Source organism: Hemitrygon akajei, chromosome 15 (genome assembly GCF_048418815.1).
Source record: "Hemitrygon akajei chromosome 15, sHemAka1.3, whole genome shotgun sequence".
Classification (NCBI taxonomy): domain Eukaryota; kingdom Metazoa; phylum Chordata; class Chondrichthyes; order Myliobatiformes; family Dasyatidae; genus Hemitrygon; species Hemitrygon akajei.
This window is the reverse complement of record NC_133138.1, coordinates 71,889,062-71,961,150: the sequence shown is the minus strand read 5'-3', so window position 1 is coordinate 71,961,150 and position 72,089 is coordinate 71,889,062. Positions and strand designations below refer to the sequence as shown.

At 41.5% G+C, this 72,089-nt stretch overlaps 1 protein-coding gene across 1 annotated transcript; it reads left to right on the top strand.

The window, feature by feature from the left end:
- Positions 1-28,000: 28,000 nt before the first annotated feature.
- On the top strand, positions 28,001-66,121 carry LOC140739442 (hepatitis A virus cellular receptor 1-like). The gene is made up of 7 exons (XM_073067737.1): positions 28,001-28,076; positions 28,790-29,137; positions 40,058-40,141; positions 54,718-54,794; positions 60,616-60,709; positions 61,846-61,870; positions 61,962-66,121. The coding sequence occupies exons 1-7, from the start codon at positions 28,025-28,027 to the stop codon at positions 62,029-62,031; spliced, it is 750 nt and encodes a 249-aa protein (XP_072923838.1). The 5' UTR covers positions 28,001-28,024; the 3' UTR covers positions 62,032-66,121.
- The last annotated feature ends 5,968 nt before the right edge of the window (positions 66,122-72,089 follow it).

Genomic DNA, 72,089 nt, shown 5'->3' with positions numbered 1-72,089 from the left:
AATGCGTGCAATAAAGGAACAGTAGTTATAATGGGTGACTTCAATCTACATATAGATTGGGTGAACCAAATTGGTAAGGGTGCTGAGGAAGAGGATTTCTTGGAATGTATGCGGGATGGTTTTCTGAACCAACATGTCGAGGAACCAACTAGAGAGCAGGCCATTCTAGATTGGGTATTGAGCAATGAGGAAGGGTTAGTTAGCAATCTTGTCGTGCAAGGCCCCTTGGGTAAGAGAGACCATAATATGGTGGAATTCTTCATTAAGATGGAGAGTGACATAGTTAATTCAGAAACAAAGGTTCTGAACTTAAAGAAGGGTAACTTTGAAAGTATGAGACGTGAATTAGCTAAGATAGACTGGCAAATGATACTTAAAGGGTTGACGGTGGATATGCAATGGCAAGCATTTAAGGATTGCATGGATGAACTACAATTGTTCATCCCAGTTTGGCAAAAGAATAAACCAGGGAAGGTAGTGCACCTGTGGCTGACAAGGGAAATTAGGGATAGTATCAAGTCCAAAGAAGAAACATATAAATTAGCAAAAAAAAGTGGCACACCTGAGGACTGGGAGAAATTCAGAGACCAGCAGAGGAGGACAAAGGGTTTAATTAGGAAAGGGAAAAAAGATTATAGGAGAAAGCTGGCAGGGAACATAAAAACTGACTGTAAAAGCTTTTATAGATATGTGAAAAGAAAAAGATTGGTCAAGACAAATGTAGGTCCCTTACAGTCAGAAACAGGTGAATTGATCATAGGGAACAAAGACATGGTAGACCAATTGAATAACTACTTTGGTTCTGTCTTCACTAAGGAGGACATAAATAATCTTCCGGAAATAGTAAGGGACCGAGGGTCTAGTGAGATGGAGGAACTGAGGGAAATACATGATAGTAGGGAAGTGATGTTAGGTAAATTGAAGGGATGAAAGGCAGATAAATCCCCAAGGTCAGATGGTCTACATCCCAGAGTGCTTAAGGAAGTAGCCCAAGAAATAGTGGATGCATTAGTGATAATTTTTCAAAACTCCTTAGATTCTGGATTAGTTCCTGAGGATTGGAGGGTGGCTAATGTAACTCCACTTTTTAAAAAAGGAGGGAGAGAAAAACCGGGGAATTATAGACCGGTTAGTCTGACATCGGTGGTGGGGAAAATGCTAGAGTCGGTTATCAAAGATGTGATAACAGCACATTTGGAAAGAGGTGAAATCATTGGACAAAGTCAGCATGGATTTGTGAAAGGAAAATCATGTCTGACGAATCTTATAAAATTTTTTGCAAATGTAACTAGTAGAGTGGATAGGGGAGAGCCAGTGGATGTGGTATATTTAGATTTTCAAAAGGCTTTTGACAAGGTCCCACACAGGAGATTAGTGTGCAAACTTAAAGCACATGGTTTTGGGGGTATGGTATTGATGTGGATAGAGAATTGGTTGGCAGACAGGAAGCAAAGAGTGGGAGTAAACGGGACCTTTTCAGAATGGCAGGCAGTTACTAGTGGGGTACCGCAAGGCTCAGTGCTGGGACCCCAGTTGTTTACAATATATATTAATGATTTAGACGAGGGAATTAAATGCAGCATCTCCAAGTTTGCGGATGACATGAAGCTGGGTGGTGGTGTTAGCTATGAAGAGGATGCTAAGAGGATGCAGGGTGACTTGGATAGGTTAAATGAATGGGTAAATTAATGGCAGATGCAATTTAATGTGGATAAATGTGAGGTTATCCACTTTGGTTGCAAGAACAGGAAAACAGATTATTATCTGAACGGTGGCCGATTAGGAAAAGGGGAGATGCAACGAGACCTGGGCGTTATTGTACACCAGTCATTGAAGGTGGGCATGCAGGTACAGCAGGCGGTGAAAAAGGCAAATGGTATGTTGACATTCATACCAAAAGGATTTGAGTACAGGAGCAGGGAGGTTCTACTGCAGTTGTACAAGGCCTTGGTGAGACCGCACCTAGAGTATTGTGTGCAGTTTTGGTCCCCTAATCTGAGGAAAGACATTCTTGCCATGGAGGGAGTACAAAGAAGGTTCACCAGATTGATTCCTGGGATGGCAGGACTTTCACATGAAGAAAGACTGGATCGACTAGGCTTATACTCACTGGAATTTAGAGAACTGAGGGGGGATCTTATTGAAACGTATAAAATTCTAAAGGGATTGGACAGGCTAGATGCAGGAAGATTGTTTCCAATATTGGGGAAGTCCAGAATGAGGGGTCACAGTTTAAGGATAAAGGGGAAGCCTTTTAGGACTGAGATGAGGAAAAACTTCTTCACACAGAGAGTGGTGAATCTGTGGAATTCTCTACCACAGGAAACAGTTGAGGCCGGTTCATTGGCTATATTTAAGAGGAAGTTAGATATGGCCCTTGTGGCTAAAGGGATCAGGGGGTATGGAGAGAAAGCAGGTACAGGGTTCTGAGTTGGATGATCAGCCATCATCATACTGAATGGTGGTGCAGGCTCGAAGGGCCAAATGGCCTACTCCTGCACCTATTTTCTATGTTTCTAAGGTCTCAGAGAGTCAGGAAACTCCCAGATAGGCTGCATATGATGGAGTGTTGCATCCATCACTATAGTGAATTATGTTACCGCCTTTTACAAATGGATTGTAGGTCTCGAAATCCTGAATTTCATTTTAATACTGTGTAACTGATAATGGTTTAATAGGTTCCAAAGTTATGAGGACATGACTATTTTGTTGGTGGGTGGAGAGTGTAATGCTTTGGTTCATATTCCTACTGCTATGCTGTAGGTATTTTATTTTAGCAGTTTTCTGTAAAAGCAGTGTGCCCTGCTGGGATAGTAGAGTCAGGGGGATAGAGGAAGTTCTCAGTTGCAGGAATAGAGCTTCCCGAAGGCTGTATTGACTGCCTGGTGCCTGTGTTCAGTACATCTTATCTGACCTGCAGAGGAATTAGCAGGGGGAGGGGTAAGATCCAGTTGTCGTGGTCTATTTGGATAAAAAAATGACATAGGTGAAACAATTAAAGAGGTTCTGCTCAGAGAATTTGAACAGCTAGGGACTAAATGAAAAAGCAGAACCAGAAAGGTGGTAATCTCTGGATTACTACCTGAGCCACGTGCAAATTGGCATATGGTCAAGAACATTAGAGAGTTAAATATGTGGCTCAAGGATTGATGTAGGAGACAAGAGTTTGAATTCATGGGAAACTGAACACCAGTATTGGGGTAATAGGGAGCTGTTCCATTGGGACGGCTCCACCTGAGCTGTGATGGAACCTGGGTCCCGGTGAATCGCATAACTAGGGTTGTGAATAGGGCTTTAAACTAAATAGCAGGGGGCTGGGTCCAACAGATTGGAGAAGTATGGATAAATTAAAAGAGAAAAGTGTGAATAAAGATAAAGTAAAAGCAAAAGTTAAAAAAGAGAAAAGTAAGGGTGAAGTGCAGAAATATCCTCTTAAAAGTACAATGAGTGTAATGGCACTTTACCTGAATGCTCGTAATATTCGAAACAAGGTCAGTGGGCGTGTGGCACAAATCAGTATAAAGGTGTATGATTTAGTGACCATTACAGAAATGTGGTCGCAGAGTGGAGAGGATTGCAATATCAAGTATTACAGAAGGGCCTGAGATTAGAGGTAGAGATTAGGAATAGTAAGGGGAAAAAAGATCACTGGTGGGAGTTGTCTATAGGCCACCGAGTAATAACATTACAGTGGCACAGGCAGTGAACTGAGAAATATCTGAGGTATGTAAGAATGGAACATCAGTTATTGTGGGAACTTTAACTTGCACATAGATTGGATGAACCAAGCTGGTTGAGGCCATCTAGAGGAGGACTTTATAGAATGCATCCATGATAGCTTTCTTGAACAGCATATTACTGAACTACAATAGAATGTGCTATCTTAGATCTGGTCCTGTTCAATGAGACAGGTAAAATTAGTGCTCTTGTAGTTAGGGGTCCTCTTGGACAGTGGTCCCTAACCACCGGGCCGCAAAGTATGTGCTACCGGGCCATGAGGAAACAATACGATTTGTCGATATGAAACAATATGAATCAGCTGCACCTTTCCTCGTTCCCTGTCACGCCCACCGTTGAATTTGAATGCACACAAGGTCATTGCCCACGCGAGGTCATTACGCATGTGTCATCCATGTCAGCGCAGGAAGAAGATCAACTCCTCGAGCTTGCAAATGATGGTGGGCTGAAAAGTATGTTTGACAAAACATCTCTGCCAGCATTTTGGATCAAAGTCAAGGCTGAATATCCTGAGATAGCCACGAAAGCACTGAAAACATTGCCTCCATTTCCAACATCATATTTCTGCGAAGCAGGGTTTTCTGCAATGAATGCAATGAAAACTAAATTGCAGAATAGACTGGACATATAAGGAACCCCCTTCGATTATTGCTATCTCCCATCACCCCTCGATGGGACCATCTTGTTGCAAGGAAACAAGCCCAGGGCTCTCACTGATTCAGCGATATTGGTGTGTTGTAATGATTTTATATGTTCATACAAGGAAAATATGTGCTGTGTGTTTAATATCCAAACGTTACTGAAAATGTTATGATGCTATTGATTTATAAGTGAGTTATAATTGACTTATCACTATATTCATGCGAGGAAAATAGGCGCTGTGTGTTTAATATTAAATTTGTTAGATAAACCCTTTTAGAAAGGAAATTGAGTGCATTAGCCACTTATAAGAGACTTATAGTTGACTTGTCACCTATATACCGGTCGTGACTAACACTGCCCCCCGCCCCCCCCCCCCCCCCCCCCCCCGTCGGCCGGTCTGCAAGAATATTGTTAATATTAAACTGGTCCACGGTGCAAACAAGGTTGGGGACCCCTGCTCTGCTCTTGGAAAGAGTGATCACAGTATGATTGAGTTTCTCATTGCAAATGGAGGGTGCAATAGTTCGATCTAAACCCAATGTATTATGCCTAAACAAGGGAGACTGCAATGGGATGAAGGAGGAGTTGGATATGGTAGACTGGGAACACAAGCTTGGTTGGTTGGCAGGTGTAGCAGCCTATCAAGAAGGCAAATGGGATGTTGGCCTTCATTGCGCGAGGGATTCATTTTAAGAGCAGGGACGTTAGGCTGCAACTGTATAGGATACTGGTGAGGCCACACTGGAGTACTGCGTGCAGTCCTGCTTTCCTTACTTGAGGAAGGAGATACTGGCTTTGGAGGTCACCAGGTTCATTCCAGAATTGAGAGGGTTAGACAATGAGGAGAGATTGAGTCACCTCAAATTGTACCCGATGGAATTCAGAAGGTTGAAAGGAGATCTTATAGAAACATATAAAACTATGAAAGGGATAATAAGATAGAGGCAGGAAAATTGTTCCCACTGGTAGGTGAGACTAGAATTATGGGACATTGCCTCAATATTTGGGGGAGTAAATTGAGGATGGAAGTGAGGAGGAACTGCTTTTCCCAAAGAGTGGTGAATCTGTGGAATTCTCTCCCCAATGAAGCAGTGGAGGCTACCTCAGTAAATATATTTAGGGCAAGGTTGGATAGATTTTAGCATAGTAGGGGAATTAAGGCTTATGGGAAAATGGCAGATAGGTGGAGGTGAGTCCATGGTCAGATCAGCCATGACCTTATTGAATGGCAGAGCAGGTTCGATGAGCCAGGCGGCCGACTCCTGGTCCTATTTCTTATGTTCTTATGGTAAGAGTACTTTGTCTTCAGCTAAAGATAAGGAGTTATGTTGTCCAGCTTAGGAATTTTGTGTCAGCCAATCAGGAGTGTGATGGCATGAAACATTCTTGAGAACTGGGCAGGAAGAGTTTTCTGAAGGACAGTAGTCTGATTCGGGGTCCTTTGGCGGGTGGTGCAGAGAGATGAGCAGCAGGAAAGCTGCCTCGAGGATCCCATCTGAAAGGGGGGACTCTATTGCAAGGAGTTCTTCATGAGGTGGAGGATTCCAAGAAGGGAAGTTCGACCTGTGGTTGGTGAGGAGAACTGAGGGCTGTGAGTAAAGCTACTCCCAGCTACTACAGAAATAAGCTCCAACATTTATGTGCACATTTAGAGTTGTTCAACGATAATGGGCCTTTTTTAAATCTTTTTTTCTTTCTCTGTTAACTGTTTGATAAGTAGAAAAATGGTAATTATGCTTTTTTATAGTTTCATGTTGGTGCACGATCTGTCATTTCTGGACTATTGGTAAATGTGTAGCATTCACTCAAATAGAGGTTTCTTTGGTTGGAACATCCTGATGTTCCTATTTGTTTGAACCCAAAATCATACTGACCCTAGGTGTATATTGCTTGTGAAAGGTTGCCTTACCACCTCTGAGTCACGTGGTCGTTAGCAGAGTCAGCTAGTGAGCCAAGTTGGTGTATGAGCTGTGGTGAGAGGGTTAATCAGGCAGCCGTTCATTTGGGACATCTCTTCAAAAACAAAATCAAAATCTAGAAAATAGCTAGGATTCCCTTCGTTTATTTACTAAGCTGCTTAATTAGAACAAAAGACTATTGCCAGGCAGTTTCTGACTAGGATCTGACATGTACACCTATGTGGCCATTAGGCATTACACCCTGTTGAGAGTGATCAGTTTTAAATAGCATCAGTTGCGTGTGCTAGTGTTCAAACAACAGTAGTTTTTGTCACTGATAGTTGGCGAGAAATAAGCAGTAAGACAATTCGGAACTGTTCTGCCCATCGCGATTTCAAGCATTCAGGCTTGGAGATGCCAGAAAAAGTTGGGAGTGAAAATGGTATGATTTCACTTCTTCAACAAGTTAGGAATTACAAAGATAATGACAGTCACCTTGAATGTTATAATGAAATGAAGATTTGGTGTATTCAGTTGTCTAAAGCATTGCAGGATGACAATCCATTATTTGCACAAGGAGTTTGTACTGATTTTGTTCGTTTACAGACAATTAAAAGAACACAATTATTAGGAATTAATACACAGTTTATGGTACTGTAGAGGTACTGGTAGTGTTCTAACATGTCTCTTATTTTATTTAAATATATAAATTGGTGGGGACTTGCGGTGAGGCACGAGGCAAGATGGCAGCACAACACTGAGCTCTGACGTATAACCCTCCATTTTCACATTCTTTAGGGCTCATAGACAGTCTTAATTCAAGTTTGAGTTGGAGAAAGATCTAACTAAAGACAAGACCTCAAAAAAGATCCAAGTTCAACCAAGAAACAAGATACCAGCAGGCGACACCAAGCTAGCGATTCATCTGAGGAAATAGCTATGCTAATTAAGCAAACAATGGCAATAGAGATGGAATCGCTGCAAGAAATGGTAACCCACTTGCTAAAGGAGTTGCTGGCAAAGGCTCTCGACTCCATACAGAAGCATATGGCAGAGAATGGCAACATTCTCCGGTCATTAAAGGAGCAAGCGGACATTTGTGCTAAAAAAAATTTAGCACAGTCTTCAACAAAATAGACAACATTCAGGTTAGCTTATGCAAGAATGAGAAAGGTACTAGCTCCTGTCTCGCAGAGGTGACTAAGACACGGAAGAAGTTAAACGACTTGGAGGATAGATCCAGGAGAAACAATGTACAGCTGGTCAACTTACCGACAGGCGCTGAGGGCGACGATCCGAGAGGCTGCCTCCAGGAGATGCTGCCTAATTGGATTCCAGCACTCAAGAACTCCCACAGCACTCCATTGGAGATCAATAGAGCACATAGCATCTTTTCCAACAACACCGCAAGACTGCAGAGCATGGTCTTTAGGCTTCTACGGTACACCGACTGGCAGGCTATCCTGGAGGGCGTGAGGAAAGCCAAACCTACTCTCCCTGATGGCACCCAGCTGCAGTTCTTCGGTAACTACAGCCCCAGCACGATGCAGGAATGGCAGGCATACAAGGAGATCCACACTAAGCTTTGACAGAAGGGAATCAAATCGTTCCTCATATACCCGGCAATTTTGAAAGTGAATACCAAGGGCATGAAGATGTCGTTTAACTCGGCAGAGGAAGCGAAAGAAGCCCTGAAATCATCGGTGCTGGGAGATATGGAAGAAGACCCTGGGCGAAGTCCACACACCCCTCAGGAGGAGATGGAACTGCATTAAGAGCTCGGACCAGCCTGTATGTGCAATTTAACAAGCACAGGCAAGTTAGCGCCCTAGGTGTAAAGTTTTCTGGTTATTCTTTTATTGGAAAGTCATTTGATGCACTTTTGTATTTACTTAGTTAAGGGGCCAGTTAGTTTCTGAGTATTGCAGGTCAGAGTTTTAAGGCAATGGCTCAGTTAACTTGTTAGTACAAGGATAACTTGGTAATGTGATATAAAGTCTGCCTAGAATATACTTCTTATCTTTTACTCTCTGAGGTGATATCAACACACCCAAATGTCATACTTCATCAAGAATGAAGCTGAAAACAGCACTGTGTTCTGAATAACTTTAGTTGTACGTGTTCGTTTCGGGTTATGTCTCCAGTAGACTTGTTTACGTTCCTGGGTGCGAGATAAGACGTCACTGGCGTCATCACTAAGCGACGGTCTATTAAAGCAACAGTCTTCTGCAAGAGGGCTGTTGAGGTCTTGATTATGTGTTATACTATATTTGAGACGGGAATGGTTTTAATTATATGGGTTAATGGGTTTGACCAGGTTTTTTTTCTCGTCTCTTTGATATGATTGTTTATGAGAACCGCTTTTGCCTTTCTAATTTGTTGGTGCTGGGGGGGGGGGGGGGTGCGGTTAATGTTCAGTGTTGACATTGCTAAGTGACTCTCACAGATGTTACAAAGTAAAGGGTTGAATGGGAGGGGTGGTGGGAAGGTGGGTGGGAATGGGGTAACTCAGCTCTCCACCACCAACTTAGAACATCAGATCCGGGGAAGATGAACAACACAGATAAATTAGAAAATCTTACTAATATATCATTTACTGTTAGAGGATTAAACTCTCCCTACAAGCATTCAAAGGTTTTAGATTTCTTACACAGAAAAAAAATAGATATTGTGCTGTTACAGGAAACACATCTTAAACCTACTGACATTCCCAGGGTTCAAAACTGCTTTTATAAACCCGTTGTGGCATCAGCTGATGGTACTCATACGAAAGGAGTTATGATATTAATGAGATGTATTATTAATGTATCAATTGAAAGGACTGGCTCTGACAATGAAGGACGTCTAGCTTTTTGCTGTACATCCATTCAGGGTAAAAAAGTTGCATTCATTAGCCTATATGCCCCAACAGTATTCGAGGCTGAAATTTTTTCCCTCAATTACCTCACAATTACTAAAGTTAAGTGACTACTAACTCTATGTTGGTTCGGACATGAATGCTTTGGTAAACAATAACGTCAATAAATCTTCCTCAACTATATCAAGCTCTCAAGAATCTGCTTCCAAAGCACTTAACCTCTTTCTAATGGATTTAAATTTAAGTGATGTGTGGAGGGTGCATAATCCATCTGCTAAAGACTATACCTTCTTCTCCACAAGACATAAAACTTTCTCTCGGATAGATTACATTCTCATATCCTCCGGTTTGCTGCCTTTGGTACACTCAGTAGAATTTTTGCCCAGACATCTATCTGATCACAACCCAGTTATATCTACATGTAATTATGGCAAAATCAAAAATAAGTCTACTAGGTGGACGTTTAACTCCACCCTTCTTAAACAACGACAAATTTCTAACACAACTGTGAACAAAACTGACAGAATTTATAAATTTAAATACAAATAGTGTTACAGATGTGACAGTGATTTGGGCCTCCATCAAGGGTTTTTTACGAAATAACACCATATGGTTCAGTTCCCACATACAGAAAAGCCGGCTTCAAAAGATTTCCACCCTAGAAGAACAATAAGGTTTTGGAGAATGATCTCAAAAGGAGATACACCATAACAAAAGAAAATGAGCTCAACACAAAACAAGCAGAATTAAATGATTTATTAAGAAGCAGGGCAGAATATATGATTCATATAACCAAACATAAGTATTATGCAGAAGGCAGCAGACCGAGCCATCTTTTGGTACCAATGCACAAACAGGAAGCTAAAAGGTCTATACCAGCGATTGCATGTGCTAAATGTGGAGTAGTATCTTCAACAGAGGAAATAAACGAGACATTCAAGAGTTACTTTAAAGAACTGTATACAAGTGCCTCAGTTCCTTCTGAGAATGACTTCACCGATTTTTTTTTTAGTGGATTAGACCGCCCTACATTGTCATTAGAGGACACCAAAACTCTAGACTTTCTTATTACACTGGATGAGCTACTCAAAGCTGTCAAAGCTACAAATAGAGTCCATATGCCAGGTATAGACGGCATACATGTGGAATTTTACATAGCACTTTTGGATATTCTTGGACCAGTATGGTTAGAAACATTAAATTATGCTTTTGGAAATGGCGCTTTCCATAGAGATCTAAACACAGCCCTGATCATAGTTATACCTAATCCCAGTAAGGACCCCTTGGAGTGTGCCAATCACTGTCCAATATCCTTGATAAATGCTGACCTCAAAATATTTTCCAAAGTCTTAGCCAGTAGACTCAAGACAATAGTTGGGAAAATAATCAGCCCAGATCAAATGGGCTTTATCAGGGGACGTCTCGCATCTGATAACATTCACTGGCTCTTACACATACTGAGTGTAACACATAAAATCCCCCCTGCCTGCGGCCTGCTATTTCTAGATGCTGAAAAGGCATTCGATCATCTTGAATGGCCGTATCTTTGGAGAGTTCTAAAAGAATTTAAGTTCGGCGATAAATTTATCAATATGATTCAAACACTGTCTGCTAATCCCTCTCCTGGGTATGTGTGGGAGGAGTTATTTGATGTAGGATGGGGCACACGACAAGGGGACCCTTTGTCTCCTTTAATTTTTACTATAGCTATTGAACCGTTTGCACAGTTAATTGGAAACTCTCCTCAGATCTCCCCTATTACAATAGGTACAACTTCACATTTGATATCACTTTACGTGGACGATACATTAGTTTGTATGGCAAATGTTCAACAAGCTCTCCCCTATGTTTTAAAAACACTGAAACAATTTGGATTTCTTTCAGGATACAAAGTTGATCTGTCAAATTCAGCACTGATGCTGATTAATACAGATAAAAGTGAGGTGTCTCTCCCTCCCCAGACTAATGTTACAATGAGGTCCTCTACCTGGGCATTAAAGTTAATACCTCCCTATTGTCTGTGGCCAAAACAAATTACTCTTTAATTTTGAAAAAAAATAGAAGATTTAATGGATGGAGACACCTGCCAGCATCAGTCCCAGCCCGTATATCAGTCATTAATATGAACATCTTACCCCACATTATTTTTATCAGCTCAATGATCCCATTTGTGCCTCCAGCAGGATATTGGCAAAAACTGGACTCCTTACTATGATGCTATGTTTGGAACGGTAAACGACCCAATATAAAGTGGTCAGCTCTACAATTCAAAAAGTCGGATGGGGGATTGTCATGTCCAAATTTTAAACTGTATCACTGGGCATTTGTATTAAAAAGTCTTAGCTATTGAATGGAGGGGAATAAAGTTTTGTCATGGAAAAATATAGAACAAGGGATAATAGCACTTATAAGGTTGAAGGACTTTCTCCTCATAGGTATGTCTACCAAAAAATGTGATTTGTATTACGGTCCAATTTTAACCCATACGCTACAAGTATTTAGAGCAGCAGAAAAATTTCTAAAATTTATAAGCGTATGGTGCAAATCATCTCCATTATGGAACAATAATCATTTTCTATCTGAGGGGAAACCATTCAGTAACAGAACTTGGGAGGATAAAGGTATTACTAGTCTTCAAGATATTAATGGGGCAAGTACTATCCTTAGCTTTCAAGAACTGGTATCTCGATATAATATTGATAAACACTCTCTTTTCTTCTACCTTGGAGTATGATCAGCTTGTAAAGCCAATGGAGTTCCCTGGGTGTCAGATTTAAAGGGCCATCCCATTCTAAGTTGGATACAGAGTGCTCCAAGACAGATAGTGTCTCATATCTATGATAAATTAAACTCTCAGAAATATATGCCCACATCAAGAATGAAAGCCTGGGATAGGGATATATCTGAATTGGGACAAGACCTAGACTGGGATGCGATTTGGGATAATGCTGTCGGTGATTTGAAAAACCCAAATCATCGGTATATACCAGTGGTTCCCAACCTTTTCTATGCCCCACACCCCTAGGAAATGTTTGATTAATGTTCGCACCCCCTACAAAAGTAATATCACATTTGAAGATGAAGAAGTCTAATTTCTAATTTTTGAACCACAAATTGAACCACATACAATACTGCGGGTGAACAAATTGAACTTTAAAAAATAAGCTTTTAACTCAGTGCAAAAAATGCAAATATAAATTGAGCAATTAGATTCTAATTTAATCAGAAAAAATTGTAAACAGTAAAATCAATCCTAACTGTGAACATAAAATTCAATGATTTCTTTGCTCCTGCTTCTCATTCATGATTTTGTCAAAACGTGGAACTTTCTTGCTGACTGCGATCCGCAGGTCTGCCTGTGGATTCAGGTGATTCCTAGATTTTGTCTTGATTGACAAAAGAGAACTGAATCCAGATTTACACAAGTATGTTTTTGAAAATGGAATGAGGACACGGAGTGCTTTTCCACCAAGTCTTGGGAACATATCCGGTGCTGCACACCAAAACTCCTCCAAAGTCTTGCTTTCAAATTGCATTTCAAGAGCTCAATTTGTCCGCAAATCAATAAGATCTTCCTTCAGCTCTTCATCATCTGACATTTTCTCCAAATTGTAGGAGTATGGATTCATGATCCATTCTTCTGAAATCTTCAGGTCTGCAGCAGCAAAATATCCATCAAGCAATTCTGACAGCATTTCCAAATGAGCCACAATTTCTTCACTCACAGTAGGAGTAATGGATCCAGCATCAACAACCATCTCTTCTAGTGAAGGAAAATTTGAGAGACTGCCTTTTTCCATCCTTTGACGCCAAAGATGTAACTTTTCTTTGAAGTCATTCAACTTTTCACAAGCCTTCAATATGTTTATCCCTTTTCCTTGAAGAGAAACACTCAGATCATTCATACAATTGAAAATGTCAGCTAAGTAAGCCAGCATTTGGGAGAATTCCTGTGATTCCATTGCCCCAACCAGATCACATTCACGCTCCTTCAGAAAAACTTTGATTTCTTCCCGCAGTTCAAAGAAGTGGGTTAAAGCTTGTCCTCATGACAACCAACTGACTTCTGTGTGGAAAAACAAAACTGAATGCTCACTTCACAGATCCTCACAAAATGATTTGAAGATGCGATGGTTCAAAGCACGCCTGCTGATCCAGTTGATGATCTTCACACAAGTATCAAGGACCTTCTTCAAATTTGGAGGCAATGTTTTTGATGCCAAAGCATGTCGATGAAGAGAACAATGTGTAACTTGCAAGTCTGGAATCTCCTTTTTCATCAATGCAGAAAAGCCAGATTTATTTCCAAGCATTGCAGGTGCCCCATCAGTGCACACAGAACCAATGACTTTGATATCTAAATCATGTTTTGCAAAGAAGTCTTTCACCAGCTGCATCATATCCTTTGCAGTTGTGTTTGTTTTCAGATCTTTACAAAACAGGAAATCTTCCTTCACAGCACCATCATTGACATACCAAACTAATGTGATGAGTTGACTACAACTGGAGACATCAGTTGACTCATGCTACTGAATAGAGATATAGACAGGAGTTTCAAGATGACCTGTCTAAGCTCTTCTGAAGAATCACAAAGAAATGGGCAAGGCTGAGGACCAGAAATGCATTGGTCAACTGCAGAAACTGAGTGCAGATGAAGAGAGATACATTAAACTGATGTTCCTTCAAAATTAGAAGAAGTCCAGTACTGCTAACTGCTTCAAACTCATAGAAACCACTGGAACTCAAGTACATCCCTCCACAGGTTGGAGAAGTCTTGTCAGAACCTGTCTTCATGGAAGAGTTGCTGCCAAATACCATTCCTCTGAAATGGCAATAAAGTCACGAGACTCACGTACGCAAAGATCGGTTTGATGAACAAAGGCAGCAGTTGCTCTGGACTGATGAGTCAAAATGTGAATTCTTGGGTTCAAACAGGAGGCAATTTGTCTGTAGAAGAGCTGGAGAGCACGTATTGGGTGAGTGTCTGTGTGAAGCATGGCTGAGTTTCCCTGCAGATTTGTGGATGCATTTTTGTAAGTGGAGTTGGTAATCTGCTCAGCATTAAAGGAATCCTCAATGCTCAGATGTACAAGCACATTCTCATCTGTCACACAATAAGGTGCAAAACGAGAGGGAAAACATGCTGTATTTTCCAAATATTCAGGTGATACAGAAGTTAGATGAATTGTGAACCTTGGAGTAGAAAGAAATGGACATCAGGGACTGGCTGGAGAAATGGGTGCTGGGTGTTCAAGTAGGCAAAGTGTTATATTTAGTAAGCAAAAGCAGATGTCAACCAGATGGACCATATGAAAGTGAGAATAGCATAGAAACTGGTAACACACATAAAGCAACTTTCTACTTAAGTGCAAAAATATGAGGGAGCAATGATGCAGTTATCAGTGTTTGCACAGTGAATGAAGGACTGGAATTGAATAGGACTGAATAAGGAATTAATGAAGTAGCTCAAAAACCACAGGCATAACTTGCAAATTAAAGTGTCCTTAACCTTCAGCCTTTATTTTTTAAAAAAAGAATTAACAAGAATGTTGAGTGTGAGAACAAGGTACATGAAATTGTTGGTGGAGAGGACTGGGTGGATCCCAATAAAGGAACAAGTGTCTTCAGGTCACTTGGTGTAGAGGGATTGAATATCCATCACTCATTTGTTTTATCTTTTCAGTGGATACAATGAACATGGGTCACTGCAATGAAACTGCTGGTGAACAGATTCATTCCCTCAGCCCTGGGCTTTCACTGGCAATTAATTCAGCTAATTTTCAAACCAACAGGGCACTTCCCTTGACTTTTAAAATATTTTAAATCCATAGATACCTGTATTGAATACATTCAGTGACTGAACCTTGACAACTGTCTTGGGTAGAGAATTCCAAATACTCAATACACTATGAGAGAGTATCTTTGTGTAATTTCAGTCCTAAATGGGACCTCTAGTTCTGAACATCCCACCCAGGAAAAGCATCTTCTGTATCTCTCTGTCAAACTGTCTCAGAATTTTGAATTTTCTAGTGACATAACCTCATTCTTCAGAGCTGCTGATTGTGCTTAATCTTTGCTCAAAGATCAATATCATCATCAATGTGGTGAACTTCTGATCAAGTTTATTGTTCCTTGTGGAGGGAGACCGGACCTGTATACAACATCTCAGATGTTCTCTCACCAATGCCACTAGTAATTTTAATAAGATCTCTTGTACTCAAGTCTCCTTGCAACAAAGTTAAACATTCTGTTAGTCTTCCTGACACTTTGCCTAACTTTCAGAGACTCATATGCAAAGACATCTGAATAACTTCTCAAAATCCACATTATACAATATTTTGCTGTATAATACACTCTTATCAATTTCTATATGAATGTGGATACCATTTCATTTTTCCACATTATATTGGATTTGTCCTATTGTTGCCCATTCATTTGGCACATTTTTTTCCCGTGAAATCTCATTGTATCTGCCTCATAACTTGCACAGTGTCACTTGGCCATGTATCATCAGCATATTTGGATATGTGATGTATTCTGTCAGTAAAGCTTTGATATCAATATTCTAAGTAAAATTATTTTTGAAGTACGTATATATTCCCATATACAATCCTGAGATTTATTTTCCTGCGTGCATACAAATACAAGAAGCACCTTAGAATCAATGAAGGATCACCCTGAGTAGAACAGACAACAACCAGTGTGTAAAAGGCAACAACCTATACAAATACTAAGCATGAAAAAAATCAAAATAATAAAAAAATAAGCAATAAATATTGTGAAAATGAGTTGTAGAGTCCTTGAAAATGAGTCTATAGATAGTGGGAACAGTTCAGTGATGGGGTAAGTGGAACTGAGTGGAGTTGCCCCTGCTGGTTCAAGAGCCTGATGGTTGTGGGTATTAACTGTTTCTGAAACATAGTGCTGTGGGTTACAAAGTTCCTGTAGCTCCTTCCTGACAGCAGCAATGAGAGGAGAACATGACCTGGATGATGGTGGTCTTGATGGACTAGAATATGAAAGTGAGGATGTAATGCTGAGGCTTTATAAGGCAATAGTGAGGCCTCATCTGGAGTATTGTGAGCAGCTTTGGGCCCTTTATCTAAGAAAGGATGTGGTAACATTGGAGAGGATTCAGAGGAGGTTCACAAGAATGATTCTGGGAATGAAAGTGTTATTGTGTGAGGAGTGTTTGATGGCTCTGGACCTGTACTCAGTGGAATTTAAAAGAAAGAGGGGAATTCTTGTTGAAGCCTATCGAATATTGAAAGGCTGAGATAGAGTGGATGTGGAGAGGATGTTTCCTTTAGTGTGGAAGCCTAGGACCAGAGGGAACAGTTTCAGAATATAGGGATGTCCATTTATAGCACAGGTGAGGAGCAATTTCTTTAGCCAAAGGGTGGTAAATCTGTGGAATTTATTACCACAGGTGGCTGTGGAGGCCAGGTCATTGGGTATATTTAAAGCAGAGGTTGATAGGATCTTGATTAGTCAGGGAGTGAAAGATTATGGGGAGAAGGCAGGATTGAGAGGTAAAATAGATCAGTCATGATGAAATGGAAGAGCTGATTTGATGGGCTGCATGGCCTAAATTGCTCCGCTCTTTTCTGGTCTTTTGATGGATGTTGCCTTCCTGCGATAGCACTCCATGTAGATGTGCTGAACGGTAGAGAAGAGTTTACCCATGGTAGACCTGGCTTTATCCAGTACTTTTCGTAGGCCATTCCATTCAAGGGCCTTGGTGTTTTCAGTCCAGGCCATGATGCACCAGTCAATGTAATTTCCACTGTACTTCTACAGAAGTTTGTCAAAACTTTAGATAACATGCCAAATTTCACAAACCTCTAAGTAGAAGTGCTGCTATGCTTACTTTGTAATGGCACGTACATGCCGGACCTAGGACAAATCCAATGAAATGGTTACATCAAGGAATTGAATGTTGCTGACCTACTCCACCTCTGAGCCTCCAATGAGAAATGGCTGAAGAACCTCTGGGTTTCCTCCTCTTGGTGACATTGGGTGAGAAGTTGTTGTTATGGCATCACTCAGCCTCCTAACAATCTCCCTCCTATATTCTGATTGATCACCACCTTTGATTTAACCAGTGACAGTGGTGTCATCCACAAACTTAAATATGGCATTGTCCTTAGCCTCTCGGTCATAATTATAAAGTGAGTAGAGCAGGGGGCTAAACTGACAGCGTTATGGGGCACTGGTGCTAATGGTGATTGAGGAGGAGATGCTGTTGCCAATCTGAACTGACTGGGGTGTGCAAGTGAGGAAATCAAGGATCCATTTGCACAAGGAGATTTTGAGGCCAAGGTCTTGAAGCTTGTTGATTAGCTTTGCAGGGATGATATTATTAAAGCTGAGCTGCAGTCAATGAAGAGGATCCTGATTTATACATCATTGCTGTCCAGATGTTCCAGGAAAAAGGTTTTCTATGTTTCTATGATTGAGTGAACAGCCAATGAAATGGCATCTGCTGTTGACCTGTTGTGATGGTAGGCAAACCTGAACAGATCCAAATCACTTCTCTGGCAGGAATTGATATGTTTCATCATCAGCCCTTCAAAGACTTATGTAGTGCCCTGGTTCACATCCTTGCTGTTATGCTGAAGGCACTTCATTTAGCAGCTCTGTGAGAGCTGTCTGTTTTTCTTTCAGCCTGTTTGGATTATTGTTGAAGATAAGGGATGATGTGGAATATGTGTCGTACAATTAGTGGGAGGTTTTTCTTAGTGAGGGACAATAAGGTTGGTCTTGGGTTTGATTTAACTTTGTAGGAGCGATAGCATTGACCTCTGCCACAGCTTTTGATCATCCCTCAGTGATTCAAGTTTGGTCTGGAATTGCTTCTACACATGTGTGATGGCTTTCCAGTAATTATACCTGGACCTCTTGAATTTTGCTTGGTCGTCAGACTTGAGTGCCTCTGGTCTGGCCCTCAGTAAATTGCAGCTCAGATGGTTCATTCAGGGCTTCTGGTTGAGGAACTCTCTGGATGATTTTATGGTTGACACGATGACTGTTTTTATAAAGTGTGTGACAACTGTGATGTGTTTATTTAGATCCTCTGAGACAAACAACTTGAGGTAATGCCTTAGCTGGTCCTCTGACTCCTGCAACCACCTCTTTGATGTCCTTATCTCTGAAGCCTAGCTCTTTAGCTTTTGCCTTTATGTAGATAGGAGCATGACAGCCAAGTGATTAGATTTCCTGAAATATGGTCTAAGGATGGAATGGTAGGCATTCCAAATCATAGTATAGCTGTGACTATGTGTGTTTGGATTCTTGGCGCTGCAGGTAATCTGTTGATAATTATCGGTAAGAGATTGCTGCAAAACAAGGCTGATTGAATTCCCTGCCAATGATTTGTAAGGCATCAGGATATGATGTTTCTTGCTTGCTGATGGTGGCACTGTGTACCTTGAGTGTACCTGTACCTGTACCTGTACCTTTGGCGATATGGAAATAGTGGCCAGGAACACTGATGAGAACTCTCTTGGTAAGTAGATCCATCAGCACTTAATCATTAGATGTTCCTGGTCAAGGTAACAAGAGGCCCATCTTTTGCCTCCGCTAAATCAGCAGTGTGGTCCATCCTATGTATCAAGAAGCACTTATCCAGCATAATCAAAGTGAGTCATATTTCCATGAAACAGATAATGCAGCAATTCCTCATTTCCCTCTGATACAGCAATCTTGCCCTTAGGTCCTCAATTTTATTCTCCACCACTTTATATGTGCTACCAAGACACTGGGTGGAGGAAGTTTTATGCCCTGGTGTTTCAGTCTGGCTTGGAGTCCTCCCCCATCTCTCTCTTCTGGCCATGGTGATGCAACCTTGTCGGCTTAAGGGTGCAGTACCTGCAAACTTGAGAGTTAAATCCACCAAGTCCTTCACGTGATCGTCAAATTGCTAGTTCGCTAAGGTGGTTCAAAATCTTGTTAATAGGAAGGTATAGGCTGAAGATTGCAGTGAGAATGATTCAGAAGAAATATATTTAGAAGCTTAGTAAGCTACTCGCAAAATGTTGCCATGTTTCACCTCAGCGATTGTTGCTCTCATCTTTGGATGCAGAGTGTAAATAGCTGGGTCTTCAGTAGAACTGCATCGGACCCAACACTTATTCCCAAGCCAGACTATTTACTTCATTTTTTTTCCTGTAACAAGAGCATTCCTGTGTATCACCCCAAATCAATGTATTTTTTTGTTTAATTGTGGAAACGTGAAATGCGCTTTGAACCTGCTTATCCATCACACTTACTGGTACTCCAGATCTAACCCAGCCCTCATTTAGTTCTACGTGAGCCACTGATTGCGAGAAATGAATGAGTTCAGTGACGTGAAAGTAAATTAACTTTTCTTCTGTTACAGAGACTAGCACAACATCTCCTTTAACCATAATTGATTCCTTTTCTATAAACTATGGAAATAATATTGCCCCATTTGATTACCAGGGTAAGTCTGAAGCTTCTGGACAATGCAAGTTATCTTCTAAACAATGATATTAGAAGTTAGATATGGCCCTTGTGGCTAAAGGGATCAGGGGGTATGGAGAGAAAGCAGGTACAGGGTTCTGAGTTGGATGATCAGCCATGATCATACTGAATGGCGGTGCAGGCTCGAAGGGCCGAATGGCCTACTCCTGCACCTATTTTCTATGTTTCTATGTTTTTATATTAATGAATTTTTGCATTTTGTGCAAACTGCACAATTATCTGTAGATGGTCAAATTAGACAGAGTGTCTAGAATTTGCATTTAATTTAAAGGTTTTTGTGCAGAATATTAACAACTATGGTGGCTTTAACTTAGATAAGGTATTGCAAAAGGAATTTTTTGCGATTTAATTGAAAATTAGAGTTGCCTTTTATAAAGTGCCTTTCACACTGTCAAGATATCTGCTGTTCTAAAACAATAAACAGCCGTTTGGGGAACCTATTAGTGCTGTGAGCATACCACATGTTGATTTTTCATTAGTTTTAATTAAGGACTAATTTTGGTAGGGAAATTAGGTAATTTCTTGTTTTCTGAAATAATGCCTTGAGATTTTTTTACATCTATCTCAGAGAGGCTACAAGGCTACAAGTTGATTTAACATCTGAAAGATAGATTATGTCATTTGCCTGACTAAGTTGAGCCTCATACATCCAACTTGCATGGAGGACTCAACATTTAGGAACCTCTCTACAGTGTTGAAACAGATCAGAATTGGATTAATTCTGATTAATGTAATAAAATCTGTTTTGTGGCAGCAGTACTGTACAAAGATGTTTATTTCAATAGTACAGTAAGTCTCTAGTCGAATGAGCCTGTGCCACCTAATTACACCATGTCACCAATTATCCATTCAGTAACAAATGCAGAACCATGAAATATTTCTAGCTCAGGATGTGGTGCATCTTGGAGGAGTATCTACATGTGCTGTTGTTCCATGTTGTCACAACCACGGATTCAGCAGCGCAGTAGATGCAGCAATTGTGCTTGTGAATTTGCACGTGTCATCTAATTATTATTTAATTGTGATAGTATTTAACTCTATATTTGTTGTCGTAATGCTTGTTGAGATTTGGACAGAGCACAGCAACGCTTTGCTGCCTGTTGCTTTCGGCCTTCCCTGAGAAATTGGACTTCCGAGTCAACTGACTCTGAAGACTAGCGTTATTTGTTTAATGCATCTATAGGGAGAAGCACTGTCGACGTTTTGGGCCGAGATCCTTCATCCTGACAAAGGGTCTCAGCCCAAAATGTCGACAGTGCTTCTTCCTGCAGATGCTGCCTGGCCTGCTGCGTTCCACCAGCATTTTGTGTGTGTGTTGCTTGAATTTCCAGCATCTGCAGATTTCCTCATGTTTGGTATTCGTTTAATGTTTAGATTTTCTTTTCAGCTGCAGTGTAGGCTTCGTTTTCCATTTGAGGGTTTTAGTATCTCCCGGTTCGGATATGGTCCAAGTGCGGAGTGAGAGACACTGAAGCAGGTTGACAGTTCACAAACTTGAATGCGAACAGTGTAAAAGGGAAAACAAAACAATAAATGCTAGGCCAAACAGGGCCATTAACTAAAACTCTCAAATGGAAAACGAAGCCTACACTGTGGCTGAAAATAAAATCTAAACATTAAACGAATACCGCTAGTCTTCAGAGTCAGTTGACTCGAAAGTCCAATTTCTCAGGGAAGGCTGAAAGCTAACAGGCAGCGAAGCATTGCTGTGCTCTGTCCAAGTCTCAACAAGCACTATGACGATAAGTATGAATTTAAAAACTGTCGCGATTAAATAATAATTAGCTGACACGTGCAAATTCACAAGCTCAATTGCTGTATCTACTGTGCTGCCAAATCCGTGGTTGCGACACATGTAGCTACTGCTTGTCCTTGGGTGATAGATGTCTTGGGTTTGAAAGCTGCTCTGGAAGTAGCCTAGGTTAGTAATCCCAGCCCATTTGTTGATGGCACATTCTGCAGACACTGTATGCCAATGGTGGAGAGAATGAGCCCTTAGCTTTGTGGATGGGATGCCAATGAAAGTCAGATATTCTGAATGGTGTCAAGCTTCTTGAAGGTTGATAGCACAGTACTTGTCCCAATGAGTGGAGAGTCCTAGAGTTATACACCATGGACTGAGGCCCTTCAGTTGCTCTACAGTTTTTGTCCAAATCATTTACCTATACAGTGGATAGATGGCATCCGTTAGTCTTGCGAGACATGGATCTGCACCTGGAAAGTCTTGCTTCAGCCTCTCCAGGGTGCCGGCCTGGGCAAGGTTGTGTGGAAGACTGACAGTTGCCCAAGCAGCGTCTCCCTTCTCCACACCACCGATGTTGTCCAAGGGAAGGGCAAGGGCTGATACAGCTTGGTACCAGTGTTGTCGCAGGAGTTGCCAGAATGAAGTTGAAGGCAACGTCGGACTGCCTTAGGGACTCCAGCTCCGGATTTGTCCACAGGGTTTACTCCCGAAGCCTTTCCCATAAGTGGGAATGGCCACAAGGCAGCGGAGGTTTGAAATCAGAGTTTTCCCTCTCTTAGATGGACTTCCTTTCCAGGCTGATGAGCTCCATCTACTCAAATATATATGTTTGTATATTATATATACAGTGTATCACAGATAACAGAAGTGGAAGCACTGATGCCTGTGGAAACCACTAGTCCCAGACCCCAGTCAGAATAACATCCTTTCACCACTATGCTCTGTCTCCTATGGCCAAGATGTTTTATTAATTCAATCTATCAGGTCTCTCTGTAGACCCCATGTTCCTTAATCTTCTGGATCAACCTACCATGAAGCACCTTGTCATTCACTTTACTGAAGTTGAAGTAAATAAAATCCATTCTCATGAAGTAACCTAACACATCCTCAAAAAAGTACAAATGTGTAAAACATTTCCTTCCCCTTATGGAGAAGGGGCTAAACTTGACCTCTTCTTCAGAAATGTGGTGGGCAAGTGGTTGATTTGTTCAGTGAGGGGAGCACTTTGTGATCTGTGACCATAATTATATTAGCTTTAGGATACTGTTGATAAAGATATGATTCGATTTAATGTAGTAAACTGTAAAAGACTAATCTTGATGGCATCAAACAGGAATTCTTAAAAGTTGACTGGAACAGGCTATTTGTAGGTCAGGGGACATCTGACAAGTAGGGGGCATTTAAATGTGTGGCAGGAAGACTTTAGTGCCAGCATGTTCTTGTTGGAGTGATGTGCAAGGCTGGTAAAACTAGGGAACATGGTTGATAAAGGATATGGAGGAGCTGGTCAGGGAAAAGAAGGAGGCAAGTGTCAGGTACAGGCAGCTGGCTTCAAGCAATTATTATTGAAGTGTATACTGGATGTAGGATCACACTGGGGATTGAAATTAGGAGGGCAAAGAAGGACCATGAGTTACCTTGGCAAAAAAAGGAGCCACAAGATGTCTCAGGCTGATAAAATAAATAAGATCATAAAAGATTCCTTAAATAGACCAGGATTAAAAGAGCAGCTGGAGGGAGAATTGGTCCTCATATGGATCACTGTGGTAACCTAAATGTTGAATTATGGGAAATGGATGAGGCCTGTATTAGTATTGGTTTATTTGTTGTCACATGTGTTGATACAGTGAAATGCTTATCTTACATACTGTTCATACAGATCAAAACATTAGATAATGCAGGGTCATGTTCCAGAAACCTGAAGGAATATATATTTTCTGTGTGTATTTATTTTGAAGAATGACATGAAAGTTAATGATTTCAAGAAAGGGAAGTATGATATCTTGGAGCATATTAACATTATAAAGAGGGGTTAGAGCTCTTGATATGGACATGTATTTGAATAAGAAGGATATGGATGGATATAGAATTAATGCAGCAAGTGGGATTAGTATAGACAGTCATGATGGTTAGCATAGATGCTTTGGGCAAAAGGACCTGTTTTTATGCTGTACAACTCCAAGATCTAGGAGCTTTAAGAAAGAATAAAACTACAACATGATTTGACTGAGTTCATCGATTTGAGCATAGTATTAAATACTTGTATATTTCCATATACACCATGTTTGATTGTGACACAGAAGGAGGACATTTGGGCCCATTGAGTCTGTGCCAGCTGACTAATCCATTTCCCCATGACCTGTCATCCCTATATTCACATCAACACCCCTCCCCTCCCCGAGAATCTGCCACTCATCGAAACCTGAGGGGCAATTCACAGCAGCCAATTAACCCACCAAATCACCCACCTTTGAGATGTGGGAGGGAAACAGAGCTGTCAAAGAAAACCTATGTTGTTACAAGGACAACACACAAAATCTACACTAGTAGGACTAAATTACTGGATTAAATCCATCACCAGAGCTGTGCAGTAGCATCCTTAATAATGACAACAACTATAGCTGTAGACAAAGATTAAGTTTAGTGTTAACAACTGAAGTTTGAAATTTTGTCATATGAACCATTGAAAGTTACATGCAGGAGGACCAACTATTAATGTGAAAATCGATGTTCAGAACTATGCCAAGGTTTTTTCAAAGGTCTTTCATGGCAGCCTAACTTGGAAGATTAAATCACTTGGTACCCAGGATGATATAGTGGATTAGATTCATAGTTGGCTTAGTGGTAGGAAGCAGAGGGTGGTGATCCAATATTGTTTCTCAGACCTGTGTTTAGTGGTGTGCTAGAGGGGTTGGTGCTGGGAACTTTGTTAATAATAATTTATGTAAGTGGTTTAGATGTGAATGCCCAAGGCATTCACACCTAAAATAGGTGGTATTGTAGATGGATTAGGTTATGATAAATTGCAGCAAGGTCTTGATCAGTTAGATATGGTTGTTGAAGTGGCTTTTAATCCAGGTATGTGTGAATTATAGAATTTTTGGAGATTAAAACAGAGTGGAATTTATACAGCAAGTGACAGTCCCCTGGGGAGTGTTTTGGAAAAGAGTGTCCTAGGAATGTAAATGCATAGTTCACTGAAAGCATTGGTCACAGGAGATAGGATGGTGAAGAGGGCATTTGGCATGCTGACCTTCAACAGTCAGAGTATAGGAGTAGGGAAATTATGAAGCAATTATGTAAGCAAGGCCTCACTTGGAGTATGGTCACCCTTTTATAGGAAAAATAGTATTAAATTACAAAAGTGCAAAAAAGATTTACCAAATAATGCTGGACTCGGTGACTGAGATGTTGCATGGACTAGGATTTATTCTTGGGAATAGAGGAAACCGCAGTGTGACTGATAGAGCTTTATTAGATCATGAGTTGCAGAGACACGGTGAAAGCACACAGTCTTTTTCCTAGGGAAAACTGCTGAAAATAAGAGGGCATATGTTTAAGATCAGAGACAAGAAGTTTATAAAGGAAATTAGAATCAGAATCAGGTTTATTATCACCTGCATGTGACGTGAGATTTGTTAACTTAGCAGCAGCAGTACAATGGAATACATAACACTGAAGAAAATAAATGGAAATAAAATACTAATGATAATAAATAAACAAATAACTAAATCAATTACAGTATACACATATTGAACAGGTCATAAAACAGAAATACCATACATTAAGAAAGTGAGGTAGTGTCCAAGGGTTCAACGTCCATCTAGGAACCGGATAGCAGAGGGGAGAATGTGCCCCTGAATCGCAGAGTGTGCGCCCCAAGGCCTCCACACCTCCCACCCGATGGCAACAGTGAGAAAAGGGTATGCCCTGGGTGCTGGAGAATTAGGGAAAGCTTCTTCACATAAACGGTAGTGTGTATTTTGAATGAGCTGTCAGTAATATTGGTTAGGGTGGGTACATTTAGCAACATTTTAAAAAAATCTAGATAAGTACATGGTTTGGAAAGGTTTAGAATACTATGGGACAAGCCTCTGTGGATGAGCTTACTGGACAACACAGTCAGCATAGGCAAGTTGTGGTGAAGGAGCTGTTCCCATGCTATTGTCTCTGACTCTATAGTGGATCAGTTATGTATGGAGCTTGTTTGGACAAGTGACTAAAGGGAATTATTGGTACCTGGAGTGGATGTTGTAGTAATGTAGGTTTTAGTTCATGGCATCATAATTGTAGTGGAGAAGACTGAAAAAATATATAAATGTTCATTGATATCATAGGTTTGAGCACAGCATTGAACTGGTATTTGGCACTCATAAAGTTGCATCCTGTGCTGGCACAAGAACTTTGCGGCCAGTGCTGGCTGGTATGAAGATAACAATGAGTAACTAGCAGGAATTTCATGCGTGACCTTTATTGGGTTGTTCTAGCTTGAGTAAATTGTGCAGAACTCATTTTATTGAGTCACCCACAAGATAAAAATTTGCATTTTCTGTGAGGATTTTCACATCTTCATGAAAAAACCTGAACTCTAGTGGTTAACTAGCGGACAAATGTCATTGAAGGTTTCAGCTGCAGGGCAATTGCTGTCCTATGAAATAACTTCAGAAAAATAGCTTTTTGCAGTAGTTGGTTGCTAAGGCAGACAGTTGCAATCTCTGTACATTCACAGTTGCAGTTTGGAGTTATGATGGTCTGCAGTTGTTAAGACAGTTGGACAACAACCAAGTTAGTCTGTCAATGGATGTTAACTTCTGTGCATGGAAAGGAAAGTGCATCAGTGTTTACTGTTGATCACTATTCAATTACTAAGAAGATATGTGGGACTGATTAACAAATAGATACAGTTAAGATAGATAGAGTGGCCTTTCTGAGGTGATTTATCCATTTTCATAATTAAACATTGAAATGAGCTCTTGTTTTAATTAGCTTTGTTGGTTGCAAATTTTCAGTTTTGAAGTGCAAGAAGATCGCTAAGTGTGCTGCCATCAGGAGGAAGCAACAGGGGCTTCGAGATCCACACCATCAGGTTCAGGAACAGTTATTACCTCAGAACCATCAGATTCTCGAACCAGAGGGGATAACTCCACTCAGCTTCACTTACCACATCACTGAACTGTTCTCACTACCTATGGACTCATTTTCAAGGCTTCTAGAACTGATGCCCTCAATATTTATTGCTTATTTATTTATTTTTCATCTTTAGTATTTGCACAGTGCGTTGTCTTGTACAAATTGGCTGTTGTCCATCCTACTAAAGGCGGTCTTACATTGATTCTGAATGCCCGCAAGAAAATGAATTTCAGGATTGTATATGGGGACTTATACTATATGTACTTTGATAATAAATTCACTTTGAACTTTGAATATTGATATCAAAGCTTTACTGGAAGAGTACATCACATATCCAGATATGCTGATGATACATAGCCAAGTGAGATTGTTTGAGTTATGAGGCAGTTACAATGAGATTTCATAGGAGAAAAACATGCTAATCCATACTGCAATTCCCTTCCCCCCCCCCCCACCCCATCTCCCTTTTGGTTCTTTTTTCTTTAAATCACTTGGATCACTCTGTAAATCACCATCCCAATCCCTCCATTGTTTGATGTTAAATCCAATTCTGTCAGGCTGAATTTTTTTTTGAGCTTTAATGATGCAACAATCCCTGCATTATATTTCATGGGCTGAAAGGTTGTTCTGCTGAAAAATAACTGACTACACTGACTAGGGTAAATCAGTCTTGTTCTGTTGTTTCTGTTCATCTCTTTTCCGGTCATTATCTTGGTTTATTTTTCCTGTTCACCCTTTCTCACACTTCATGCTTCCAATCACTTCCCCATCTCCCACTGCCTCCCCACCTCCTTGACCTTTCTTCCACACATCTATCAGCCAGTCACCTCCCAATTACTGGGGTCTGATCTTCATCTCACCTTTACCTGTGACCTGCCTGGGAAGTGCACCAGACATCTGGGTAGGCAGCCCTAGTACCAGGTTTGCCCACAGCACTGTATCACTCCCAGTGTCAATACTTATTGCAACATGAGTGAATAAAGTAAAACTGGGGCTATAAGACTTTGACTCCAGTCTTGAACTGGGTTGACAGGCTAAATTTCGACTGCCGGTGCAGAGCAGGCTGGAGTTAAAAGAGAAAATGGTGGAATCACCCTCTTTGGGTCTCTTGATCTCTCTCTCACTCTCTATTTCACCTTCGGTTCCCTTCACGTACGAAACTTTGAAACGTCACACAAAGTGAGAGGACTCAACCAGACCAGCGACCCAGCAGTTCAAACAACCCGTTGGATACTTGGCAACTTGCCCATTCGTGTTACTGATGGACATTTCAGACACGAACTTCTGTCGATGTAGCGTCACATCTGTGGTCGGAGGAATTGTTTTATCCCCTAAACCGTGAACTGAAAGCAACGGTGAAGGAAATTCGAGTGCGTTTACACACTGATGGTAACGCCAGGGAGGAGGACCTTTCAAACCGAAGACGCCTACCCTCCAAGCCGGATGCAACAGTTACCTCGCAGCCACTGCAGCTGCAGAGAGAGAGCGGCCGCTACCGTGTCTGGCGCGATGGCTGCTACTGGCATTGTACCACATTTGACAATGATGTTTCTTCTGTTAGGTGAGTTACTGAAAGCAGGAATTGAATTAGCTTTTTCAATCCTGTTATTACAATTTCTTGGAATGCAGCAATTGAGGCGGAAACTGTGTGTGAGTGAGAGACCCGGGATTGGTACAGCCGAGACCCTGAGTGATGCCCGGCGCTGCCGGTTTTGAACACTGAGGGGGAGGTGAACTGCCGGGCTGAGTGAACTTGGAGGACTGATCAGTGCTGATCTGAATGGACTAAGAAACAAGATCAGAACACCGAATATCCCCCGATCATTGCGGTGATGCTTTGGGAGCACAGTGGGTATGTGAGTGGAAAAATAAATCCCAGATCCAAAATGGCAAGTGAGGAGAATGATTTGAATCTCGAGATCACAACCTGATCTTCGTAGCTTCCCTGTATGTTTCTGTTACTGTGACTGAACAGCTCTCTGAAATGTTACCGCAGGACTATCGGATGTGTCAAAACTATAGAAATACTGGTTGATCACCACCACCTTCTCGAGGTCAGCTGAGAGGTGGGTGTTTCAGGATGTGGGAAATACCTAATAATATCCACATCCCTTTGAATACGTACTAACTTTCCGTAATATTCCTCAGATGTCACCCGGCAGGTAAAATGGATCACATTCCAGCTGCTCGGACAGGTTTCTAAACTGTGGACACACCCCGTCTGCTCATCCCATTCAGCGCCATCTGTAACTTTCTATCCCTGGATTGTTTCAGGTCGAGTCGCCTTCGTCTCTGGAACAAAAGTGCGAGGAGTCACGGGACAGTCGATCACACTGCCGTGCCGCTATTCTGTCGGAAAATATGGAAAACATGAGATGTGCTGGGGCCGGGGAGAGTGTGGTGTTCTGAACTGTGGAGATGAGCTGATTAGAACAAATGGAGAGAGAGTAACTTCTGTAAAATCCCAGAGATATAGTCTTGGTGGTAGAATTGCGGCAGGAGATGTGTCGCTCACTATAAATGATCTACGGAGAGAAGATAGCGGCTGGTATTGCTGCCGTGTGGAGATTTCGGGATGGTTTAATGATCTGAAAACGAATTTGAATCTCCGGGTTTCGGACGGTAAGCAGCTCAACGTTACATGATTCTGTGTCAGAAATGGCGGCATAGCGGTGTGACTGCGAGTATATTTGCCCCACATATCCTGAGATGCAGGTTCGATCCGCAGCACCTCTGCTTTAGTGTGCGGAAATCATATGTCCTTCCTTTGTGTCCTCCGGGTGCTCTGAGATCACAAGAACAGGTTGGTAGGTTAATCGGTCACAGTAAACGTCCTCTAGTGTAAATTAACGGCAGGACAATGGTGGTGAGCTGGGGGAGGGAGTTTCCAGGGAGATATGTGGGATGTATCTGATGGGAATCTTGGACAGATGATATGGTCTCGATGGGCTGAACGGCCCTCTTCTGTCCCTGAGAACATAAGAAGTAACATACTGATTTATTGTTCACTCTGTTGTATATCCAGTAGAATGGATAATGTGCAGGATGACAACGGCAGGACAGTACAATGTGATATGGACAAAGAGTGCATTGTCTGAGATTTGTGGAGAGGAATGTTTTGTGTGTTGCATCAGATATACAACACAAAACAATGGGCTTAGGGTGTCAATAACAGTGTTAATGCTGCCGTCAGAGGAGCATAACAAATAGAAGCAGGAGCTGTTCATTGGGTCTTCTGGCTGTTCCACCATTCATTACGAATGTGATTGATCTACTTCAGCGCCATTTTCCAATATACTCTTGGGTGCTTTTGCCAAGCCATTCTACAAGTACAAAAAGACTTGCTTATTGCTGTATTCAAATTATCTTGTAAATGATAATCTACATCAGACTTTGGGCTCTATACACTCTCCATTTAATAACTAATTCACCTTTCTATTCATTGTACCATTGTACATATTTTTCCACATTGTATTCCATTTATTATTTTCTTGCCCACTCACTGAGCTTGTTTATATAACCTTGCAGCCTCTTCATAGCCTTCTCTGTGTTCCCAATCCCACTATGTATTACACTGTGGGTAAATCTCAAAATATATCATTTGTTCCCTTGTATTTTATTGCATGTCAGTTCTTACATTTAATGATGTTCCCTACTTCTTACACTCGCCCTTTAAAGGCTTTCTTTTATACATTTCAATGAGCTCTCCTCTCATTCTTCTAAGCTCTGCTGTGAGCTCAACATCTACGTAAGCAACAATATCTGTTTCCCTGGAATCAATCATTTATTTCTTCTGATCAGGTTTTTTTTTACTGCCTAACCTAGCTTTCGGTGACCGTGTACGTGAACACCTAAATACCTTGAATGTCTAATGACTCACTATATAACAAAAATCTGTTTTCTAATGTTCCTACTGAAGTGGGTAATGCCACATTTCACTGCTTTAAATTCCATTCAACATGTCCTTGTCTATTTAGCCAATCCTCCCTTTTCTGCTGATTTCTCTTTGCATTCACTATACATCTCACACAGACAGTTGACTATCTATCATACCTTGGAAATGTTGCCCTCGATATGTTATGCACAGAAGAGGATCCAGCCCATTCACTATGGAGCCCAACTACTTGCATCTTCCCAACACAAGAATAACATGCTTATTCCATCTCTGTTTTCTCTGTTAACCATTGCACATTAGTATATGGAACCCAATGCAATGTGTTCTAGTCGTGACCCTCTAATGGTCTAAATACACAATATCCACCTGTTATCCCAGACCATTTCTATGAGTTGTAAAAGCTTGACATGAGTGAAACAGTGTCACAAGAGACTTTGGCGAGGATTGTTAATGTAACACTTGTGTAGCACCTGTCTTATCCTGTGTGACTGGTCGCGCACGCTGAGAAAATCAAATTACACTAGGTGCTAGTGGGCCATTAGAAGAGTCTAGATATTGGAAGGAGGCAGTGAACAGAAACCACACACTTCTGGAAGTAAGGTTTGTTTGTAAGAAAATAATATGTACAAATATTTACATGAGCAAGAACAATGCAAAATTTAAACATTCTGTTTAGGTTCCAATCTTAGATATCAAACCATAGCAAATTCATTTTTAATTAAAATCAGTGAGATTCCTGTATTACTGTAATTTCTCTAATCAGATCTATTGTCATTTCTTATTTAAAAGTTTACAGACTAAACTTTCCTGTTTACTTATCCCTAGTCAGTAAGAAAACCAACTATAATTCCTATTCTCAAGTATTATAATACTTTAGTTTCAGTTCCAAGCAGTATATCTACAAGTTTAATCTCAAAAAAATTAATATACACAGTTATATATAATATTAAATTCAAAAATTAGATATACATAGTTTAACTCCTTTCACGACAATTCTCCAACATCACAACTTTTAAACAAGGTAAATCTCATTCAGTCACTTATCAAAGTCTTTGCAAAAATAATCAATTCTTGCAGAAAATCAAATTTGGATTCTTTGAATGAAAATAAACTTATACATCCAACCATATTAAATCCTCTGCGTCTTCTACACATTTAGTTCCCGCGCTGATTCTTCATCTTGGGTGGCTCACCGTCTTGTTTCTTGTTTCATTGGAATGAAATAGTTTACCATCCACAGAAAGTCCGTTCACAAACTTGTACAGAAAGCTGACTAAGTCCCTTGGTTTGATTTTACAGAACTAATTCCCGACTACACAGTAGGTATTTTGGACACTCGTCTCTGCTGATATTGTCTCATTATAGCTGTTGCGTGTTATAGCCATAGCTTCAATAAATCGTTTATTACCATTGGCTCTCCTCCGGGGTTTCACCCTGAGGCTTTCAAGTTAGTATGACAAGGACCTGTCGTCCTAATAATTCCACTCGTAACAGCTTATGTCTTCATATTCTAATTGTTGCTGCGTTTCCCTTCCTGTCCATGCTGCGTCTAGCCCGCCCCGCCTTCGCATAGCGTTATTTTTTCAAATTCCCTTTTTAAAAAAATCTGTAAACCTGATTTTCATCCCTCCGGGGGTGGAACTTTCTGACATTACATCTTTGGGTTTAATTAACGTGGATTACATTAGGACGCAAGTGCTGGAGTATCAGAGACTAGAATCGAGACAGAATACGAGACTGAAACAAGGGCAGGGATCTCAAATGGATGCTAAATGAGAATCCAAAGTTGAGCTGATGATGGAGCAGCGAATCTCAGTTCAGGTGCTCTTTAAATTTTAAAATTTAAAATTCTGTTGCCATAATATGGCTGTCAATTAGTTTCTCTCAAAGGGTGCCCCAACGGATCCCCTAGTTAGTCTTTAAAGGGACTGCCCCAGCTATGCATATTCCAGAGATCGGAGTGTCTAAACCGCAGAAGCTGGTGTGGTTGGTGCACGGAACAAACAGTGTATGACAAGTATTAAGCATAAATTTAATGTTTCTTCCATTACACAGGCCAGTACAACAGTTCTGTTAACCATATTTAAGTGTTTTATTACATACTATGGATATGATCTTGCTTATTTACATCTCTGATACTGATGTTTTTATTTGGACTGCACTGGGAGAGGATGGATACACCACGATGGGCTACACCTGCGGATGGTTTGAAATACTGGCTCAGGACAGAGGATTCTGGCGAGTTACTCTCGGTGGCCTGTGCCGCAGTAGAGGTGATGGTTTTAGCTAACTAACAGAGTCTTGGCAAGACTGCACTGGGAAGGTAGTGGAGACTTCTGGTTTCTTAACAGTGAAAGGACATACTTGCCATAGAGAGAGAACAATGAATAACTGGAGTCACAGATAGCTATTCACATCACCCTTCCCTCACTCTACAATGGAGTGAATGCTCAATGTATTTGGAGGCTTCATGATAGATTCATTGCTTGAACACGTCAGTGGTCCATTTGGTCAGAATATATCTGTGACGAGAGACCTAGACGAGGATGATTAGGATCCAAGTACTAGAGTATCGGAGACTAGAATCAAGACGTAGCCGCCAATTAGCAGGTCAGGTCTGAGTCTTTAAAGGCTATCAGCTATCAATATTCCGGAGAGTCTGAATGACCAAACCCCGGAAGCTGGCGCGGTCGGGTGCTTATCATAACAATAACTAAACTGCCCTTTGCGCCACCCGATGTTTAGACATTTACCCTCATTGGCCGGAAACTGCTCACTTATCATTGTTTCTCATAAACTGAAGGCACAGCAATCTGAGACAGGGTGAATATATATCTGCAGCCTGATCTGGAACACTGAGCATCAGAATGCGCCCTGTGTTTTTACACAGTAGCTGAACATTCGGGTGTGGGTGACTCTTTTCTGGTGCAGCGCATCAGAGATTGTCATGTGGAGCTCACAATGTGTTTAAGTAGCATGGAGAGATTCATTAATGCTAATTGATTGAACATAACAGTGATATACAGTACACTGACGTCCATATTGGTTAGACTGAATTCAGATCAGGCTTGGACATTGAGTAATAATCCAATTTGTATTTTAGATTAAAAGTTACCTCGTGGCTATGCAGTTTCCAGACTTAGAATAAAACATTCCAAGGTATTATTTTCAATAACAAGAAATTAGCTCAATTCTTGGCCAGTAATTAATCAAATTAAAAATCTGCAATTGTTTTCCACATCTGTTTATTTTATCTGGTACTTTCCTCTTTCTCCTGCAAACACTCAAGAAACCATTTAGAGGTTCCTCCAATATGGAGGAGAACATGTTTTGATAACTGAATTTAAGTTGAAAATTGGTAAATGCACTTTGTTTATAATTTTATGCTGGTGTACGATCTGTTATTTCTGTGAAACGGGTAACTGGGCTGGGCAGACTACTCAGTTACTGGTTGAGTGACAGTGTTCAGATAATGTGAAAAGAAACCAGACTGGTAGAGAGTTTAAAAAGTCAGGCTGCAGAGGTGGCGAGTTCCTTAAAGGCAGAAAACCCTTGGTCACGCCCGTGGACTACACGCAAGCGTTATGGGAAAAGTTTCTGACATGGACAACTAACTGCTCTTATGAAGTTCAGGCACACATTCCAGCAGAAAGGGAAGGAACTTTCTGCTTACATTTACAGGCTAGAGAGACAGTTGCATTGCTTGTGCCGTAAAGGCTGGGGTAAATCGATTAAGGATGGAGCAAGTTTTGAAAGGCGCGCTGCCACGCGACATGATTGCTTTAAGCATTCGAATTACTCACAAGATGCGTCCCCCTCTCTCGTTTCTTGAGCTGATCAGAGAAGAGAGGAGAAGAATATGATGAAGGCCTCCACCAGTCGGGTACTGTCCTCAGTAGCAGCCTGTTGCTGAAGCGACTCCTGATGTCACACAAGCGCGGGCTTTGCCAGATGAAGTGAAATCCCTGCAAGCCGAGGTATCTTGGCAAGCGTGGCGTCCGATAGGATACCTGACCCACCCGTAGGACTTACTAAGCAGAGAGATGCTGCTGAAAGGGGTCTTTTGACGAGGGAAGCGACTGGTTCTGTTTTTCTGTTTCAGCTATGGAGAGGATGGACATTTCAAGTGGGAGTGTGAAGGACAGGAAAATATAGAACCATAGAACGTAACAGCACAGAAACAGGCATTTTGGCCCTTCCTGGCTGTGCCGAACCATTTTTCTGCCTAGTCCCACTGACCTGCACCTGGACCATATCCCTCCAAACCCCTCTCATCCATGTACCTGCCCAAGTTTTTCTTAAATGTTCACCACTTCAGCTGGCAGCTCATTCCACACTCCCGCCACTCTCTGTGTGAAGAAGCCCCCCCCCCACACCATGTTCCCTTCAAACTTTCCCCCTTCACCCTTAACCCACTTCCTCTGTTTTTTCTCTCCCCTAGCCTCAGTGGAAAAAGCCTGCTTGCATTCACTCTGTCTATACCCGTCATAATTTTATACACCTCTATCAAATCTGGAAAGTATTTGGAAGATAACCTGGTGGCTGCTTAAACAGAAAAGGAAGTTGGGAAACTTCGAAGGGGCCTAGTAGGGAACAGCCTGGTGTTTCGGAGAGAACGTGTTCCATTCAATGTATCAAGGGAAATACTAATGTGCGCAACCCTATTCCTGAATGTTTAATGGGACCAACGTAAGTGCAGTAGTTGAGACCTGTTGCTTTTGTCAGCCGGAGTCACCATTCGAAGGAAGGTACCTTATTCACGAAATGGAGTTTCTGGCATTGAAATGGGCGTGGTGGATAAGTAAAGTGACTATTTATGTGGTGCCAAGTTCGAGGTGAAGGCTGACAACAATCCACTGACTTGTATCCTGATTCTGGCGAAGTTAGATGCCACAGGTCATCGCTGGGTGGTGGTGGTGTCTGCTTATAACTTTAGTCTTAAATATCAGCCGGGGAGTCGGAACATCGTTGCGGATGCATTGTCCCGACTTTATCGTGAGGTGCCGGAAATGGACGGAGAGTGGGAGAGCATTCCTGCCTCTGGTGATAAAGCAATATGCTAGTTTTCCAAAGTGGGCGAATCAGAGGCAAGGCTATGGCATGGTAGAACTGTGGATCCTTTTGGAATTTCTAGACGTGCCATTCCACAAGCATGTTGCAACTTGACTGCTGTGGACAAACGAAGCAGCTGCCTGCCTTGTGTCCTGCGGAACTGGCAGCAGCCCAGCGAGTCAGCTTTGTATTGGTGCTGTTTGGTCCACTTGTCAAAGGAGATATGGCCCAAGTTGAGAAGGCAAAACGCCCTATCATGAGGAATGGGACAAACTGGATTTGAGGAACAAAGTTTTACACAGGGTCACGTTTCCTCCAGACCCACCTCGGCTTTCCCAGTTGGTTTTGCCTGAGAAGTACTGGAGGATTGATAAGGTCTCCCGGTGAGAGGGTCAGTCGGGGCAGCTATTTATTTGGGCCAACTCCCTTTTTTAAAAAAAACACAAAAGCCAAATCAAGAAAATAGCCTGGATTTCCGTCATGTATTTGGGACACTATTCCGCCTATTTGGGCAGCAGGCTGTTGCTGAACAGTTTAGAAATGGGATCAGAGGCGCACGCTTGTGTGAGCGTTAGACATTAAACTGTATTTAGAATGATCAGTTTTTAAAAAGCATCAGTTGCGCATGCTTGCGTTCAAACAGCAGTGTTTTTCTGTCACTGATAACTGGCGAGAAATGAGCAGTGGAAGAATTCCGAGCCGCGTTGCTCATCATGGTTTCAAGCATTCAGGCTTGGAGATGCCAGAAACGGTCGATAGTGCAGGATGACAACCCATTATTTGCCTTGGGGAGTCTGCACTGGTTTTGCTCATTTATAGGCACAGCAGATGAATTCTTCTGATAATTATTAGGAAGTAAGTTTTATACTGCGACGTATTGATAATGCTCTAACAAGCTCCAAATTTCATTTAAGTACCTAAATTGCTACTTACTTAAACAGTAGTTTTTTATACCTTTTAACTACTTTCGTGAAACTTTGGCTAATTTGGGGAACCTCTTAATTTGGCCAAAATGTACTGGTCCCAATGTGTCCTAATTAACTGGACAATATGCATTGTCTTCAGCATTAGTGTGTCTGTACAAAATAGCAAATTTTAGATTTCCAAACATTCATTTACAGAAATGGGTGTAGAAGGAATCAAACTGAATGAAGGACACCAGACCAAAAGGTGATGGTGTGGCAGGTGTGACCCTTTAACCTTCAATTCATCAATTCTTACACTTTGGCAAGAGTGAGCATGAGACAAGGTGGTCATCCTGCATCAGTAAGGTCTTGTCTTAGTAGAAATTTCGTGGTAGACAGGGATTTCTAGATGTGCTGTCCAAACTCTTTTGAAGAATCACGAAGAAACGGGCAAGGTTGAAGACCAAAAATGCAGTGGTGGGCCACAGAAACTGCATGCAGCAGACTGATGTCCCTTCTAAGTTGGAAGAAGTCCAGCACTACTATCAACTTCAAACTGTCAGAAACCACTGGAACCCAAGTACACTCATCTCCAGACTGGAGAAGTCTTGTCAGAAGCTGTCTTCATGGAAGAGTTTCTGTCAAAGTTCCATTTCTCCGAAGTGGAAACAAAGTCCAAAGACTCACCTGTGCAAAAATAATGCACTGAATTGCTGAATAACGGCAGCAGGTGCTCTGGACTGATAAGTCAAAATGTGAATTTTTGGCTCAAACAGGAGACAGTTTGTTTAAGAGCTGGAGAGAGTGCTATGTGGATGAATGTCTGTAGTCAACAGTGAAGCACGGAGGAGGTTCACTGCAGGTTTGTGGCTGTATTTCTGCAAGTGGAGCTGGTGATCTGGTTAGCATTATTTCTCAATACCATCAGTAAGGTGTCTGATTAGTGCCAACTTCATTATACTGGTGCAGAATGACCCCCAAGACATGGTCAAGGTCATAAAGAACTATCTTCAGAAAAAAGAACAAGAATCTCTCCAACAGATGAAATGGCCTCCACAGAGTCCTGATGCCAATATCATTGGGATTAGTTGGAAAGACAAGAGCAAGTAAGATGGCCAAAGTCTGCAGAACTTTAGGACTGGAAGAAGAACTGTATCACATGTTCTATAAAAAAGTGAGCCTAGATGAGATCCCTTTTTGATCGCATAGCAACATAACTTGAAGGAAATGAAAAGACTTTATGGAAAAGTGAAAGGATTTGAAAGGGAGGCAGAAGAAAAAGGAAACTGTAGCCTGACTTTAGTGGTTGGGAAGATGTTGGAATCCATTATTAACAATGATGTTTCAGTTAATTGGAGGCTCATGGTAAAGTAGGCCAAGTCAGTAGGTTTCCTTAAGGGGCATTCTTTAAGGAATAACACACAGTACAGAGAAGGGAGAGTTAGTGGATGTTGTTTACTTCGATTCTTCAGAAGGCCTTTGACAAGGTGCCACACATGAGACTGCTTAACATGATAAGAGCCCGTAGTATTACTGGAAGGATACTGGCATGGAAAGAGGATTAGCTGATTGACAGGAGGCAAAGAGTGGGGGTAAAGGGCCTATTCTGGTTGGCTGACAATGACAACTGGTGTCCACAGGATTCATATTTGAACCATTTCTTTTTACCTTGCATGTCAGTGATTTGGATGAATTGATAGTTTTGTGGCCAAGTTTGCAGATGATACCAAGATAAGTTGGGGGGGGGGGCAGGTTGTGATGAGCAGGGAATCTGTAAAAAGGACTTGGACAGATTGGGAGAATGGGCAAAGAAGTGTCAGATGGAATATAGTGTAGGGAAGTGTATACTCATGCACTCTGGCAGAATGAATAATAGTAGACTGTTTTCCAAATGGGGAGAAATGTCAAAAATCAGAGGTACAAATTGATTTGGGATTCCTTGTTCAGGATTTCCTAAAGGTTAACTTGCAGGTTGAGTTGGTGGTAGGGAAGACAAATGTATTGTTAGCGTTAATTTTGAAAGGAATAGAATACAAGAGGAAGGATGTGATGCTAAGGCTTTATAAGGAATTGGTCAGACCACACTTGGAGTATTGTGAGCAGTTTTGGGCCATCTATCCAAGAAAAGCAGTGCTGGCATTGGAGAATGTTCAGAGGAAGTTCACAAGAATGTTTACTGGAATGAAAGGGTTAACATAGGAACATTTTAATGGCTCTGTGTCTGTACTCACTGGAGTTTAGAGGAATGGGGGTGGGGGGGGATCTCATTGAAGCCTATCAAGTTTTGAAAAGCCTAGACAGAGTAGATGAGGAGAGAATATTTCCTATAGTGGTTGAGTCTAGGACCCAAGGGCTCAGCTTCAGAATAGAGGGATATTCATTTAGGTGAGAAAGAATTTATTTGGCCAGAGGGTGGTGAATAAACGTCTGAAAGTGCTGCTCCACGGTGGGTGTAAATGTTATGGGATGACAGTCATTGAGGCAGGTTGCCACTTTTCTCATTGGCACCAGTATAATTGAAGCAGGTGAGTACCTCAGACTGCTGAAGTAAGCAGTTAAAGATGTTGAACACTCCAGTCAGTTGATCAGCATGGGTCCATTTACCCCTTCTGGGCTGGACGTTCTCCATGCATTCATCCTACTGAAGGATGATCTCAAGACAGCAGATCACAAGGTTATCATGGACTGTAGGAGTTTGTTGAAGTGCCTCCATGTTTTGATGGTCAAAGCAAGCGTAAAAGGCATTGAGCTCATCTGGAAGTGCAACCTTGTTGTCACTTGGCATTCAAGCCTTGCTATAGTGTTTAAGCATCCTTCAGTGATTCAAGTTTGGTCTGGAATTGCTACCACATATAAGATGGCTTTCTAGACATTATACCTGGACTATTTGAATTTTGCTTGGTTGCCAGACTTGTAAATCACTCATCTGGCCCTCAGCAGATTGTGGATCTCCTGGTTCATCCACGGCTTCTGGTTGAGGAAGTCTTTAAATGATTTTATGGTTGACACACTTATCTACAACCATTTTAAAGTGTGTGTCAGCAATGGTGCATTTGTTGAGATACAGGATTCCCAACCTTGGGTCCACAGATCCTTCTGTCAATGGTAGAGGTACATGATATAAAAAAAAGTTTGGGAACCCCTGGTTTAGATCCTCTGAGTTCTTGAACAGAGGCAGTTCTTGAACTTGAAGCAATCCTGTAGCCAGCCTGTGACTCCTGTGACCATTTCTTCGTTGTCCTTTCTCTAGAGTCTTGTTATTTAGCTTTTGCCTTTATGCAGGTAAGAAGACAATAGCTAAGTGATCAGATTTCCTGAAATAGAGTCTAAGCATGGAATGGTAGGCATTCCTAATTTTAGTGTAGCAGTGATTAAGTGTGTTGGGAAACCTGGTGCTGCAGGTAATCTGATGATAATTGGGTAGAGATTTATTCAAACAAGGCTGATTGAATCCCCTGACAATGATTTGTAAGACATCAGGATAGGCTGTTTCTTGTTTGCTGATGGTGGCAATCTGCACCTGGAGTGCCTGTTTAACATCAGCCTTTGGCAGTATAGAGATTGCAGTCAGGATCACACATGAGAACACCCTTAGTAAGAAGAATGATCGGCACTTTATCATTCCCGGTTCCAAGTCGGGGAACAAGAGTTCACTAGCATGGATGTAAATTATCTTTTCTTCTATTACAGGGACCAGCACAACATCTCCTTCAACCACAACTGAATCCCCTTCTACAGACAATGGAAGTGACATTACTTCATCTATTTATCAGGGTCAGTCTACAAATTCCAAACATTACAAGTTGACTTCTAAACAATGATATTAAATGTTTTTTTAGTTGTGTAAACTGCACAGTTGGTTAAAATGGACAAGAGTGCGTTGAAGTTGTTTTTAATTTAAAGATTAATGTGCAAAACATTAACAATTATGGTGGCTTCAACTTAACGTATTGAATAAAGGTAGCTTAGGAAACTTGCCTTTGTGATTGAATTGAAAATTAGACTTGCCTCCTTTCACACTGTCGGATCCCAAAGCACTGAACAACTAATGGGGAACCAGCATTCAGAAATAGTGTTGTGGCCATTACCACCTACAGATTGAGATGCAGATTTTTGATTAAGACTGAATTTTTGGCAGGAAATGAGGTAATTGCTTGTTTTCTGAAATAATGCCTTGAGATCTTTTACATCCATCTCAGAAGCTACAAGTAAATTTTGCACCTGAAAATAGACTGTCATTTGTCTGGCTAGTTGAGTCTCTTGCGTCCAACTTGCATGGAGGACTCAACATTTAGGAACCTCTCTACACTGTTGAAACAGATCAGAATCGGATTAATTCTGATTAATGTAATGAAATCTGTTTTGTGGCAGCAGTACTGTACAAAGATGTTTATTTCAATAGTACAGTAAGTCCCTAGTCGAATGAGCCTGTGCCACCTAATTACACCATGTCATCAATTATCCATTCAGTAACAATGCAGAACCATGAAATATTTCTAGCTCAGGATGTGGTGCATCTTGGAGGAGTATCGACATGTGCTGTTGTTCCATGTAGCTGATGCTTGTACTTGGGTGATAGATGTCTTGGGTTTGAAAGCTGCTCTAGAAGTAGCTTAGGTGGGTAACCCCAGTTATGACACATAGCAGACACTGTGTGTCAATGGTGGAGAGAATGAGCATTTAAGATTGTGGATGGGATACCAATCAAAATCAGATATTCTGAATGGTGTCAAGCTTCTTGAAGGTTGATAGCACAGTACTCGTCCCAATGAGTGGAGAGTCCTAGAGTTATACACCATAGACTGAGGCCCCTCAGCCCCTCTACATTTTCATCCAAATCATTTATCTATACAGTATATCACAGGTAAGAGGTCACAACACTGATTCCTGTGGAACACCACTAGTCCCAGGCCCCCGTCAGAATAATATCCTTCAGCCACTATGCTCTGTCTTCTATGGCCAAGCTGATTTAATTTTTTTAAATCCAATCAACCAGGTCTCTGTAGATTCCCTGTTCCTTAATCTTCTAGATGAGCCTACCATGAAGCACCTTGTCATTCACTTTACTGAAGTTGACATAAACAACATCTATTTTCATTAAAAAAAAACCACAAACGTGTAAAACATTTTCATCTCCTCCTAGAGAAGGGTTTAGACTTGATCTCTTCTTATGAAATTAGGTGGGCAAGTGGTTGATTTGTTCAGTGGAGGGAGGAGCACTTTGTAATCACTGACCATAATTATATTAGTTTTTAAGATGACTCAATATAATGTTGTAAACTGGGGTAAGGCTTACTCTGGCGTCGGACAGGATTTATTAAAAGTTGATTGGAAGAGGATGTTTGCAGGTAAGGGGACATCTGACAAGTGGGAGATACTTCAATGTGTGTCAGAGACTTCAGCACCAGCAGATTCCAATTAGAGTGATATACAAGTCTGGTAAAATTAAGGGACCTGGTTGATAACATGTATGGAGGCAGCTGGCTTCAAGCAATTATTATTGAAGAATATATTCAAGAGTACTCATGAATTGAAATTACAAGGGCAGAAAGGAGCCATGCGATGTCTCTGGCTGATAAAATAAAGGAGATCATAAAAGATTCCAGAGTATACTGAGAATAAAAGAGCAGCTGGAGTAAGAATCGGTCCTCAATGGATCACTTGTAGTAATCTAAATGATGAGCCATGGAAATGGGTGAGGTCTTCACTGGAATTGGTACTGGTGTTTTTGTTGTCACATGTTGATACAGTGAAATGCTTCTCTTGCATACTGTTCATTAGATAATGTGGGGTCATATTGAAAACACTAACGTATATTTTTGTCTCTTGTGGAGAGTGACATGGAATTTAATGATTTCAAAGTTCAAAGTAAATTTTATTATCAAAGTACATATACATCATATACAGCTCCAAGATTCATCATGTGGGCATACTCTTTAAATCTATAGAATAGTAACTATAACAAAATTGATGAAAGATCAACCAGAAGCACAGAGCATACTCTGACTCTATACAAGATCAGTTCTGTATGGAGCTTGTTTGGACAAGTGACCAATGGGAATTATTGGTCCTAGGAAAGTATGCTTAGTGTAGTGGGTTTAGCTCATGATGTTGTAATTGCAATAGAGAAGACAAAACAAAAATCAATTTCCATTTATAACACAGGGTTGAGGGACTCAAAATTGCATCCTGTGCTGACACAAAAAGCATTGAACTTTGCAGTCAGAGCTGGCTAGTGTGGAAATAACAATGAACAGGCAGCATGAATTTCATGCATGACCTTTATTGGGTTAGCCTAGCTTGAGTAATTTGTGCAGATCTCGTTTTCCTGTGTTACCCACAAGATAAACATTTGCATTTTCTGAGGGGTTTCATATCCCCAAGGACAAAACCTGAACTCTAGTGGTTAACCGGTGGACAAATGTCATTGAAGTTGTCAGTTATGTGGAATTTGCTGTGTGATGGTCCTATGAGACAACTTCAGGAAAAATTGTTTTTGCTACTGGTTGGTCAGTCAGTCGCAATCTCCGCACATTCAAAGTTGCAGTTTGGAGTTGTGATAGTCTGCACTTGTTAGGACAGTGGCCTAGTTAGTCCATTTTGTCCAGGTCTGTTAATGGCTCCTACATTTAGCTGAGGTTCTCTGTGCAAGAAAAGCAAAGTGGGTCAGTCTTTACTTCACTCGTCAATTACCAAGATGATGAGCGGCTCAGTTCAGCAGTTCGATGCAGTGAAGATAACTGTTTATGTGTAATCTGCTCTACGGCCTTTTTTGAGGTGATTTATCCATTTTGATAATTAAACTTTGAAATAAACTTTGTTTTTAATTAGCTCTGGCTGCAACTGTTCTGCTTTGATGTACAAGAGGTATCAGATTGCAAAGAGTGGTGCCAGAAATTGGAATAAAGATCCTAATATAGCTTCACCTCTTCTGTGACATTGGACCTGATGTGTTTTACCAATGAGACTTTCAGACTGGTCACCCAAGAGTTTAAATCACATGTCAAGCATATAGTTTAAGTCACTGGCTGTGGAATTCTGGATAAGTAATCTTGGGACATGAAAATAAAACTGTAGATGCTAGAAAATATGAAATAATCTTATTTCTGATCTTGAGACATGATTGAATTTTATTCCAGCGCATCATGGAATTTAAAATCCCTTGATTTTAAAAGATCTGGAATAAAAAGCTAGCTTCTGAAATGAGGGGCCGTGAAAGTACTGGGATCTTAGAAAACCTAGCTGGTTCCATAAGTCCGCTGCTCTTGGCTAAATTGTTCTATGTATGACTGATAACCCACAGATGTGAGGTGATTGAAAAGGCCAAGTAACCCTTTGAGTTTACTGCAGTTAGGAATAGATAACAAATGCCAGCCTTGGCAACAATACCTACATAAAGTCAACGGAAAAAGAAATCAGCGGCCTTGTCCAAAATGATTGATTAGTGCAGAACAGGCCTACCTTTTGTGCACACACAATCTATCACATTTAAGTGTCTCCTAAAGCATTTGATTTCATAATCAAAACACACCAGTTCACCCACTACAGGGTGCATATCTCAAATCAGTGACTCAAGAGATGGATGGCTTCAGCTTAGAATGATTATCATTGAGTGTCTGTTAGGTTTATTATATAACTGAAGCCTCTCACTGACGTATCCAAATACAAAGAGCTTTTGTAAAGTTGGGGTTAAGTTGTGCTTAGTTTGAATCTAGAAAAATGCTGGTTCCCAGATTTCTCCATATTAGCTGCTTAATTCGTGTCACCATTTGGGAGCTTTCAGCAAAAGTACACAGTATTGGTGAGGCTCATTCTTTTTATAGGTACCCAGTGTTAGAACAACATAATGGATTACTCTTTATGTGCTTGTAAGTGAAACATTCAGCACTCAACACTATCTGGAGCATGAAAATGAGCGTTTAACTGTTAACACCACAGTTATAAATTATCCTTTGATCTATTTGTAGCACTTCCTCAGTAGCAAACTGACAAAGTAGCAGCAAGGCAGCTTAAAGAAGTCTTGGATATGCCCATTGGCCTACAGTTTGAAGGCGGCTTGTTTATTATAATTCAGGAGTCACTTCCTGATCTTCCCCAAGGACTTTCCGTTTCATCACAATACACAAGTGTGATGAAAAGCTCTCCAGTTGTCCGCAATGATTGCAACATCAGCAATTCTCAAATTCCAACACCTTCCAGAAAAAGACAGCTCTGTTGACTGGCACCCTATTGATCTCCCAAAATGTTCCTTTGTGTGCAGTGGTTGTGCTGTGTTCAGTGTGCCATCTACAAAATGCACTGCAGTTCCTCATCTATTATACAGTTCCTAAACGCACAAACTCTATCACCAACGAGAACAGACAACAGGTCTTTAAGAATTCTTTCATTCTCACTGGCTTTAAATCCTGTAAACCCCTTCCCGGCAGTACTGCCGGAGAACCTTTGCCAAAAGGACCGCAGTCACCAACAACATATTAAGTATGAGTTAGAAATAACAAGATTTTCCATTGAAATGAATCACTTGGCAAGGGGAAAGTGCTGACAAGTCATTTATCGAAGAGTCATAGAGCAATACATTACAGAAATAGGCCCATGTAGTCTTTTCTGAACTGTTAATCTGCCTAGTCACATGGACCCACACCAGAACCATAGCCCTCTGTACCCCTCCCATCCGTGTCGTCTTGGAGTACATAACAGAAATGGACCCAGTGGTTCAAGAGGCAGCTCATCATTATGTTCTCAAATGACAGTTTGGGATGGGCAATCACCAGATCACAAAAATGAGTTTAAAAAATGATTGCATTGTCCAACCAGTACAAACCACAGTTGTCATTAGCTTAATGATCCAGTAGAGGGCCAATGTACTTTGAGACCAGCACCGATTTAAAAGAAACTGCACAGACATTGGAGTGAGTGTCAGGCATTTTGTAAATTAAACTAATCTGGGAAACTGATGACCTTTCAAGTCATGCTTTGGAAAATGCACAGAGAAGATGAAAAGGGCCACCTACAGGATGCACTCAAAATTATCTGCTCCTAATTCATATGATTTTTGGAAATCAATGGCAGGGTTAAAGCCCAAAAGACATAATTAAAAGATCCTATATGAATGAACATAAATCTTTCCACACTGTATCCAATCAACTGCAAAACTAATCTCAAATTATTCAGTTTGGTACAATGGCATGACTTGCACCAATCTCTGCCAGTGAACAACTTCCAAATTCTTGGGTATTTACCACGGCTACACATCTCAAACTTGCAACCCACAGTTTGTACAAACACATAATTTTAATCTCAATAATTGGAAACATACATTTTAAAAGATTTGTTTATCTTTATAGCTGACTTTATCTTTCATAATCAACCAAATCTTTTGACTTACAAGCCAATGGAATATAAATGAACACCTCTTCCTTGATATGTTGCCCAGTTCAGGAGATGGCATAAAGAGGGACTCTGCATGATTGGTATGGAGCCAGGGCAGGGCCAAGAGCAGCAGATGGTAAGATCCCCTGGAAGTCATGATGTAACTGAGAACTTCAATTGTTCAGACCATGGAAATTGTTGTTTCATCTTCTTGAGCAGTCCTTCGGGTTCAGAATAAGTTGCTTCCACTCTGTTCCTGAGTATTTTGTGGTGACTGAGCCCACTATAGGTGATGCACACTGTGGGTATTTTTTCTCAAATGGTGTTGTCCTTCTATTGGTTGTGTAGGACTTCTGAAACATGGGCTCAGGATTCTCAGCTTTATCCCAATTGCACCTTCTCCACTGAGAGTGGTCATGGGCATGATTTCAGGAATGAAATGAGAATGTTGCAATATTTTCAGAGGCTTTGAAAAGTCTAATTTTTAAAAACTTCTGTATACTGCTGATCTGTTTCTTTTACAGTGCTGAACAGCATGTCTGCCATTGGATATGCAAACAATATAGTCTTCCCAATGAAGCCAACTGAAAATTAGTGGTTAAATACTGGGGATATAGGACTGGGAGAGGACATTGATTTTGGGTCTGTGTAATGAAGTGCTTGGTACACTATGAAGTCCAATGTAGCATTGTACTTGATGCCATAGAGCTGGGAGGAGTCTGGATCTAAGCTTGGCAGAGACTTTTGTATTAAATTCCTATTTCCATTGTGTAAGTGGTGATGAGCTCCACGCACAGACTTAGAGAATAAAAAGGCAGCTTGGATGCCCCATTTTTGCCAAGCATACGTCACTGTGCAGTCTAGTATGAAGTGTCTAATAGTTGCCATTGTAGCTTCACCTGCAGGCTGATTGGGTGCAGGCCACGAAAACCCAGATTGTCTCATCAGGAGGCAGGGGTGAAGTCCCAGATTTTGAGGACCGCCCAGGTACTGGTTTCATCAACTTGGACTTGGCCCCTTTGAAGAAGTTTGCACTAATTCACCTTGATGAAGTGCTTTGAGGTTGGTCATGAAGCATATCAGCTCCTGCCTGAGGGGTGACCTGGATCTGTTCCAATTTGCCTGCTGTCACAACAGATCAACAGCAGATGCCATTTCATTGCCTCTTCACTCAGCTCTGGAACACCTGGCCAATGAAAGTGCATACATCGGGATGTTCTTCATTGACTATCATCCCCTTGAAACTCATCACTAAACTGCATGACCTGGGCCTCAGCACCCCCCTGTACAACTGGATCACTGTCAGGCAACTGTTAGTACAGATCAGCAACAGCATCTGCTCCACATACACCATCAGCACAGGTGCACTGCAGGCTTGTGTGCTTAGCCCCCTAGTTCTACTCGCTTTATAATTATGACTGTGGCTAAGCGCAGCTCCAATGCTATATTTACATGACACTACTAATGTGGCTGAATCAAAGGTGGTGATGAATCAGCACATAGGAGGGAGACTGAAAATCTGTTTGAGTGGTACCACAACAACAACCTCTCACTCAATGTCAGCAAAACTAGAGCTGATTATTCACTACAGGAAGAAACAGCTAACAGTCCATGAGCCATTCCTCATTAGGGACTGGAGCTGGAGAGGGTCAGCAAATTTAAGTTCCTTGCTGTTAACATATCAGAGGATCTGTCTTAAGATGGTGCCGGTGAACTATAGCAACTTTCTGTGGGCTATGTACAATACTTGTGCATATACCTCTGTTGAAGAACTCTCACCACTATCTGCAGCATGTATTTTCCCTTTAAGCAATGTACTTTTAAATCAACTTATGAACTACAGATTTCATGATCTTCTGAAGGTCTCCGTGAACATAACTGTTCAGCAAGCAAGTACAGCACCTTTAAGTGGCTGAAGGTTTATTGGCATGGTTGTAAGTGAGGTGGGGGTGGGCTCCAAGCCAGAATGAAAGAGAAGAATGAGACCTCCTCTACCCAGCATCTTGTTAGCAAATGTGCAGTCACTGGAGAGCAAGATTGCTATATCAGAAGAAAATGAGATTGTTGTTGTACGTTTGACTGAGAAATAGCTTGCTCCCAGCACGCCAGATAAGGTCATCAGACCCAAAAGCTTCTCCATTCACAGGATGGACTGAACGGTTCATTTGGAAAAGACAGAAGGTGTACATGGGTGTTTCATGATAAACTCCTGGTGGTGCGCTGATGTGGTGGTTTTATTGAACTCATGTTTCCCCAGCCTTGAATATTCAATGATCAAATGCTATCCATTCCATTTACCTAGGAAGTTCCCATCCATGATTTTTACTGGGGTTTACATATAATCAAGCTGACTATAATCAACGCTTGAAACACTGAACAATGCCGTCTCCAAACAAGAAACAGTCCAATCCAATGCATTTAAAATCCTAGTCGGGGACTTAGACCAGGCTTGTTTGAAGAAATCCCTGCCCAATTACCATCAGCATATAACCTGTAGCACTAGAGGTCTCAACACATTAGACTAGTGCTATAAGATAATGAATGCCTACCATTCTATGCCCAGACTTTGTTTTGGTAAAATGATCACTTGGCTGTCCTTCTCCTACCTCCATACAGACAGAGGTTAAAGAGCAAAGTTCCAGATATTAGGACAACCAAGAGAGCGTCATGGGAGGCAGACGAGCAGGTATAGGATTGCTTCAAGTTGGTGGAGTGGGCTGTGTTCAAGGACTCATCTGTGGATCATGGTTGTCACAGACTTTATATAAAGAAAAGTCATAGACAAGTGTTTCCCCTCACAATCATTCAGAGTCTTCTCCAACCAGAAGCCCTGGATGAACCATGAGATCCACAATCTGGTGAGGGGTTAAATCTGTGGCATTCAAGTCTGATGACCAAGAAATTTACAAGAGGTCCAGGTACAATATCTAGAAGGCCATCTCATGGACTAGTGGCAATTCTGGACTAAACTTGAATCAATGAAGGATGCTTGGCAGATATGGCAGGGCTTAAATGCTGTCACCTCATAAAGTAAAGCCAGCAAAATGGAAGACAACAGAGCTTTGCTTCCAGATGAGCTCAATGCCTTTTATGCTTCGACCCTCAAACGTGGATGAGCCATCGCAAACTCCCACAGTTCCCAACAATCCTGTGATTTCTGTCTGAGGCTGACATGAGAGCAGCCTTCAGGAGGGTGAACATACGAGAAGCTGAAATGGGGCACTTGGCCAAGTACTAAAGGTCTGTGCTGATCAACTGTCTGGAGGGTTCACTGAGATCTTTATCCTCTCGCTTTGGTAGTTGGAGATACCAGCAGGATTCACTTATACCAGTGCCTAAGAAAAATGTGATAACCTGCCTCAATACCAATCATCAAAAGTTCTTGCATTCACAGTGATGAAGTGTATTGAAGTTTGGTGATGAAATGTATCAACTCCTGGCTGAGAGGTGATTTGGATCTGCTCTAATTTGCTTACCAGGTCTTCACTCAACCCTGGAACATCTGGGCAGTAAAGATACATGCATCAGGATGCTCTTTATTGACTACAGATTGGCATTCGATACCATCATCACCTCAAAACTAATCAATAAGTTTCAAGACCATGGCTTTAATACCTCCTTGTGCAATTGGAGACTTGATTTCTTCACTTGCAGATCTCAGTCAGTTCGGATTGGCAACATCTCCTTCACAACCTCCATCAGCAAAAAGCAAGGCTGTGTGCTTAGCCGCCTTCTCTGCTCACTTCACCCTTGTGACTGTGTGGCTAAGCACAGCTCCAATGCCATATTCAAACTTGCTGACACAGAATCAAAAGTAGCGACAAATCAGCTTATAGGAGGGAGACTGAAAATCTAGTGTTCTAACAGCCTCTTGCACAATGTCAGCAAGACCAAGGAACTGATAATTGACTTCAGGGGGAGGAGACTAGAGGGCTATGAGCCAGTCCTCAGCAGAGGTGGAGAAGGTCAGCAACTTTAATTTCCTCGGTGTTATCACTTTGGAGGGCCTGTCCTGGGCCCAGCACGTAAGTGCAATTATGAAGAAAGCACAACAACGCTTCTACTTCCTTAGAAGCTTGTGAAGATTTGGCAACACATCTAAAACTTTGACAAACTTCTATAGATGCTTGGTGGAGTGTATATTGACTGGATGCACGTCAGACTGGTATGGAAGCACTAATGCCCTTGAATGGGAAAATCCTAGAAAAAGTAGTGGATTATGGCTCAGTTCATCATGGGTAAAGTGCTCCCTACCACTGAGCACATTAGCATGGAGCTTTGTCACAAAAAAGCAGCATCCATTATCAGGGACACCCACCACCCAGGTAATGACTTCTCCGTGCTGCCATCAGAAAGAGGAAACAGGGGCCCGGGGCTCTCACCACCGGGCTGAAGAACAGTTAGTTTCCCTCAGCCATCAGGCTCTTGAACCAAAGTGGATAACTTCATTTTCACTTGCCCCATCATTGAAAAGTTCCCACAACCTTAGGACTCTTCATCTCATGTTCTTGATATCTATTGATTTGTTTTTGTATTTACAGTTTATTGTCTTTTGCACACTGGTTGAATGCCCAAGTTGGTGTGGTCTTTCATTGATTCTATTATGGTTTGTTGGATTTATTGAGTATGCCCACAAGAAAATCTCACGGTTGTATGTGATAACACATGTGCTTTAGTAACAAATTTATTTTGAACTTTCTGCTGGGACCAGTATGCATGTTATCACACAAAGCATGACAGCACCTCTTCTTTCTTAGAAGTGTGCTCACATTTGGTGTGTCACCAAAACTTTGACAAGCCTCTATAGCTGTACAGTGGGTAATATCCTAACAGGTTGCATCATAGCCTGGTATGGACACACCAATGAACAGGAAAGGGAAAGGCTTCAGAAAACGGTGGATGTAGCCCAGTGCATCACAGGCAAAGCCTTCCTGACCATTGAGTGTATTTACATAGAAGCTGCCACAAGAAAGCAGTATCTATCAAAGTTCAAAGTAAGTTTATCATCTGGGTATGTATACCTTACAATGATTCATTTTCATTGCAGGTGTTTTCAGGAAAAATAAAGAAATACAATAGGATTTACAAACAATGCAGAGATAAAGAGTGGCAGGCAATTAATGTGCAAAGGAAGACAAATTGTACAGATATAAAACTAAGAACATGAGTTGTAAAGAGTGAGTCTGATTACAGGCCCCCACCATCTAGGCCATGCCTTTTCTCCACTACCATCTGGCAGGTACAGAACCCTTGGGTCTCATGCCACCAAGTTCTGGTAGTTAGTCCTTGCAGGCTCCTGAGCCAGTGTGATTAGCTTCATTCACCACCACTCTGCAGGTCAGATCATCAGTTCAGACTCACTTCCAAGGACTCTCGTCATTATTTTTATTTGCAGAATTTGTTTCCTTTTGCACATTGGTTGTTTGTCTGTCTTTATGTGTGTAGTTTTCCCATAAAATTCTACTTTTCCTTGTAAATGCCTGCAAGAAAATTAATCTTAAGGTAATATATCATAACATACTTATTTTGATAATAAGTTTATTTGAACTTTGAATTACCCTGCCACTGGCACTGGGCCAGAATCCTCACCATTGCTCATCAGCAACCTGCCATAGTGCTGTAGCCAACGTTGAGATGATGTAGTCATCCCGAGGTCATCTGCAGTTGGCGCCGTAAGTCACCAACTTTCCAGCAATAGTACAGCATCGCTGGGATGAAGGAGACACAGAGGCCCACAGAGACTGGTGTCCCAATGAGACCAGTGGACCCCTCTATGAAATGTAGTGATACTTTGTTTCTAAATTTTGGTTTAAAAGCTTATTTTTTGGTAACTTCTGTTTTTGTAATGTTGACTGGGGAGAAAGAAAGATTGTGTGAAAATGGGAAGCGAAGGTGTAAGATTGTTGCTGAATAGTGGCTGAATTAAATTCTGCCTTTATACCTCAAGCCTTATTGCAGTAATCATGAAACTACCATATTAGTCATAAAAGCACGTGTATCATGAACATCCTTCTGGAAAGGAAATCTGTCACTCTTACCCAGTCTGAGTGACTCCCCAGAGATTGACTCTCCCCTCTATTGTAAAGCTGCAGTAACGTTCTAAAGATTACTGGATGAGAAGCTGGAAGTGTGGACTATTGTCCGTCAGTAGATGCACTGTGGAGATCATTCTGACTGGCTGCATCACTGTCTGGTATGGGGGTGGGTTCTACTGCACAGGATCGAAGTAAGCTGCAGAGAGTTATAAACTCAGCCAGCTCCATCATGGGCACGAGCCTAACTAGCATTAAGAACATCTTCAAAAGACAATGCCTTAAGAAGGACCACCATCATCCAGATCACGCCTTGTTCTTGTAGCTACCATCAGGAAGGAGGTACAGAAGCCAGAAGGCACATACTCAATAATTCAGGAAAAACTTCTTCCCCTCTGCCGTTCGATTTCTGAATGGACATTGAACCCATGGACACTATCTCACTTTTTTATTTCTATTTTACTGTAACTATATATTTACTGTAATTCATGTTTTATCTCGTTAAGCATTCAATTCTACTGCTGCAACGACAACAAACTTCCTGACGTATGCTGGTGATGTTAACTCTGATTCTCGTTAGTTTTGGAGGTGTGTTGGAGTGTTTTTCCCAGGATGGAGGTGTTGTGTATGTAAAGGTAGGGGGGATGTTTAAAGGAGATTTACAAGGAGAATGGCAGATGCTTGAAATGCACTGCTGAGGGAAGTTGTAGAAGCAGATACATGATCAACATTTAGACAAGTACATGAACAGCCAGGGAATGAAGGGATACATACCACACGGAGGAAGATGGGATTGGTTTGGTTGGCACAGAAATCATGGGGCAAAGGGCCTGTTCCTGTACTGTAATGTTCTATATTCTGGGTTCACATCCATCACGGTGGATGGAATACTTGGATTTAAGCAATTAAGTAAATACTTATTTTACTTTTTAAACCTTGTTTCAATAATGATGTAACTGTAATTTTGGTTTTTTTTTTAAAAACATCTGATTCACAAGTGATTTTCAGTAAAGAAGATCTGCCATCCTTATCCAGTCTAGGTGTGTCTCCAGAGGTTGATTCTTAACCATCTCCTCATCTCTGGGACAATTAAGAATAAGCATTCTATGTGAATAATTAAATTCTAAAAAATTTTCATCCTCTTGCTCCTTAGAATGGTGAGGTGTCAGAAACCATTGTGTTACTTGAGCCTGTGAGAGTGGCAAGAACAACAGTGGTCCCAGCTGTATTGTTACTTGTCATGGTGGCTTAAATGTAGAAGGCATTGTGAGATCAGTATGTAGGATTGTACTAGTTTGCTGTTTATGATTGCTGAATGTTGAGGAAATTAAATTCCTGAGCAACACACACAAAATGCTGGAGGAACTCAGCAGGTCAGGCAGCCTCTATAGAGATGAATAAGCAGACAATGTTTTGGGCCGAGACCCTCCTTCAGGACTGAAAAGGAAGGGGGAAGAGCCCAGAGTAAAATGGTGGGTAGGGGAAGGAGGCTAACTAGAAAGTGATAGCTGAAGCCAAGTGGGTAAGAAAGGTAAAGTGCTGGAGAGAAAGGAATCTGATAGGAGAGTGGGCTACAGGAGAAGGGGAAGGAGGAGAGGACCCAGGAGGTAACGATAGGCAGCTGAGAAGTGGTAATAGGCAAGGGTGGGGAATAGAGAAAGGTGGGGGGGGGGATTTTTTTTTATCGGAAGGAGAAATTGATATTCATGCCATCAGGTTGGAGGTTACCCAGACAGGACATAAGGTGTTGCTGCTCCACCTAGAGTAGTGGCCCATATCAGAATGGGAGTTAAAATGTCTGGCTATCGGGAAGTCTGTTTCTGGCAGGTGGAGTGGAGGCGGTCGATGAAGCGGATCCTCAATTTACGATGGGTTTCACCAATGTAGAGGAGGCCACACCAGGAGCACCAGACACGAAAAATGACACCAGCAGATGTTGCTTCACCTGGAAGGACTGTTTGGGGCACCTGAATGGAAGGGAGGGGAGGAGGTGAATGGGCAGGTGTAGCAGTTAGGCTGCTTGCAGGTGCCAGGAGGGAGATTAGTGGGGAGGAACGAATGGACAAGGGAAACTGTGGAGGTGAGTCTTCTTGTTTTCGTTATACAGGAGAGCTGGCATATAGGAATTCATGGCAAATGTAAATACAGGCAAAGATACTCAGAACCTGAGGAAGCATGTAGTTCCTCATAGTTGCATATTGAATCTCCCTGATGAATTCCAGCTGGAAGAATGCGATATCTCATTGACTATCCTCGTGCAACAACAGTTGCCAATTATATCTCCTTCTCCGGCCTGGAAGAAGATTTGGCCACTGAATAGCCACCGGCAGACTCGTCCTTGCTGAGTTTGTAGCTGTGGGCTGACAGAGTTCAGAAAGGTTCTTGCATGGATATGAATTCTCCCTCTTCCACTGCCACCAGCATGGCCTGTGCTGAATGACTACTGCTCATCTGTCCAGTCATGGTGTATTTCAGTGGAAACCAATTGCACATATGGGAGCAGCTAGTTTGTGCAGGAAGTCAGTGGTAAATAAAATGTCCTTCAGTGGCTGACACATTTCTCTGTGCCAAAATAATACCAGATCCAATTTTATGAAGGTATAAGTATAAATTAATTGCACTAACAGCCAGAAGATGTAATCCAAGAAGCCAATTTATAGGTAGTTGATGAGCAGTGCGCAGTCTTGTCTTTGGTAGTTTTACAAAAATGAAGCACCATGATTGGCCTATAGCTCCTATGGCCCAGCACCACAAACTGGATGGGGGTGGAGATGCTGTAAACAAAATCCAGCGGCAAGATCTGCTTTAAAGCAACACAAATATAATTTCTTTTAGGCATTATTTTGACAATTGTTTTTACAATGAATCTTCGACAATAGTAATGTTTTGGCACTTTGGTACAAAGCAGCCTTCCAATGCTTAACTTGATTTTTTTTTCTCTCTCTGAAGCTTCTTCAGCTGGAATGACCGAAGGAATTCTGAGCTCAGCAGCTACTACCAATAAGCATACAACTACGCATAATAATGTAAGCATACATCAAACATTCAAACTGCTTGACAGCTAAAGCATTTCTAAAATATTGTATATTCTATTGCAGGTGTTTGAATGGGTGCTGTATTAAATTGGTCTCTCAGCAACGATTAAGCACTATATATTGATTTATTGGCCTTGTGGCAAAATTCTACAAAAGGAGAATGGAATCCTTAGTACAAACTTTAGAAGGTTTGAAGAGTTAGTTGCAGTTCAGCACAGCCATCGTGGGCCAAAGGATCCAGTCCTGTGCTGTACTATGTTGTATGAAAATCTGTGGATCCACTTCCAGGTTCTTCAAATGCCCAGGGTGCACTGCCCACAGTTTTAAAAAAAATGGAAGCCTTTGTTACTCAACTCAGTGAGGCCCTGATTGAAGGAAATCTATCGCAGTCAGTTTCTTTTTTACCCCAGTACTGGTGTCAGTGTCCCATGAATTGAAACCTATTCTGCTCATGCTAATATTTGAGCCAGTCATTTAATTCCCTACTTCTTTCTTCCTTCCTCCTCTCCATGCATCTTCTTACTCTGACTTCTCTCCTCCTTCTCTAGTCCCGATGAAGGGTCTTGGTCTGAAATGTCAACTGTTTACTCTTTTCCATAGCTGCTGCCTGGCCTGCTGAGTTCCTCTAGCATTTTGTGTATGTTGCTTTGGATTTCCAGCATCTGCAGAATTTTTTTTGTCCTTAATTCCCTAATCATATTTACCTTGGATGAATTCGCACACGACTTGGGTGATAATCCAGAGATTAACATCTTTGTGGGTTTGATTTCTTATTTGAAGTCTAGCTGCTCAAATACTTTATCCTTTTTCCTGTTGTATCATTGTTTCCCACCTGGACTACAACAACAGGTTCTTTCCCTTCCTGCTCCAAGTTCCTCAGCCTCAAGAGTTGCCCATAACCCAGGCACAGAACAGGCACATATATTCAGGACTCATGCTTGCAACCACAGAAAATGATATCTACTCTCATATCTGTACTGTTCTATTCCACTACTTTTCTTTCCAGTCCTTTATCTTGAATGGTTTCTGTGCATCTGTACTGTGGCCACACTGTTCAGCTACCCTACATCCTGAATCAAAGTATCTGGATGACAAGTCACACTGTCTGAACCTAGATGACAGCTCATCAATTCAGAGCTGAAATTATGCACACTTGCTATATGTACAGTCTCCATGGATCCCAATGACTTCCATCTGTCCTGCCATGTCTGTCTTAAAAATCATTGAGCTTAAGTAATGTATTTAATTTTACTGCTACCTTAAACTCACCAAAGACCTCAGACATTGCACTTGCTAAAATCACACTGTAGTTTTAGGTAGGTAGAGGCATGATGTATATTCCCATGAGGCATTGTGGGTTCAATTAACCAGTTCTAGCAGGTTATTTAGTTACAGTACTTGGTATACTAAAGGCTATTTTATATTGCTTCAATGTATCCTACAAGTTAAGCAATTTTAACTAAAACCGAACAAATAAATCCATGCTTGGATAAAATGCTTGATTTCAGGAAGAAACATTCTTTAACCAAATTAGAAGGTATTTAAAAAAATATATTAATAGTTAAAGAATTTCTTTTACATTACATTCTGAATTGCTGTTTTTTTTGATTTGGGCTCAGGCATGTTGAAAGAAGTATATGCTGAGAGTTGAGGAAGGAAAACAATTCTCAAAACTAATTTAATATTGAGCCCAATTTGCACCCAGACAATGATCAAAACAAAAATTTTACCTGGATATTGAAGAGGTTAATATGTGGTACCTGAAAAATAGAGGTGGGGAGCTTCACCATATAAATGTTTCAAATGTTACCATTGTTGTGGAAAGCTTCATAAGCCTACCTGTGTTAACCACATTCTACCTACACAGGTTCCCTTCTACTTGGCTTGTTCTATTTGAGGTGTCACAGAATTATATATATTTAAAGGGAGAGAAAATGGTTTCTGTCCAACTGGGATGCCTAATATTGATGTCAGCATATGGAATCTTCTTTAAATTTTCAGTAATTTACAATTGGGGAACAGCAAATTTCTCTTCATCATTAGTGTATGAAGAGTGTAATCAAAAGGACTTGCAGCCCTACATCATGCAGCTTCTGAGATTGAGAATTCATTGGGATTGCAATCAGTCATAGAGAGAAACTGACAATTCTTTCTTTACAGGAGGAATATAATTATCTTTCTCTCATAAAATACACTTGGTGGCCTTGTCAGACATGTTGGATCTTTCTGAATTAAATGAACAAGTACAATTATAATGAAAGATACAAAAGTTGGGCCTGATTATATTCAATGAGGGCATTAAATGGAGATGGCTGAAGAGATTGAATGAAGAAGATCGAAACTGAGTTTTATTGTGATCAGTGGATCCAGCATAAAGGGCCATTAGACTGAGCATCAGATGTCAAATTTAGCACACAAGAGGTTAGTTAAACTAATATGGATGTGATCTGTGAAATCTATTTAGAGAAAGATAAAACATAAGAAATGGGAGGAGGAGTAGGCCATCTGGCCCATCGAGCCTGCCCCACCATTCAATAAGATCATGGTTGATCTGTCCGTAAACTCAGTTCCATCTACCTGCCTTTTCCCCATAACCCTTAATTCCCCTATGTAAAAATGTATCTAACTGTATTTTAAATATATTTATTGACGAAACCTCAACTGCTTCCCTGGGCAGAGAATTCCACAGATTCACCACTCTCTGAGAAAAACAGTTTCTCCTCATCTCTGTCCTAAATCTTCTCCCCGAATCTTGAGGCAATGTCCCCTAGTTCTATTCTCACCTGCCAATGGAAACAACTTTCCTACTTCTATCTCATCTATCCCTTTCAAAATTTTGTATGTTTCAATAAAATCCCCTCTCATTCTTCTGAATTCCAGAGACTATAGTCCCAGGTGACTCAATCTCTCCTCGTAGGTTAATCACTTCATCTATGGAATCAACCTGGTGAACCGCCTCTGCACCGCCTCCAAAGTCAGTCTATCCTTCCTCAAGTATGGAGACCAGGACTGCACACAGTACTCCAGGTGTGGCCTCACCAGTACCCTGTATAGTTGCAGCATGACCTCCCTGCTCTTGAATTCAATCCCTCTAGCAATGAAGGCCAACATTCCGTTTGCCTTCTTAATAACCTATTGTACCTGCAAGCCAGCTTTTTTGCAATTCATGCACAAGCACTCCCAAGTCCCTCTGCACAACAGCATGCTGCAATCTTTCACCATTTAAATAATAATCTGCCCTTCTATTATTCCTTCCAAAGTGGATGATCTCGCATTTACCAATGTTGTATTCCATCTGCCAGACCTTGGCCCACTCACCTAACCTATCTATATCCCTCTGCAGACTCTCCACATCCTCTGTACAATTTGCTTTTCCACTCAGTTTAGTGTCATCAGCAAATTTTGCTATGCTACTCTCAGTCCCCTCTTCCAAATCATCAATGTAAATGGTAAACGGCTGCGTGCCCAGCACCGGCCCCCACGGCCCCTCACCACAGACTGCCAACTGAAGAAACACCCATTCGTACCAACTCTCTGCCTTCTATTGGTTAACCAATCCACTATCCATGCCAATACACTTCCTCTGACTCCATGCATCTGTATGATATTGATAAGTCTCTTGTGTGGCACCTTATCGAACGCCTTCTAGAAATACAAATGTACAACATCCACCTGTTCCTCTTTATCCACTGCACTCATTATGTCCTCAAAGCACTCCAGTAAGCTTGTCAAACAGGACCTGCCCTTTCTGAATCCATGCTGCATCTGTCTAATGGAACCACTCCTTTCTAAATGTTTCGCTATTTCTTCCTTAATGACAGCTTCAAGCATTTTTCCTATTACAGATGTTAAGCTAACTGGCCTATAGTTGTCCGTCTTTTGCCTACATCCTTTTTAAAAAAGTGGCGTGACATTTGCTGTTTTCCAATCCGCTGGGGCCTGCTCAGAGTCTAGAGAACTTCAGTAGATGATTACCAACACGTCTACTACACCCTCCGCCAATTCCCTCAGCACCCCGGGATGCATGCCATCAGGACCAGGGTACTTATCTACTTTCAGGCCCTCTAGTTTGCTCATCACTCTCTTTAGTGACAGTGATTTTATTGAGGTCCTCACCTCCTATTTTGTCCATAACATCCTTCGTTAGCATATTGGACGTGTCCACCACCATGAAGACTGACACAAAATAGTCACTCAATGCTTCAGCCATTTCCTTATAACCCAAAATCAATTTCCCCTTCTTGTCTTCCAAGGGGCCTATGTGGACTTTAGCCACCCTCTTCTGCTTTATATATTTATAAAAACTTTTGCTATCTGTTTTTTATATTTTGTGCTAATTTATTTTCATACTCTATCTTCCCTTCCCTTATTTCTTGTTTAGTTGTTCTTTGTTGCTTTTTAAAGTTTTCCCAATCCTCCAGTCTCCCACTACTCTTTGCAACTTTGTACACGAGCTTTTAATTTGATACTATCTTTTATTTCCTTAGTTATCCAGGGCTGGCTCTCCCCACACTTACTGTCCTTACTTTTGACTGGAATATACTTTTGTTGAGCACTGTGAAAAATCTCTTTGAAAGTATTCCACTGTTCCTCTACTGTCCTAACAAATAGCCTGTGTTCCCAACCACATTAGCCAACTCCTCCCTCATCCTGTTGTAGTCTCCCTTGTTCAAGCATAATACACTAGTTTTAGATCTAACTATTTCATCCTCCATTTGTATGCAAAATTCAATCATACTATGATCACTCTTTCCAAGAGGATCCCTGACTACAAGATTGTTAATCTTACCTGCCTCATTTCACAGGACTAGATCTAAGATAGCATTTTCCTTTGTAGGTTCACTAACATGCTGCTCAAGAAAGCTATCACGGATGCATTCTATGAAGTCCTCCTCAAGATTTCCTTGACCAACCTGATTCACCCAATCTATGTGGAAGTTAAAATCCCACATGACAACTGCCGTTCCGTTCTTACAAGCCTCAGTTATTTCTTGGTTAATCGCCTCTGCCACTGCAATATTTTTATTAAGTAGCCTATAGACAACTCCCACCAGTGATTTTTATTTTCTTCCCTTTACTATTCTTAATCTCTACCCAGATGGACTCAACATTCTGTTCCGTAGATTTTGTATGATCTCTCACAATCGCCCTGATCTCATCCCTAATCAAGAGAGCCACCCACCCCCTCTGCCTTCCTGCCTATCTTTCCGTATTACCTGATACCCTTGGATATTTAATTCCCAGTCATCTCCACCTTGCAACCAGATTTCTGTAATGGCCACTAAATCGTATGCCTTGGTACTGATCTGTGCCACAACTTCACTAACCTTGTTTCTAATACTACCAGCATTTAGATAAAGTGCCCTTATACTCATTGTCCTTTTAGAATCTAGTGACCTATGCGATTTTTGCTTTTCACTTTTATGCACTATACTCTTTTTTTCTTCACTAACTCTAGCGTTCGTCTCTGTATCACTTCCCTCTTTTCTGTGTGGGTTCCCATCCCCCTGCGATATTAGTTTAAACCTCCGGTACATAAATGCTGAAATTATTTTAAATTTATGTTTATATTTGCAAAATAGTGTGGTTCTGAACATCTGAAATGTATTACATAAAATACTGATAATTAGCAGGTTAGACATCATCTGTGAAGAGAGAAACAATGTTAATGTTTCAGGTTTAATACTATTTCATTTAATGTTAACTCTTGTTTCCTTTTCCAAAGATACTGCCTAACCTGTTGAAAATTTCCAGAAGTTTTCTTAGTTTCACATTTGTATTTTCTGAAGTGAAATTTGTCTTTTCATTTTAGGTAGAAGAGACGAGCCTCAGGATTTACCTCAGCACTGGTTTCCTGTTGTTTATCACTGTGACCTCAATAATTGCCATCATTTTCTTGAAGAAATGTAAGTGGAGCTTTTGGATTTGTGGGTGGACAGGGGGTGCCAGGTTATGATGAATCATTCTCACTTGAGCCACTGATGATGATTGGTATTAAACAAATTGTAGTTGTGGCAAAAATTATTGACTAATAAAGTGTGTACAAAATGATGAGCGGTGTTAATAGGGCACATAATAAGAAACTTTCATCCATGGGGGAGATGACTAAGACCAAACAGCGTGGGTTTAAGATGAGTAGAAGACTTAGAGGGTTTTAGTGGAAGGATATTTTCACCTGAGGGTGGCTACAATCTGGAATGTGCTGCCTGAACTAATTGTAGAGGCGGATATTCGCGCAGCATTTAAGAAGCATCTGGGTGAGCACATGAATGACTGGCAAAGCGGGCCATAAACCAAGTGCTACTGAATGGGTACTTGATGGTGAGCCTAAAGTTCTGTCTGACTTGAGAAAGGATGCATGCACTTCGATACTGCATGCAGCATTAATTCTTGCTCAATTATGTCCATGTTGGACCAATGCTCTTGGATTTCTATTTGTCTGGCCATAGGAAAGACTAGGAGATTATGTGGCTGGTTCTATTCTCACTTCCTACATACAGTAGACTTTTGCACACCCTACCCTCTCAAGAGTTCACAAACTCTCCCATGCCCTCCCTTGGATAATTTAGGAATGTGGTAATATTAAAGGAGTACTCAAAATCTGATGAAACTTCATGGCAGAAATAATTGGAGAAGGAAAGTAAGGGGTGGCAGAAAAAGTAGGGTGAGATGACGAGGAGGTACCACTAAAAAAAAACTGGTACAGGTTAGTGCGATTTAAATAAAACCACTAGTTGCTGCTGACAGGCATCAGGGAGATCTCAGAGAGTTAAAGGCAAATACTGTGGCAGCTCTGCTGCCCTTAAACAACCCTAGAAATTGAAGTTTTATTTTATTGCGGTTCCCCATTATGTTGCTGCTTTCATTCACCATTATCTGGCAAACTTTATTTTGTTTCAACATTGATGATTAATTCAAAACGTAAAAGTATGAGTGACTTAAAATAGTTTACAAAAATGTAGGTGTTAATCTATGAGTTGCTTATTGTGATTGATGTGCACTACTCTCTTGACCTTTCTCGCTCACTGTTTTTGTCTTTCAGTGAAGAATTCCAGAAAAAAGTGCAAGTAAGAATTTATATTTTGTATGACTATTTTAACAAAAATTCTAATAATCTTACATTTTTATGAAATTTAATGTAAATACTTGTATCCACAGCTCAAACAATTCCATAGGACTTAACTTGCACCAAACAGCAGAAGAGAATATATATCAAATTTCTGAATGAACTACGCTTTGCATTGGATGGTGAAACTGACTAATTAATTAATGGATGGCTTCAGAAATTTGCATCACCTAATTATTAATTAAACTAATAGGAAAGTGGAATTAGTGTAATTATTTGTAAATGGCTGAATTATATTTTTGTATTAAATATGTATTGCTTTCTTAATGTTTAACTTTACAGTGCAAAATTCTTTAAAGCAGGATATGTTCACATCAACTGATCTAACTTCTAGAATTAATTTCTCCCTTCTTCACTCCCTCTCATGCCTGCTTCCACTCTCTAACTGCCACACCTCATAACATACCACTAGGTAGAGCAATGTGACAAGATTTGCATTATCTCTGTACAAAATACTTAGCCACTGAAATAGTCACCTCCAGTCCCAGAGTGTGGCTGAAAGTAGTAACTTGTCGCACTATGTATTCCCTGAAGATGCAGTATATCTCTGTTCAATGACAATGGTATAAAGACAGGGTCATGCATGTTTTTCCTTTAAAATATGCTTAGCAATAATTCTATCATGTCCAATATGTTACTCGTAAACTGCTAAAATGAAACTTTCTAGCCATTGTGTGAACCTCATAATTCAAGTTAGACAGCCCATAATTTCTCGGCCGTTCAAATGAATGTGAATTTCAGCAAATTTATTAGTGCACAAGGCCCAAGATGTGGGGACCGTGGGAGATAAGGGGAGCCTATCCAGACATATAGAAAGGGCTGGAGGAAGAAATATCAAGGCCAAGTGTGATGGGTGGGGGTGGAAGAGGAGAGGATCAATGAAGAGGGACGGGAGGGCATTTATTTTATTTTAGTTGATAGGAAGACACATGTTAGGTTGTGAGGTTGTGTTAATTAAATGGTGGAAAGGGAGCAGTGTGGCTCAGAGGGAGCCTGTATTAGGGGAGTTGTGAGGTGAGAGGGGCCTCATCCTCAGAATGCTGGGGTATGAGGCATTGAGGATCTGGGACAGGGGCCTGAGTGTAATGTATCTAAGTTTGCTGATTGATGCACCATCAATAACTCTTGGAGATGTGAGGTGAGATATAAGCTTTTATTGGCTGAAAGAAAGAACAAGCAGCAATTGACCACCACACTGCATCCTGGGGACTGAGGCACGGTCAGTGGGAGGAGCCACAGGAGCAGTCAGCGGGGGGGCATGTCCAGACAGGTATATGTAGTTCACCACATACACCCCCCCCACACCTTTGTTTTAAAAGAGTCCCCATGGGGCGAAGTTTTTTACAAGTATATTTACAGGTTAAGTCTATCAGGTGGTCGAATCTGTCGCTGCGATCTACGTAGCACCGGCTGTGATTGCACAGGTGCCGGTGGTGATTGCACCAGAGACGGTGGCTGTGCTGGTTCCGGCCTAACTGGAGGTGTCAGCGCAGGTGCCAGTGGTGATTGCACAGGTGTTGGTGGTGATTGCACCAGAGACGGTGGTTGTGCTGGTTCCGGCCTAACTGGAGGTGTCAGCCCACTAGGCTTCAGTGATCCCTCATGCATGTGCGAGGCACCTGGTATATGCGCGTGCGAGACGCCCGGTATAGGAGTGTCGTGAGGAGTCTATGTAGGGCTCAGAGAAACTCGGCGCTCGACTCGTTAGGTTGCTGTCGCCGCGTCGCTAAGCGATGTCTTGCATTGACAGTGTTCACCGGCCGCAGGTACTGTCTTTTGAGGGCGTCCAGTGCCCCTTGGTAGGTTGGCAGGTCCCTGATAAGTGAGTAAACTTTGGGGCTGACCCTCGAAAGGAGGATTCTGTGCATAATAGCGGGCTCAGTCACACGTACCTCCTCCAAGAATGATTGGAAGCATGCAAGCCAGAGTTCAAAGGCAAGAGCTGCTTCTGAGTTTTGAGGATCAAGGTCTAATTTTTCCAGACGTAAAATGCTTTCCATGTTTTAAAACTTCCAGCCAATAAAATTGATGCACCATCAATAACTCTTGGAGACATGAGGCAAAATATAGGCTTTTATTGGCTGGAAGAAAGAACAAGCAGCAATTGACCACCACACTGCATCCTGGGGACTGAGGCCGGGGCGGAGTCCCCAGTCACCGTGGGAGGAGCCATGGTCAGTGGGAGGAGCCACAGGAGCAGTCAGCGGGGGGGGGGGGGGGCGTGTACAGACAGGTATATGTAGTTCACCACACTGATTATACTAAATTGAGTGGAAAAGCAAATTGTGCAGAAGATAGCTGAGAGTTAGCAGAGAGATATAGATAGGTTAAGTGAGTGAGTTAGACTATGGGGAGAGATTGAGTCACATGGGGCTGTACTCACTGGAATTCAGAAGAATGAGAGGAGATCTTATAGAAACATATAAAATTATGAAAGGGATAAATATGATAGAGGCAGGAAAGTTGTTTCCACTAGAAGGTGAGACTAAAACTGGGGGACATAGCCTCAAGATTCGGGAGAGTAAATTTAGGATGGAGATGAGGAGGAACTGCTTTTCCCAAAGAATGGTAAATCTGTGGGATTCTCGGCCCAATGAAACAGTGGGGGCCACCTCAGTAAATATATTTGAGGTTGGATAGATTTTTGCATAGTAAGGGAATTAAGGGTTATGGGGAAAAGGCAGATAGGTGGAGACGAGTCCATGGCCAGATCAGTCATGATTGTACTGAATGGCGGTGCAGGTTCAATGGGCCATTTGGCCCATTCCTGCTCCTGTTTCTTATGTTCTTATGCTCCTCTGTTCTAATGATGATCAGGCAGGTTTGATGGAAATAAGACTGGAAGAAAAGCACATGTGTGTCAGGTGCCCAAACAATAATATTGGTACTACTGGTCGGCAACTGTTAAGATTTGACGAAGGATACTCTTCTCTTTTCACTCCAGTGTGGCACTGAGATTTCTTTATCCTGCAGTAAAAGTGATGCAAGTCAAATAGCATTTTATCTGGATGGGTTTGTACATAATATTGCACGTGGGTGGAAAACCAGAAATACTCCTACTAGGAACATAGGAATAGGCCATATATCTGTCATATCTGCCATATATATCCTCCTATATCTGTCTTTCAATTAGTTACTGAAAAGTAAAATTAGCCAGTCTACATTTCCATTCTTTGTCTTTGTTCCATTTACAAAAAGCTTATAAAAAATCATGTCTGTTACCTTTTTTGGAGACAGTATAAAATTCCCTCCTTTTCCATGTATGAAAATGCTACCAGCTTTCAATATTAAATGGCCAGATATAATTTTAGGACTATTCCCTCTTGTTTATGGTTCTCCCACATAAGAGTATAATTTTATGTGGTTTTTCATGTGATTTATGATTAAATGCTTAAGTCATCACCAATAATGAAATAACTGGGCCTAGAACACACACACACTCCTACGACTCAATCATAATTTGTTTTACTTGGGCACAAGGAGAGCAGCATGACCCCTGTCACCCACACCGTTCTGAAGTCTGAGCAGAAAAGTTTCTATTTTTATACAGATTTGGCTTATTATTTACAGATAATGACCTTTGTTAATTGTACATGTTTGTTAATTCCTTACTTGCAAGATCAATTGCCATTCACAATCGAGATGTTACATTGAATCTTCAAGCCTGCAACCGATGATACTTTGATGATAGTAAAGCAAGAGGTGACCTGATAGAGGTGTATAAGATGGTGAGAGACATTGTTTGCGTGGATAACCAGAGGCTTTTCCCCCAGTGTTGAAATGGCTAACACAAGGGGGCATAGTTTTAAGGTGCTTTGAAATAGGTACAAGGGGGATGTCAGAGGTAAGTTTTTTTTACACAGAGTGATGGGTCTGTGGAATGCACTGCCAGTGACAGTGGTAGAGACAGCAGGGTTTTTTTTAGGTACATGGAACTTAGAAAAATAGAGAGCTATACAGTAGGGCAATTCTAGGCAGTTTCTAGAGTAGGTTACATGGTCAGCACAACATTGTGGGCAGAAGGGCCTATAATGTGCTGTAGATTTCTATGATTCTATGATTATACACAGCCACAGTCATTTTCACCTATCTATCTGTAATGGGCAAGATTGGCTCTGGTGGTCTCACTTCAAAGGTCTCCCTTTTCTTTGTTAGATTGCATATTTATGCTTGCCTGATATTGTCTTTAACCCTTGCCTTACTGCATCTGTCACACACATATCTTCCTCTCCCCCCCCCCCCCCCCCACCCACCCAACCTAAGTCTCATACTCAGGGGAATACAAAGAAGATGATGGAGCTTCATTAATCTAATTAAAAATCATTATTCTCCTTAGAAGCAAATTAAAACACCTTTCAAGAAGATAGAGGTTTACTTTATTAGAGTGTAAATTGCAGAGATATTGTGAATATATCATTAAGCTTGGAACAAGCCTGTGTGTTTATATTGTGTTCTGCAGATAGTAAAGCGATGCAATAATTTCACAATCAGGAACTTTCAAGTTTATGCCAAGAGTTCATGGATTCAAAATGAATATGTGTATTATCTTGTAAATAAATTTGTATCTCTTTTTCATACGTATCTACTATATCTAACAATGACAATGGCTTTATTTATTTATTTAGTGATACATCATGGATTAGGCTCTTCCGGCCTTTTGAGTCTCGTTTTCCCAGCAACCACCAACAAGTCCAGTTAACCCTAATCTAATCACGGGACAATTTACAATGATCAATTAACCTGGTATGCCTTTGCATTCCATGGGAAGGAAGTAAAGTAACTCCTTACAGAACAGCCCTGAAATTGAACTCTGAACTCCGGAACACCCTGAGCTGTAATAGTAATGTGCTAACCACTATGTTACTGTGGCACCCTTGGTTTTGTATGAGATACAATATTTCAGACTAAATCAGTGTGGTACTTGAAGATTGGAGGACAGCTAATATCAGGCTATTATTTTAAAAGGGTTACAAGGACTCACCAGGGAACTACAGACTGGTGAATCTAACATCGGTGGTGGGCAAGTTACTCCTAGTGAATCTGAGAGGCAAAGTCCATCTGCAGTTAGAAAGGTCAAGAACTAGTTTGGGGTAATCAGCATTGGTTTGTGGGTGCAAAGTTGAGTGTCACAAATTTAACTGAATTTTTGCAAGATGTATTTCTGTGTTGTAATGCTCTATGGTTCGATGTCTAACAGGATTGATGAGGACAGGTTGGTAGATACTAGCCAGGTAGACTGTAACAATGATCTTGACAATGTTCCACCTGGTAGGTGATCCAAAAAGGTTGGAACACACGAGATGTAGGGTGAGCTAGCCAACTGAATGCAAAGTTAGCTTGATGAAAAGAGGCAGAAGATGATAGTGGAGGGTTGTTGTTCAGACTGGAGCCTATGATCAAAGATGTGCTGCAGGGATTGGTGATGGATCTCCTGTTGTTTGTAATACAAAGGAGCCCTCTCTGCTGAGAGGTATCTATATTGTGATAGGGAAAAGAAAGAAGTGTACATTGCATTTAGGCAGCTACATATGAATGAGTCCCTCAGTGAATATAAAAGGGAAGCTTAAGAGGGAAATCAGGAGGTTGAAACAAGGATGTGAGATGAATTTGGCAAGCAGAATTAAAGACAATCCAAAGAGGTTCTTCAGTTACATTATATTCAATTATACATTTAAAAAGTGACCAGGAGAGACTCTGTCCTCCTAAGGACCATCAGGGATGCATATGTGTGAAGCTGCAGGAGGTAGATGAGGTTTTTAATTTTTATTTCTCCTCCAAAGAAATGAGGGTAAGAAGAAGTGAGGTATTGGATCCTATGCATATGAGAAAGGAGTATTTGCAACTTTGAAGCACGTTACGGTGTGGGGTCTGACCATGTGTAACCCTGGGCCTTATGGGAGATCAGGGGAGAAATTTCAGAGGCTCTTTAGTGATATTGGTTTCATCATTGGCCAATAATGAAGTTCCAGAAAGACTAGAGAAAGGCTAATGCTGTTCCACTGTTCTAAACCTGTAGAAAGAACAGGTCAGGGAACCATAGCCCATTGAGCCTGACGTCAGTTGTAGGGACATTACTGGAGGGAATTCTGAGGGCGAAGACCTACCATCAGTTGGATAGTCAAGGCCTGATCAAGAAGAGATGTCATGTTTTTTTTTGCATAGGAGGTCATGTCTGAGAAATCTTTTGGATTCATTCAAAGATATAACTAAGCAGATAGATGAAGGTAGAGCAGTTGACATCAGGCTGATCTGGTAAGATTCAGTAGCATGGGATTAAGGGGAAGCTAGTGGAGTAGAATTGGCTGAAGGGATTGGGTCATGGAGATAGAATTGAGTTTTTTCAGTGTTTAATGGATCCAACATAGGGGGCCATTAGATTGAACATCGGATGTCAAATTAAACACACAAAGGGTTTGTGAAATTGATGAGGATGTTAATCTGACAAACCTATTTAGATAAATATAAAACATATATAAATGTGGAAATTCTTTGAAATTCAGATGTATGTTGGCAAAATATTGTAGCTCTGAAAATCTGAAATATCTTAAACAGCAAATTAGAGAAACAAGAGAAAATCTGCAGATGCTGGGAATCTGAGCAACACACACAAAATGCTGGAGGAACTCAGCGGGCCAGGCAGCATCTATGGAAGAGTCGACGTTTCAGCCTGAAAAGTTGACTGTACATTTTTCTTAGGTGCTGCCTGGCCCGCTGAATTCCTCCAGCATTTTGTGTGTGCTGATCATTTCTGAAGATAGGGGCAGAAGGGCTGTTTCCATTCTGTATTACTCTATGTCTCTATAAAAAATGTAGATAGCTTGGTTAGTAAGTTTGCAGATGTCATCAAAATTGGTGGTTTAATGGACAGTGATAAGAAGTTGTTTAATATTACAACAGAGTCTGGATCATGGATAATGGGCAAAGGAATGCCTAATAGAGTTTAACTCAGACAAGTGTGAAGTGATACAGTGTAGGACCAGTGCAGTAAATAACAGGGTACTTGGTAATTTTGTAGAACACAGACACATAGGGATACAAGAACATAGTTCCTTGAAAGTGGTGACTCAGTTAGACAAGGCAAGTAAGAGTATGGCACACTTGCTTCATTGGATGAGAGACTGTGTACACATGCTGGGATGTCATATTACAGCTACCTAGGGTGTTGGTGACACTACACGGAATATTTTTCTCAGCTTATCAACAGGATGTATTTAAAGCAGAGATGTTGCAGATAATATTCACAAGGATGTTGCTGGGACTGGAGAACTTGAGGTTATACTGATAAACTGGGGCTGTTTTCTCTGAAGGAGGCTGAGAGGTGACCTTATATAGATTTAGAACATCATCAATGACAAAGATAAAATATTTGGTCTTTTTTCATGTTTCTGTGGTGAACTACATATACCTGTCTGGACTGCTCCTGTGGCTCCTCCCACAGACCCCTGTATAAAGGCGATTGAGGCCTGAGCCCGGCCTCATTCTCCAGGATGTAGTGTTGTTCATTCTTCCAGTCAATAAAAGCCGATATCTCGATTCTTACGTCTCAGAGTGAGTTATTGATGGTGCATCAGTTTCTGGATTCCAGAGTGAGAGGGAACAGGTTTAAGGCAAGAGGGAATAATTTGAAGGGCACCTGAAGGACAGCTTACCAGGGATAGGGATCCTCGTCCTCACACCTCTGCGTCCAGCACATTATTCTCCGAAACTTCCGCCACCACACCGCGCCCCCCCCCTCCCCAGCGCATTCTGCCTTCCGCAGGGATCACTCCCTATGCGATTCCCTGACCCATTCGTCCCTCCTCACTGATCTCCCTCTGGCATTTATCCTTGCAAATAGAACAAGTGCTACACCTGCCCCTACACCTCCTTCCTCACTATTTTTCAGGGTCCCAAATAGTCCTTCCAGGTGAGGCGACACTTCACCTCCGAATCTGTTCAGGTCATCTGCCATATCCGATGTGGCCTCTTGCATATTGGTGAGACCTAACGTAGATTGTGAGACTGCTTCACCAAGCACCTACCAGAAAAAAAAGCGGGATCTCCAATTCGCAACCCATTGTCATCCACTTCCCATTCCGTTTATGTCTATCCATAGCCTCCTCTACTGTCATGAAGAGGCCAGACTCAGGTTGGAGTAACACCTTATAGTCGGTTTGGGTAGCCTCCAACCTGATGGCATGAACATTGATTTCTTGAACTTCCAGTAATAACTCTCCCCCACCCCCACCATTCCTCATCCACTTTTCCCTGTCTCACCTCCCCCCACCTTTTAATTGTGAATCCTCATCGTTTTTTCTCCAGGCCTGCTTAAGGGACTCAGCCCAAAACGTCGACTGTACTCTTTTCCATAGATGCTGTCTGGTCTGCTGAGCTCCCCCAGCATTTTGCGTGTGTTGCAGCCCTTCTCCTCTCTTCCCTTCTGTGCCTCAGTGCCAGGGACCCAGAACCCTCAACAGTATCCAAAATGGTATACTTATTGTTAGAGGGAATGGCCACAGGGGTAGTTTGTATGTCTGCCCATTTCCCTTCCCTCTCCTGAAGTCATCTATTTATCTGCCTCCTGCAACTTGGGCATGACTACCTCTCTGTAGGTCCAGTCTAAAACCACCTCAGTTTTTTTCGTAAGAGTCTTTAAGTCTTAGAGCTGCAGCTGGTGGGAAGGGCTGTATGCTCTTTAAATGGGCCAATCCCTACCTAGCACAGAGGAGCAGCTTTCGATGAACAGGTAAGATGGACACTTACTACAACAAATACTGAAGCAAAGTATGCATTAAAGAGCTCCCCTACCCCCCAGGCACCTTTCCTCTTCCATCCCTGATCAGTTCTCCCCTCACTCTAGTAATCTTCACCTGAGGCTGCATTCCACCATTGCCTTCACAATATACACCAGGAAAGATAAATGTTGGATATGCCTACATTTGGTGAATGAATATTGAAAGAAAAACAAGCAACAATTGTTATGACCTCGGCCCCCTCCTTTGTGAGAATCGCAAGAGCCCTAGTCAAGGGGGGGTCAACTGACCCAAGAGGGGGAGAGACATGCTGAATAGACACAGGAAATGGGAGAGAGAGAGAGAGACGTGCGGAAGACCACGTTCTCCGAGAAGCAGAATAAAGGCGATATTGACTATAGTCTCATGAAGACCACGTGAAGAGCCCTCGGGCAAAGTGGGCTGGTTGAGAGAGAGATCGCATCACCTGCAACCTGATTGACACCTGCAATTCCGTGAAGAAGTATAAAGGAGGGTCTGAGGGGGGGGGGGAACCCTCAGACGCACCAAGGAAGCACGATACCGATTCCTGTGGGAGCGGGAAGCCATTTTGAAGGAAGCCACGTGCGTTAGATTCCAAATTTTGAATCTGTGGCTGGAACCATCGGAAGACCGCTTTTAAATAACAACGGGGAAGCCTGCTCCCCTGATTCCAAGGATTTGCTCTGTAAAGACAACGGGCAAGTGTTTATCCTTTCTAAACCATCTCTCTCTCTCTACAATGTGAAAACCCCAGCGGTTCCCAAAAGGGAAAAGCCTGCAAACTTCTGAGTGACTCTTTATATTTCAATTGGACTCAGTATTACCCCTAGACAACTATAGAGCTTATTTCTGATTGATTATTATTACACCGGTGTTTTAGATTGAGTTTTGACGATGTATATGATCTGAATGTTTTGTATTAACCATACGTTTGTGCCCCTTTTTGAATAAAACGTTTGGAAATAGTAGCATCCGACTCAGCTGATCCCGCTATCTTTGCTGGTAAGTTACCTGGTTACGAGGTTACGTAACACAATGAAATAAAGATTTTAATGCAGGCTAATAACTCCTTCACCTCCATTCAGGGTCCCAAACAGTGCTTCCAGGAGAGGCAAGACTTCCACTACGAATCTTCTGGGGTCTATTGCGTCGGTGCTCCAGACCAAGCTTCCTCTTCATTGGTGAGACCCGTCATAAATTGGGGGACCACTTTGTCGATCCCCTCAGCACCATCTGCCACAAGCAGAAATTCCTGGTGGCCATACATTTTAATACTGATTCCCATTCCCCTTCTGACATGTTAGTCCATGGTTTCCTCTTGTGCCAAGTTGAGGCCACCCTTGGGGTGGAGGAGAAACACCTTATATTCCATCTGGGTTGCCTCCAATCTGATGGCATGAATATCGA

Coding starts and splice junctions, on each gene's coding strand:
- LOC140739442 (XM_073067737.1), top strand. CDS start 28,025: ATGGCTGCTACTGGCATTGTACCACATTTGACAATGATGTTTCTTCTG. Junction 28,077..28,789: donor AATGATGTTTCTTCTGTTAG/GTGAGTTACTGA, acceptor GGATTGTTTCAG/GTCGAGTCGCCTTCGTCTCT. Junction 60,710..61,845: donor CATCATTTTCTTGAAGAAAT/GTAAGTGGAGCT, acceptor TTTGTCTTTCAG/TGAAGAATTCCAGAAAAAAG.